Here is a 72,089-nt window from a genome sequence, read left to right as displayed (position 1 = left end):
TTGATTTTTGTTCGTTCGAATTAGAAAATCAAGGCCAAGGAAGATGTCATGGCTATGGGCTGAAGCTTTGAGAAAAAGAGAATGAAAAATGAAATGTGAGATTTTAAACTTTGATGGTGTGTAGGGCCTTTTTGTTTGTCTATGCATTTTCCAAGTGAATTTTAGTACTTTTGATTTTTCTACTGATATTTTGTTTATGGTTGCTATTGAGTTGCTTTGATTGAAGGATAGAGGGAAGTGATTTGTAACACCCCAAGCTCTAACGGATTTTTATTATTATTATTGTAGTTAATTTGCCTTGTTATTTAATGATTTAAAAAATTGGGTATGATTTTACTATACTTGGGGTGGAAGAAAAAAATAATAATAATAACAATAATATATATATTTTTTTAAAAAAAAATAATAATAAATAAAAGAAAAACAATTTCCTTTTCTTCTTCTCCCACGCACGATCCCCCTTTTCTTCTTCATCTTCTCCTATTTCTCTCCCTACCCAGTCGCCTCACATCTCCCCTCTCCTTTTCGCTCGTCCGCCAACCACCATCACCGCCCAAATCTTCTCATCCCGCCCTCGCCGCTGCACTATTTGCCTGAAGTCGTCGTCCGTTCAGGTTACAAAGTCGTCGCGTACTGTTTCTGTTCGTGCTGCATCCCACTGCTTCCTCCAGCCGTCGAACATCTCCTCTCTCCCTTCTCCTTCATTTTTCTGGCGCCGCCGTTACCCAAACCCCCAACTGCTCGTCGCGGTTCGTCAGCGCCTCCCGGCTGTCCAGATCCGCAACCACTCGAGCCACTTCATCACATTGTCCGTCATCTTCTGCTAGTCGCACTGCTTGAAAATCCGCGTTGCTCAGCTTGCACAAGTCTTCTGCCTCACGTTTTGTGCCGTCGTGACGTTCGCAACCGTACCACACCGCCACGACTTTCCATATTCCAACTGAGGGTTTTGTTCCGCTTTCGTCAACCATCTGCACCACCGCGTCTGTTCGTCGGCGGACAGTAAGGCAGCATCGTGCTTCTTCTTCTAGACGCGATTCACAAACCGATGTACACTCTAATATGTTTGTACGATCTTTGTCGTTTAGATAAGTGAAATGGATGGTTTCTGCATAAGATGAAATATCAAATTAAACGTTTGGTTAATATTGTTCTTGAAGGTGTTGGAAGTAACTTTGAGTCCCTTGAATTCACAACCAACTTGTAAATTGTTAGAGTTCGGTTCGCTAATACCTTGGTGTCTTTCGTTGGATATAGTTTGTTCGAGAAATTGAGTTACCTTGAGGTAAGGGACTTTCTACTGGACTCATCTAATCATCTAACGTTTTTGAGTTGTGTTGGACTGTATGGATGATGATTAAGATGTACACGTTTGGTTGCATACTAAATGTTTAGTATATGTTGTATTTGACTGGAAACATATATATATACATTGATGTGTGAATTGATGTGGATTGCCGAAAGTATACATGTGAATGACTGAAATTATGCTTTATGTGTACATGATGATATTAATAGATTGTGCTGTATAAAGATATTTGGGATGTGAACTAGTGAATTTGTTTCGGTTGGATGTGGATTATACTGAAATGTGGTTTGCGTTGGTAAAAATGAGGGGTGTTGTGACTTTGTGGTTTAGAATGTTGAGTGAAAGAACTTTATATTTTGAAGTAACTGAAAGATGTCATAAATAACCGTAAAGATGGTTAGAATGGATTGAGGGGAATAATTGTTAGTTTTATTGGGATGTATGCCTTGTAGGTGTCCTACTGGATCACCAATTTTTATGCGACCTTCGGGAGCATTAGACTGATATGTGTTTCTGCATAACACTAGACTGAAATGTATGTCCCTCGGGGCGTTAGACTGAAATGTGCATCCTACGGGATCACAAGACTGCGACTCTATAGGGTGTCCCAATAGAATGTTAACAATTTATTTTCCCCTGACGGAACCAGTAGAGGGTCTCTTCCTCCTTATGTCTAATTTTTCAGGCAAGGTAATAAAGGCGGCAAACCGGCGAGGGGTAGGAAGGAAGCGTGACCGCCACAGGGGACACTTCAAAATTTTGCTTCCGCTTAGTGATTTATAGTATTATTTGTATTCGAACGTGAGACTGTTTAGAAAATTTTGAGGTTTTAAAGTATTCAAAGATTTGAAACTTTTTAGTTTTAAATTTTCATATGAATTTTAGTAATTTAAAACTGGGGCCCAAACAAACAAAATAAATTTTGTTCTTTTGAGGTTTTAAATTTTAATTAAACTCGGTCTTTTGTCAAAATTAACGATTTTGACATAGTTAGAAAAGTTCGGGTCGTTACATGATTATTGATAATTATAGGTATGTTCTCTCTCCCTTTCTTACAATAAGGATAGTAGCAACAAAATTTACTACATGTTCTATATTGAAAGGAAAGACAAAAAATGATGGTGAATTAAGATTTATTTTGTATGGTAGAATTTTATTTGCCACTTACCATACTAGATCTTTCTAAGAGGAGTAAATTTGAAAATGTTGAAATACACCCTCTGCTTGAAACATAAACCGCGATGTATGTTATACACATTGGAAATGTATGAATGTGTATGTTGCAACTTAAGCTTATACACTTTCCAAGAGAATTTCTGTATGTTATCTATTTGGTTTTTGGCTTTAAGTTTTTGAAACTTAAGCCTATACACTTTTTTTACCTCTACTTTTTATCAGCGTTTTTAAACTATATTTTCTTCCTATGACTACCTTATGACATTTTGAATAATTGATTGAATTGAGGATTAGCAGAAAGTTCTCTTACTTCAAGGACGTTGTCATTATTTGTTCAAGTAATTAATGTCTACCTCCCTACCAAAATACATATTCAACTATTGTGGTTTAAAGTATATTTTGTATAATTCTAGTCTCATTGAAAGTGTTTTAATCTAATTAGTATGGTATATTAGTAGTATATCAACGTTTGCTTGAATTAATATCATCCAAAATCTCCATAGTAGTTCTTTCCTTACTTTGAAAGATCTTGTTGTTCATTTCCAACATTAGTGTTGGAAATTGGGGGAGGGGGGATTAAGAGCTTTACGAAAATGACAATGCTTGTTGATTTTTTATGAAAATGCAACATTGAAAAAGTATTACTTATGAGTATTTATGTTCAATCTTATTTTGTTGTGATCAATTGAGATGCATAATATGCACTAGAAATTTGTTAAAGTGTTAGACTTATATGTTTTTTTGATATGGTTGGAAGGACTCCAAGGTACGTTTTTAACTATTGAATTACAATGAAAATTGTTTGGACTTGTTAGTACAAAGTTTAAATTGAGTTTAGCTTGTGAAACTCAAAGATTTCATTTGTATACTGATTATATATGTTGGTGTGAAATAGTTTATCTTGCATGTACCTAACAAAATGATTATGTTTGCTTGATTATATTTCTATTTGTCCATTTTCTTTTGCTTTTCTTAAAGGTTTTGAGTGAACTCAAGTTTATGGTAGATTTGGGTACATTAAAGTTTATTGAACTTATTCTTCATTGTCCCATTGCATAATGTCCTATATAAGGTGTGTGTATATATATATCTTGTTATATTTTTTTAATCTTTCTTAAAGTTTATAAACCATGAAAAGTAAGTTGAACAGTAGTTTGTCGTTAGCTTTTGTTTCTAGAGACATGTCTTTTATGTACATAGTTCTCTTTAGGGTTTGTTCAAATTGGTTTGTGAATATCTATGGATTTTATGAGAGTCACAAGAAAAAAAAAAAAAAACACAATGGTTTGTTTGTCTTTGAATATCTTTGAAATTTTTATTTCAGTGTTTAATTTCACTAGTAGAAAAGTGGTCTACGACGACAGTTATTTACTGTCGTAAACGAAATTCGCGACAGTTATTTTCAGTCATAGAAGCGGGAGTCATGGAAAGTCCTTCGATGACAGTTTTTAAAAACTGTCGCAATAAGTTATTTTATGACATGAAATAAATGTCGTTAATCAGAATTCAACGACGTCAAATAACTGTCATATTTTATTTTATGACAACAAATAACTATCATCATTTGTGTATTAACGACGGTTAAATAAATGTCGTGAATTCATTTATTGTGACATTTTTTAATTGTCATGAATATGTTAATCGGGACAGTTTTTCTATATAAAAATGTCATTGTTTTGCTATTGACGACATTTTTTTCCTGTCACATATAGGGCAATCGTGACAATTTATTTTATTAAACAATTGTCATCGTTTTCAGATTGACAACAATTAATAACTGTCACAAATTCATTTATTACGTCATTTATTTTCTGTTGCAAATTTCTCAATTTACTACAGTTTTTTCCTGTTCTCCTTGCCGCTCCACCATTACACGAACCATTTGAATGACAATAATGTAGCTGAGAATGACAATTTTGAATTTATAATATTGACACCCATATACAAAAAAAGTAACCAACACTTTAATATATATACGATATAATACAATTTATAATATTCGTACATTTCCAATCAAGTGTCAACAATTTACAAGTACGGAATCCCAACCCTTAATCAAAAAATATTTTAAATAGCATTAGAATACATCTAACAAGATTTTCTGCAAAAGCATAAACGACCAACCGAGAATGTTCGTCTCTGAAAATGTTCTTTGAAAGAAAACTCATGAAGTTGTCGACTCCGGCTGAACCTACAAAGACAACATGAATATAGGCATCCATAACACATACATTTGTGAACCAACATTACCACAACAAAGAAGAAAATGGAGGACTACCATGTAGTAATGTGAATGTAAAAGAAACATTATATATATTATGAATCTTGTTTCTAATCAAGAACTTATTTCCTAACCATGTACTTGATGAGCATTTTTAGAATTTAATATCAGCAACCAAAACAACTGCAGCAGCCTCCTGATCAAACCCTTGCACCAATTCCTTGCACCAATTCCTGAAATCAATGCCTCAAATATTTAGCTTTTCCCCAACATCGAGATAGAGAAAGAGAACCAAACAAAGAATTCATCTGTTTGTATTGGCTTCTCATTATTCATGGAGACAAAAAGAGAGAAATATAGAGAGTTCAAGTGTGTGTGTATGTGTGCATAAAGCACTAGATAGGGTTGAGGTTTGGTTGCTGATATTAAATTCTACAAACGCTCATCAAGTACATGGTTAGGAAATAAGTTCTTGATTAGAAACAAGATTCATAATATATATAATGTTTCTTTTACATTCACATTACTACATGGTAGTCCTCCATTTTCTTCTTTGTTGTGGTAATGTTGGTTCACAAATGTATGTGTTATGGATGCTTATATTCATGTTGTCTTTGTAGGTTCAATCGGATTCGACAACTTCTTGAGTTTTCTTTCAAAGAACATTTTCAGAGACGAACATTCTCGGTTGGTCGTTTATGCTTCTGCAGAAAATCTTGTTAGATGTATTCTAATACTATTTAAAATATTTTTTGATTAAGGGTTGGGATTCCGTACTTGTAAATTGTTGACACTTGATTGGAAATGTACGAATATTATAAATTGTATTATATCGTATATATATTAAAGTGTTGGTTACTTTTTTTGTATATGGGTGTCAATATTATAAATTCAAAATTGTCATTCTCAGCTACATTATTGTCATTCAAATGGTTCGTGTAATGGTGGAGCGGCAAGGAGAACAGGAAAAAACTGTAGTAAATTGAGAAATTTGCAACAGAAAATAAATGACGTAATAAATGAATTTGTGACAGTTATTAATTGTTGTCAATCCGAAAACGATGACAGTTGTTTAATAAAATAAATTGTCACGATTGTCTTATATGTGATTAGAAAAAAATGTCGTCAATAGCAAAACAATGACATTTTTATACAAAAAAACTGTCGCGATTAACATATTCATGACAATTATTTAACCGTCGTTAATACGCAAATGATGATAGTTATTTGTTGTCATAAAATAAAATATGACAGTTATTTGACGTCGTTGAATTCTGATTAACGACATTTATTTCATGTCATAAAATAACTTATTACGACAGTTTTTAAAAACTGTCATCGAAGGACTTTACATGACTCCCGATTCTATGACTGAAAAATAACTGTCGCGAATTTCATTTACGACAGTAAATAACTGACGTCGTATACCACTTTTCTAGTAGTGTCAAGGTTTCGAAGGACTTTACATGACTCCCGATTCTATGACTGAAAAATAACTGTCGCGAATTTCATTTACGACAGTAAATAACTGACGTCGTATACCACTTTTCTAGTAGTGTCAAGGTTGATATGAACTTGCACGTCTTGAGAGCTTGTAGAAGTTTGAATCTTTAATTATTCAAAACTTCAATTCTTCTTTCAACTAAGGACTCCTAAAATGAATAGCAATGATCTCTATTTATAGAGAAATTTTATAGGCTTGAACTGGGCTTGGACTCATTTGCTTGGTGGGTTTGGACTTCGGTCCATTTGCTTGTTGGACTTGGACTTGAACCCATTTGTGAATTGGGCTTGGACTTGGACTTGGGTCCATCTACTTCTTGAAATTGGACTTGAGCCCATTTGTTTATTGGATCATCTTTACTATGATGTGACATAATTTAATTGGTCAAAATTTCTTGCCTCATCAATTCAACAATTCAACTCTAATTTTCACTCAAATCCTCTCTAAATTTCATTGTTTCAATACCCTTTCATTTTTTCATAACTCTTTCCTTTCCATTCTTCCACTTTTTCTCACAAAATTTCTAGTAGAATTTTGATCATACAAGGAGTCGTAATCATCACCAGTAAAGAGTAATTAGTGTTGAATTTTCTTGAGAAGATTTTACTTCTTTTTTTTTCTTTTTTTTTTTTTTTGTAAGAATTTGTGTAACTTTTGCTTTTTTTTCTTGGAGAATTACTACTTTTGCTTTCTTGCATAATTGTTGTAATTCATTTCTTCTTGTATAGTAATGATTCTTGATTAATTCAAGCAATATTTTGCTTTGTATGCAATGTACTCATTTTAAGAAATAAAGTTGAGAATTGTTGAGTTCTTGAATAATTCTTGATTATGTGATGATTCTTGTTTGTAGTTTTGATTGAGGTTGGTAGATTTACTTTAAATTTCTGTACAAATTGTGTTCAATAGTATCTTTTCTCTTGGCTAATTTAATTTCTTTGAACTCAATTTGTCTTCAATTTCCAAATATGTAATATGCGTTTTTTTTTTTTTGTGAATTTAAAGTAAACATGGTAGATTGATGATCTTTTAATTCTAACATCATTTCTTTAGCATTGTAATTGGCAATCTCTTATTTTGCTAGTTCTTGAAATAAAGATTCACACCCTCATTTTTTGTTGAACAAATGATGTGTGATTGAACCAATTTCTGTTGTGCATATTTGTTTGATTTGTGGTGTGTAATAACGTGTGAATCTTGAACAAATTAACTTTGGAATTCAAGCAATTTGATCCAAAATTAATTTGACCAACAGCTCATGAAATCCCTTAAATCATTACTTTACCTTTTATTTTTGGAACGATGAAGAAAACCCTCAAATGCCTAATTACTCTTATCTTCACTTTTTATTAATTGAGTAATTTTTTTCACATATCACATTGTCTTGAATTGGAACAACTTAAAATCCACTTATTACTTGTCAGAACAAGATTCTTGAAATTTGTTGCTTGATCTTTTAATGCTTTCTTAGTTTGTCTAACAATCTTTTGTCAAAGTGAATTGGTAAGTTCCTACCCTTTTTCTAATTGTTTTCACTTGCAACTAATGTTCCATTTTTCATATAATAATTAGCATATATTGCTGCATAATTGTTCTTTAAACGACTTTACTACTTACATATTATACATACATTTCATCCCTTGTCACTCGCTTTGTATGGGTTAGATAAATATACATAATTTGCAAAGCCAATTAGGTTAAAATTTATTTTATTTGAATAAAATAATGGAGAGTTTGCAAAAATATAAAAAAAAAATTATGATAATAGAGTTTATATCACTTACATTTTTAAAATTGCAAATTTAAAAGCAGATTACCGTCAGATTACCATCTAATTACCGTCATATTTGTCAATTTTGCAATATGCAAAAAAAATGTGTTATGAGCTTGTTCGCACGAGATTTCCGGAGAAATTTAATTCGTGGACTTAAACTTGGGTTGATGTTGTATTTTTGTTGATTTGATGCGATGCGGTTCAATCTCTAGAATTTGATCCTCTGATTCTCTCTCAACTGTATGTCTACGCTTGATTTGGAGGAAGCGGAGCACGTGATGTTCTTGAAGTTTGTTGAACGTCTACGCTTGATTTGGAGAAGCGGAGCACGTGATGTTCTTCAAGTTGGTTGAATGCTTACGCTTGATTTGAGGAAGCGGAGCACGTGATGTTCTTGAAGTTGGTTGAATGCTTACGCTTGATTTGAGGAAGCGGAGCACGTGATGTTCTTGAAGTTGGAGTCTTGGAAGAAAGTTTGTATCTTCAAAACAGCTTTAATCTTCGAGGGTGGTCAACTTCAGAAGTTAGGGAGTCTTCTAGCTCTTGGAAGAATTCTCTTTAGATCTTCTAGAGTCAAAATTTTCCAACCCCTACAAATGAGGAGAATTTCTCTATTTATAGAGTTCACTGGTGGGCTTTATGGGTTTGAACTTGGTTGGTCCATGGACCAGACCCATGGGCTCAACCATATGGACTTAGGTTATATTTAGTCTTTGGGCTCAATTAAGCTTATTTTTTTTGGCTTAATTGAACTTAGTCCAAGTAAATAATATTTAATTGAACTAAAATGATTAACTTAATCCAACGATTAATATGAAAACATGTGGCATTCTTAGAATGACCAATTTATTTATTTTAACTCTTTAATTTGGAGCATGTGTCAATTTTAATTAGTCCCAAATTTAATTATTTGTACTTTTCATCATTAACTTAATAAATGATGTGGCAACTTGTGATTGGTCTCAAAATTTCTTATTCAACAAATGCCCCCTTTTCGAGATTTATGCACGTATATGGGTGAATGAATCTCGGAAAAGATAAATTTGAAGTCAAAGTACGAGCCCTTTTTTTTTTTTTACTCAATTCAACATATCAAATTAATCAAACCATGAATTTAGTACGTGAGTTTGATTTAAATTTAAAATAAGGGTTGGAATATGGCCAAACCTTAAAAAAAATTCAAAGTTTTATTTCCCACTTAATTTTATTTGAGGGAAAAAAAAAAATTAATATGATGACTTTTTTTTAAGTAAAATTTGGAATATAACCAAAATTTTAATTTTGAAATAAGGATAAGGTTTCTACCGTACCTTAATTTATCTTGGGGATGCATAAGAATTTGGAATGACAAAAAAAAATCAGGTCCTCAATCTTAGGTAAAGTTGGATTTATGGCTCCGATTTAAATTCATGATAAAAAGGAGATCATATATGCAAGTTAATTTAACTTGAATTTTGGAATTGAGAATATATATATATATATATATTTAAAATATTTAAAAATTTCAACATTTTTAAATATTTTAAATATCTCAATAAAAGTTAAACTTGAGATTTATCCAAAAAAAAAAAGAAATAATTTAAAATAAAAATAAGATAATTGGATTATCTTTTCTTTATATATATATATTTTTTAAAAATCATTCCTATTTCTTTTAGGAATTGGATTTGTTTTTTTTTTTAAAAAAAAATAATTAAATATCATTCCTAATCCTTTTAGGAACTGGATTTGTTGGGCTTATAAATAGACTCATACCCTACTCACTTATACCTCATCCAACGCTTATTCCTCATCCAATCGGCAGAAAGGTATAGAAAACTTTTCTTCTCCCTTTCTCTTTTTTTTTTTTTCTCTTTTTTTTGTGTGTGTGTGTGTTTTTTTTTTTATTCTATTTTGTTTTGTTTTTTTGTTTGTTTTTTTTTTTTTTTTTTTGTGTTGTTTTGTTTTTGTTTTTGTTTTTTTTTTTTTTTGCAGGAATGACTTTGTCGAGCTTCTTCTAGGGACGATCGGGCTTTTGCCGTCAGATCTATCGCCCTAGTTGGAGAGATCGACTCTGTCATCGTCGGGCCTCGATCTTCGTTTGCAGAAATGACTTTGTTGAGCTTCTTCTAGGGACGATCGGGCTTTTGCCGTCAGATCTATCGCCCTAGTTGGAGAGATCGACTCTGTCATCGTCGGGCTTCAATCTTCGTTTGCAGAAATGACTTTGTTGAGCTTCTTCTAGGGACGATCGGGCTTTTGCCGTCAGATCTATCGCCCTAGTAGGAGAGATCGACTCTGTCATCGTCGGGCTTCGATCTTCGTTTGCAGAAATGACTTTGTTGAGCTTCTTCTAGGGACGATCGGGCTTTTGCCGTCAGATCTATCGCCCTAGTTAGAGAGATCGACTCTGTCATCGTCGGGCTTCAATCTTCGTTTGCAGAAATGACTTTGTTGAGCTTCTTCTAGGGACGATCGGGCTTTTGCCGTCAGATCTATCGCCCTAGTAGGAGAGATCGACTCTGTCATCGTCGGGCTTCAATCTTCGTTTGCAGAAATGACTTTGTTGAGCTTCTTCTAGGGACGATCGGGCTTTTGCCGTCAGATCTATCGCCCTAGTAGGAGAGATCGACTCTGTCATCGTCGGGCTTCGATCTTCGTTTGCAGAAATGACTTTGTTGAGCTTCTTCTAGGGACGATCGGGCTTTTGCCGTCAGATCTATCGCCCTAGTAGGAGAGATCGACTCTGTCATCGTCGGGCTTCAATCTCCATTTGCTTTTTCTTCCCCCCCCTTTTTTCTTCTTTCTTTCTTTTTTTTTTCTTCTTTCTTTTTTTTTTTTTTTTTTTTTTTTTTTTTTTTTTTTTTTTTTTTTTTTGTTTTGGTTTTTTTTTTTTTTTCTATTTCTTCTTCTTCTTATTATTATTATTATTTTGCAGGAACTCTTCTTTTCATCATGGTGCACTTCACTGAGTATTCTGACTCGACCAAAAGGTGTTTAATTATCCTGAAGGACGTAGATCAATCTTTAGAGGAAGGGATCATTCTTCCTGTGAGAGAGGGGACATATGAGAATATTATGGACTCTCAAATACCCGAGGACAATTTTATCTTTTTGCCTAAATGGTCCAAGGAACGGTTTGTAAATCCAAATTCATCTTTAAAATCTTGGTTTCTGGAGTCTTCGATTCACAACAAGCCTCCAAATGAGGATCCAGAATCAACGTTGGGTCGTCGAATTATAAACGACCCAAAAATTCGTTGGGGAAATGTGCTCAAGGTACATGGAGAATTTTACTATCTTCCTCATTATTGGGAGTGGTTAGAGCTCGTTGTTGCTAGAAATACGGCAGTACTCAAGCGAGCCTCCCTATTTAATGCTGTGATGGCTTCCCTATATACATATGATCGCAACAGTGACATTGATCGGGCTTTCTGCGAGGCATGGTGTCCTTCAACAAACACTCTTCACACCTCAGCTGGTGAGATGTCCATCTCCTTATGGGACTTATGGATACTAGGAGGACTCCCGATTAAAGGTAGATTTTATGAAGAAAGCATTCCTTGCCACCAAGACTTAATAGGATCACCTGATGTATGTCCAAGAAGTTGTGAGCATTTATTTGCAGCCTATTACCGCATTGTTTCTCAACGCATGGATCACTCTCAAATCACTGTAAGTGAATGGATCTCTTTTTGGGTTACACGATCTGAGGTAAAGTATTCGAAACCGCCTCCTCGAAAGCCTAAAAAGACTTCTCGCCCTCGCTCAACTCATAATCCAGATGGAATTCCCATCAGACGTCCTGACTGGTCTAAAGCTGAACTCAAAGTGTTCCTTGACTTAAGCGTCACTGATGATCATAGGGACAAAACCTATCTAGCGGCATTTCTCTCTTGTTGGCTATGTGTGTTTGTGTTCCCTGATAAGCAACTTTCCCTTCGTCCGGAGGTTTTTAAGGTTGCTAGCCTCATGGCGGAAGGCTACACATTTAGCCTTGCCGTCCCTGTTTTAGCTAATATTTATAGTGGCCTACGCCAAGTTCATGATTCTACTTCATCACTTGGTTATTCAAATGCCTGTTTTCCTCTTCACTATGTCCATGGGTGGCTTGCTCTTTACTTCAACACTCATTATAAAGCCCCTAGGAGTCTTAGGGGTCCTCGCATGGTTGAATTTTCTGGTGAAGGTGGGGCCAAATATTATACTAATCTTGAGGCTCGAACACATATCCACAAGGGAAAGTATGTGTCATGGCATGCGTGTCTTCCAACAAAGAATAAGGACGAACTCTTAACGGATGATGGAGAGTTAATTAGTTAGAATGCTTCATTTTTCATAAGCATTTGCTCTTGTTTTCTATCCTCGCAATGTGGATCCTCCACAGTTATTGAGCCTTATAGTCCTTGTCGCTTTAGCCGACCATTTGGATTTTATCAAGACGTGCCATATGACTTAGGTGAAGAAATTCCCGAAGCCAATTTTTTTAACGTACGATATTGTTGGATGATTTGTATTCGCGAGAATACACTTTCCCAAGTATATCTTCCTGTGTCTGCCCCTAATCCAGACACACATGTTACCTCTCATTATAAGGTCTGGTGGCTTGCAAAACACGGTGATTACCTCCAAGAAGGAGTACAACATTTGATAGATCGTCCTACTCCCCCTCACATCAAATCCAAAACCACAAAAAAGATTGAACATAATTTTGGTAGTGGAAATCAGAAGATATGCTCCGATGAAACTGATGAACGACTTGTGGAGAAAATTGAGGGAGGGACAAAACGCTTGGTGGATAATTTGTCTCTTTCTACACGATTTAAACATCTTATTAAAGGTGGTATTGACAATATGGGTAAGGACAACCGCTTATCGATAGCTACCAAGCATCCTTCTAAACGTATTGAGGACAGTCAAAGCAGCAATGATGATCGCCATTGGAAGAGACCCAAGAAGCCTAACAAACAGTCGATCGATGATGAAGAGTCTCCTATTCGGGTCCCTGATGCTGCACAATTTTTCGATGTCCCTTCCCCCATGGTTTCTTTTCGTCTCCCAATTTTATTTATTTATTGATTGTATTTTCTCTCCTTTACTCCCCTTATTTCTTGTTGTTAATATTATTTTGTAGTATTCTTTAGGTGATCATGACCTACACATCGAAGATACCCTAGAGTTGATGCTGAATCTAGAAGACTGTAACGTTGTACTTTCTTATAATGGGAACTCTAAGGAACCTATAGGCGCAAATATTGTGTCTGCTTGTCCTCCTGTGATCAAGGGACCTCCTCAAAAAGTGGAAGGCACAGAGCCTATTACAGTTTCTGAGATTTCTCATTTTTGTGCTGACAGCTTAATTTCTGACCTCCGACGACAGGCTGCCATAACCTTATGGGAAAACCTACGACAGAAGATCATTCGTACCCCTTTTGAACGACTGAGTAGTCTTGAACCAGAAATGCATAAGATCTTTGATGCGATTGCGACTAACGGCAGCGACAACCTTATTGTTTTGAGGGAGCTTGTGAATGGTTACTTCCAAGGTGTCGAGAACCATAATCAAATACATTCCTCATTTCCACTCCAATCAACTAAGGATGTTCAGCTAACGGAGGCAAAAGGTTTTGTGAAGACTCTGCGAGTTGATGAGAATCGTATATTAGCAGAGACCAACACTGCTAAACGTCGTCTTACACGACTGTCCGCTAAGGAGGCTAAACTAGAGGCAAAACTAAAGATGGTGCGGGTTGAGTCTGCTAAACTTTCTGGAATAATTTTTAAGAACGACCTGGAGCTGAAGCAGAAGCAACATGAGATTTCGAAGACTTGTGAGGAAATTGACAAACTCGAATGTGCCCCGATCGTTGGAGATATTGATGCTAAAATGCTATCAACACTTCGTGAATCTTTAGAAAGCACACTAGAGGAGCTGAAGAACTTTAAATGGACTCCATGATTCTCTGCTTTCTCTTATTTATCTACTTATGCCTTTTTAATTTTTTTTTGCTAGAAGTTTATAATAATAATAAAAAAAAAATTATTCTTTCATTGTTCCACTCCTCATCATATTTTCTATTAAATGTAATTTGTCTTTCTTCCTTTTTTTTTTATTGGACTGAACTTAAAGTTTCCTTTAAGCTGCCTTTTATAATATAGGGATCAAGTCATAACATAGTTCAACTTTTTTTTTTTGCTGGACTGGGCTTAAGGTTTTCTTTAAGCTGCCTACGTACCCTTTATAATATAGGGATCAAGTCATAACGTAGTTCAACTTTTTTTTTGCTGGACTGGGCTTAAGGTTTTCCTTAAGCTGCCTACGTACCCTTTATAATATAGGGATCAAGTCATAACGTAGTTCAACTTTTTTTTTTTTTTTTTTACCTAACAAAATTAAGCATAAATTTTTTAAGAAATTTACCATTGATTGGGCCAATTCGTAGTCCGTCTTGATCAACGATCTTGTATGCGCCATTTGTATAAACTTCTTTAACAATGTAAGGTCCATCCCATTTAGGTGTGAACTTATTTCCTGTATGCCTTGTTGTGATGATCGGTCTCCTTACGGCAAGTACTAGATCACCGACTTGAAAGGAGCGAGGTTTAACGTGTTTATCAAAAGCTTTGGACATTCTCGCTTGATAACATTCCAATGCTTGCTGAGCCTCTAATCGCTTTTCGTCAAGTGCTTCTAATTCTTGAAGACGTAACTTCACATTATCTTCGGTAGTCAATCCCTCTTGTACTGCCATTCTTAGTGACGGAATTTCCCTTTCGAGAGGAAGGACAGCCTCCACACCGTAAATAAGCGAATATGGTGTAACCCCTGTAGGGGTGCGATGAGTCGTCCGATAAGCCCATAATGCCTCGCCGATCTTTTCTTGCCAATCCCTCTTTGACTTGGAGACAATTTTCTTTAAAAGATTACACAATGTTTTGTTGAATGCTTCTGCTAGTCCATTCGCAGCTGCGTTGTACATGGATGACTTATATTGCTTGAATTTGAATTTTTCACATAACTTGTCCATCATACTATTGGAGAATTGCTTTCCATTATCCGTCACGATTCGATGTGGAATACCGTATCGATAGATGATGTGTGTTCGAATAAAGTCTGCCACGTTCTCCTTCTTGGCTTCTCTCAATGAAATGGCCTCAGCCCACCTTGAAAAATAGTCTGTTGCTGCTAGGATATAAGAATGTCCTGCTGATGATTTTGGTGTAATGGGGCCAACCAGATCGAGTCCCCAAGCCTCAAAAGGCCAAGAAGCCACAGTTGGATGAAGAGGTTCTGGAGGTTGGTGTATGAAGTTTGCATGGTATTGACAAGGCTCACACTTCTTCACATAGTCTATTGAATCTTGGATCATCTTAGGCCAGTAGTAGCCCATTCTTCTTAGCTGGAATTGAAGCTTTGGTCCCGATTGATGTGCTCCACAAACACCTGCATGTACTTCCTTTAGAGCTTTTACCGAATCTTCCTTTCCGAGACATCGAAGGAAGAGCCCTTCAAGAAAACGGCGATATAAAGTTCCCTTGTAATAAATGAAGTGTGCTGCCCTTCTTCGTATCTCAATTTTATGACGAGAATCCTTTGGAAGCTTTCCATGTTCAAGATACTCTATGATGGGTTGACGCCAATCTTCTTCATCAATCAAATAGGATGTTGCCATGTTCACTTCCTGACATTCAGGCCTAACTGGGGGTATAATCCATCGTTGACAAAGTGGTATGTTCAGAGTTACATCATCTGGCATGGTCAAGGCCGTGGCTAAATTTGCCAATGCATCCGCTCTCTTATTTTCTACTCTAGGGACATGTTCTAACATCACATTATCAAACTTTTCCATCAATTGTCGAGCATAAGCAAAATATGGCTTCAAGTCTTCATGTTTCACGTCATATTGAAGCGAGAGTTGATTGATTATCAATTTTGAATCACCATAGACCTCTATGAATGACACTCCGATTTCTAATGCTATTTGAAGGCCAATTATCAAAGCCTGATATTCAGCCACATTGTTTGAACACAATTCGGAAAGTGCAAAGCTATAAGGCAACATATGCTTCTCAGGAGAAATGAGGACAATGCCTGCCCCCGCACCACTTCTTCGAGCTGCACCATCGAAGTACATAGTCCAAGGTTCCATAACTTCTGTGAAGAAAACCTCATCGTCTGGTAGGTCATCACATAACTTCCAATCCGAAGGAATTGGGTGGTCTGCTAAAAAGTCTGCTAGCGCTTGTCCTTTTATCGCCTTTTGGGGAATATAGACAATGTCATATTGTTGGAGTAGAACCGCCCATTTGGCTAAGCGTCCAGCGATGATTGGCCTGGATAGAACATACTTTATAGGGTCTGCTTTTGCCACTAGATGAACCGTGAAGGCCTGCATATAATGCCTCAACTTATCAATGGCAAAGAAAAGTGCAAGACACATCTTTTCGATAGGAGAATAGTTAACTTCAGCCCCAATTAATGTTCTGCTTAGATAGTAGAGAGAACGCTCCTTTCCCTTTACCTCTTCTTGTGCCAGTAATGCTCCTAAGGACCTTTCTTGTGCAGCAATGTACAATATTAGTGGTTTGTCAGGTACTGGAGCTCCCAGCACTGGGGGAGTAAGCAAGTATTTCTTTATGCTATCAAAAGCGTTCTGACAAGCTTCATCCCACACAAAATTTTCTCCTTTTCTCATCAACTTTTGAAAAGGTTGACACCGACCGGCCAAGTTAGAGATGAACCTTCGGATGTAAGCCAGTCGTCCTTGGAGACTTCTTAGGTCATGCAAACTTTTAGGTCTTGACATCTTCTGAATGGCATCAATCTTGGACTGGTCTATTTTCGATCCCTCGATGCCTTACAATGAAGCCAAGAAATTTTCCTGAAGTTACACCAAACGCACACTTGAGAGGGTTCATCCTTAGCTGATATTTTCGCAAGCGATCAAACACGACTTTTAGATCCTTCAAATGGTCTTGTCGTCTCTTTGTTTTGACTACAAGATCATCAACATAACATTCAACATACCTGTGCAACATATCATCAAACACTTTCTGCATGGCACGTTGATAAGTAGCGCGGCATTTTTCAATCCAAAGGGCATCACCTTGTAACAGTATATTCCCTTTGGAGTTCTGAAAGCTGTCATTTCTTCATCTGAGAGGGCCATCCGTATTTGATTATATCCAGACGACCCATCCATAAACGACAACGCCTCGTGTCCAGTAGTTGCATCAACCATGATTTCGGTGATGGGCAAGGGAAAATCATCTTTAGGGCATGCATTATTCAGATCGCGAAAGTCTACACAAACGCGAAGTTGTCCATTTTTTTTTCTAACAGGGACAATGTTTGCTATCCACGTTGGATATTTGACCTCGCGAATGAATCCTGCTTCGATCAACTTGTTGACTTCCACCTCGATTTGAGGGATAAGCTCCGGTCGAAAACGTCGTTGTGCTTGTTTAATCGGTCGATATCCGGTTTAATTGCAAGATGATGGACTGCTACTTTTGGGTCAAGTCCTGGCATCTCCTTGTACGACCACGCAAAGATGTCCCTGTATTCGGTGAGCAAACTCATATATTTATCCACCTCTTCGTTAGAGAGGGACGCACTAATGAAAGTCGGACGTGGTTCCTCTATTGTACCAAGGTTCACCTCTTTTAGCTCGTCTACAGTAGATTGACCACCATCCTCTAAACTTTGTGGGGCATTTTCTGCGTCTTCTTCATGAGTTCCAGTCTCTGATTCCTCAATAATGGTGATGTGATGACATGAAGTTTCACCTTCCCCTTGTTCCGACCCTTCTTTTTCAGGATTCGTTAGTATAACATCATGTCTTTTTACCTTTAACGAACCTTGACTTGTATTGAGAGTAACAAAAGTTTTTCTTTTCATGCGAGAAGGAACGTTGCTATGAATTTCTCCATTTTCCTTTGTCTCGCAAGGAAACTTCTTACTACGATAATTATCGACATCTGTATGCTTAATTCGACGCCAAACTTTCACACGAGACATTGGTTCCTTCTTCTTTGCTATGTTGGAATCAATGTTGTCGTGTGATCCTTTATCCCCGAGATGATTAAAAATCGGAGCACGGGGTGCTTGTACATTTTTTTTTTAGACACACCTAGCCTTTCAAAGGCTGATGGTCTTGTAGTTGTCAAGGCATGGCATGTGCTTTCTTCCTTTATGGGAGTCGTAGTTAGCCTTCGAAAGACCGAATGTCTCTCAAGGTTTGGTACTGACTGGAGCCTTTCTCTTTCTGCCTCTGTCATGCTTAGCCTTTCAAATACTACGGGACGTGCAACAGATGGTCTAATTCGATCAAATACTGAGATTCTCTGATTATCACCTTCTTTTACGTCAGTATTGTCATCCTCTATAGTTATATGATTGATGTCAACCACTTTTTCCTTCCCTTTTTAGTTATACGGATCGGTTCTGGCGACTTGTATCCGAGTCCTTTTCTCGACACGGGTATAGAATGTCCTTCCGTAGAAGCTTCTTTTGAGTTGAGGAGAGCTCAGGTCGGTCATGAATTTCCAAGCTTTTAAACTCGGTGTGAGCTGTGAAGTCATAACCTGCTTTCGCCATCAATTTGTAAGCCTTGGGGTCGAATCCGTCTTTCGTTCGCCTTTGGGGCAAGTTTGCTTCCACCAGATCTACCTTTACCTCCTGCTTCGCTATCTTAGTTAGTGGTGTAGTGAAGCTTTCTTTTATGATTTCGATGTCACCAACTTTCAAACCTTTTGGAGACTCCATGAATGGTGATTCGCCTTTCTTGCGCCTTGACAGAGGGACATAACGCAAAACTGGTGTGTTTGCAGCATTTTCATCCTTCAAGATCATACCCTTTGTGCTGCTAGTGTATGCTTCACCCTTTCCAGAGTTAAAGGTTCTCGCACTTTCATGTGGTTCTGTGGTTGCGAGTGATTTCAGTTGTGAATTATCTTCTCCTTTTGTAAGAGGGGTTTCTGCAGGCAAAACTTCTAAAATATTATTATTCTTTGAATAAAACTTTGCATCTGCGAAGTGAGACTCAGCTTCTGAGAATGGATTAGAGTCGGCTTCAACCTTCTTTACACCGTCCTGATAAAATTTGAAGCACTGATGCAGTGTTGAAGTTACTACTCCGTTTCCATGAATCCAAGGACGCCCTAGTAACAACTTGTAAGTAGTCCTTGAGTCTATGACATGAAACAATGCACTGGCCTTTAGGTCGCCAATTATGAGTTCTAACCGTATCATGCCTATTGCTCTTTGGCTACCTTGGTTAAAACCTTGAATTACTAGCTTGCTATTTGAGAGCTCGTCCATCAAGATGCCTAATTGCCACATAGTCGACTTTGGCATTATGTTGACAGCTGAGCCATTATCAATGAGGATTCGATCGACTCTCTGTTCTCGAACGTATCCAGAAACATACAAAGGTCTATTATGAAGTTTAGATCCCAACAACAAATCCTCATCTGAGAAGTCTATAGACATACAATAAGAACCACTCTCATATGTCATAGTCGGAGTACTCGAACTTGATGCTCTTGAATTTAGCAATGCATCAATAAGGATGGTTTTGGTCTCTTGAGGAAGTGATAATAGATCCTCTACATTAAACCTTGAAAGGTCTTTTGATACTCCCTCTCCTTCTAGTGATCTTGGAGGGATTATTTCTTCCTCCGTTGTGTTGATAGCATGACACGCAACGACTTCTGGGTCTTCATCCTGATGATCACAAAGGAAGCTTTTTGGAAGGAAGTCTGCAAGGTCACTAAGCGTTGAGGTCGAGAGAAATTCATGTCTTCATTATGTACGAGCTTAAGCTTATGAGTCTTCTTCTTTTTCTTATTCTTTTGAGTCTTATTTCCTCTTCTATAGTTTTGGTAAGAGCGAGACTCTCTTTGGGTCGGGATCGACTGTCTTTTCTTTCGGTGGGTCACCACTATCCACCCTTCATCGTCTTCTTCGATTGGTCTTTTCTCTCCTTGAGGATCCTCGTATGAGATTTCCTGAAAGAATTGGACAACTATAGGCTCAAAGGTCCCGAACTGGACCAAGCTTTTCCTTTGCTCAAAAATCAATCTCGACGAAGAAGCCTCAGACATTATCGTCACTTCAGCGTGGTTTGTTTGAGCTACTTCCTCCAAATCTAGCTCAATCCTTTTCTCACGAGCCAACCTTAGAATTAGCTCCTTCAGCACGAAGCATTTCTCTACTGGATGACTGATGACCCGATGATACTTGCAGTAATTGGGATCATCTACCTTTCCTGCTTGCTCAGGTCGTTTACATTCTGGCAGCTGGATCAGCTGCTTCTCTAGTAGTTGCTCTAGCATGTCAGCGATATCTGAATCAGGAAATGGGTAAACTTTTTCCTGCCTTTCTTTTAAAGTCAGACGTCGCCTTTCGCTTCCATCATCCTTCTTTTCAACCCTCGCTTCCTTTCCTTTGGAGAATTTCAGCGGGGTTGTGTTTACGACCATAGATTCTTTCGCGGTGCTTTTCACTATCTTTTCAGCACCTTTCATCTCTTTCTTATCTTTCTTTACTTCAGGAACAAGAAAATCTTTAGTTCCTCTACTGGCGATGCTCAACTCCATATCATGAGCTCGAGTTGCCAGTTCTTCAAATGTGCGGGGCTTTATTCCCTGCAAAATGTAGAGGAGTCCCCAGTGCATGCCTTGGGTGCACATTTCTACAGCCGACAGTTCGGTGAGCCGATCTTTACAGTCAAGACTTAGAGCTCTCCATCTATTGATGTAGTCGATGACTGGTTCTCCCTTTCTTTGTTTCGTATTTGTAAGCTCCATCATGCTTACAGTACGCCTGGTGCTGTAGAAGCGATTGAGAAACTCCTTTTCTAGTTGTTCCCAACTCTCAATGCTTTCTGGCTCCAGATCAGTATACCATTCAAAAGCATTTCCTTTCAAGCTTCGAACAAATTGTCTGACTAGTTGATCTCCTCTTGATCCTGCATTCTCACATGTTTCGACGAAGTGAGCAACGTGCTGTTTTGGATTGCCTTTCCGTCAAACTGCTGGAATTTTGGAGGCTGATATCCAAGCGGCATTCTCAAGTTGTCGATTCTTTTGGTGTATGGTTTAGAGTACATGAAAGAAGTCTGAGATGGGCCTCCATATTGTGCTCTGATGGAGTTTGTGATCATATCTTGTATTGTTGAACCGAGAGAGAAGCCACAGAAGTTGATTGTTGTTGTGGCTGATTTTCTTGTACCACGTTCTTCCCTTTGTCATCAACTTTAACGACAAGTTTGACTCGATTCAGAGTTTCACGAGTCTGCATCTGCTCCTTTAAAGCTGTAATTTCGTGGTCTCGTTCATCAACAACCTTCATCAGGAGATTAATTTTCTCTCCATCTCCGCCATGGCAGTCTCGACTGCTACATCAGCCATCATGACGGACATCACATCTGGGTGTGCTTCTTTCAGTGACCTGCTAGAGGCAGAATCATAATCATTATATAGAGGATTTTCCTTGATGACAATTCCAGCTTTAGGAGATTCCATTAATTGCTTCAGGATGCTCTGCGCGATGGCGGAACCTTGGTCTTGCCCTTGGATGATCCCCTTGGAACGACTACAGGTGATAGGTCCCGTGTAGGTGTCGCTTGCAGCTGAAGATTTGGATGCAACTTTCTTTGATGCCATTGATTTGCTTGTAGATCTAGATGATGAGAGAGAGATGAGAGGTAGAGATGGTCCCACTGGGCGTGCCAATTTGTTCGCACGAGATTTCTGGAGAAATTTAATTCGTGGACTTGAACTTGAGTTGATGTTGTATTTTTGTTGATTTGATGCGATGCGGTTCAATCTCTAGAATTTGATCCTCTGATTCTCTCTCAACTGGATGCTTCAGCTTGATTTGGAGGAAGCGAAGCACGTGATGTTCTTGAAGTTGAAGCCTTGGAAGAAAGCTTGTATCTTTAAAGAAGCTTCAATCTTCGAGGATGGTCAACTTCAGGAGTTAGGGAGTCTTCTAGCTCTTTGAAGAATTCTCTCTGGATCTTCTAGAGTCAATATTTTCCAACCCCTACAAATGAGGAGAATTCCTCTATTTATAGAGTTCACTGGTGGGCTTTATGGGTTTGAACCTAGTTGGTCCATGGACCAGACGCATGGGCTCAACCATATGGACTTAGGTTATATTTAGTCTTTGGGCTCAATTAAGCTTATTTTTTGGGCTTAATTGAACTTAGTCCAAGTAAATAATATTTAATTGAACTAAAATGATTAACTTAATCCAACTATTAATATGAAAACATGTGGCATTATTAGAATGACCATTTTATTTATTTTCAACTCTTTAATTTGGAGCATATGTCAATTTTAATTAGTCCCAAATTTAATTATTTGTACTTTTCATCATTAACTTAATAAATGATGTGGCAACTTGTGATTGGTCTCAAAATTTCTTATTCAACAATAAGTTTTAATGACACTTGAAATCAAGAAAAAGGGACATGAGGGAATAAAATGTGTCGTTAAAAATAAAAATACAAAATTTTTCGTGACACAAATTGAGTTTTCTTGACAAAATTTTCGCATTGTTAATTAATGACATAAATTATGTGTCATTAAAAATTACCCTAATAAAAAATAAATGTTTTCCTTCAATCATTACGCCTTTTGATTTAAAACAAATAATTCGAAGCTTTCATCCCACTGTGAACAACGACCGAAAAAAACCTTACTTCATCCCACATCGTCGCTGTCTTTAGCTCTCTCGCAAATGCTCTCTGGCACGTTCCCCCTCTCTCGCATATACTCTTCACGACTTTTCCTCTCTCTCAAAATTAAGCTCTTCGCCCACTGTTTGAAGGAACTCACCAAATTTGCAAGTAATTGAAGAATTCGTGGTCCATGAGATCGATTAAGTCCATTTATGAGTTAGTTTGATTAGATTATGTCACATATACATGTATTACAATTAAGGGACACTTGCGAAAATGGCAAAATAAGTTATAATAATTAAGTCCATAGAACACATACTTTATTATTTGAGAAAGTGACAAAAACAAAGACCAGCTCACACATCAAGAGGTAAAATGTCACAAATGCCCTCGTTATTGATGTACATTTGATACACCTTATACACGTCTGATACACCTAATACCTGATACATTAAGTCCATTTATGGTTAGTTTGATTAGATTATGTCACATATACATGTATTACAATTAAGGGACACTTGCGAAAATGGCAAAATAACACTACTACAAAAACAGGCTCTCTTGACGTTTTTAAACTTCAAGAGACGGCTCTCTTGACGGTTTTAAAAACGTCGTTGAAGCCAGCGTCAAGAAAGGCAAAGTTCTTGACGGTTGATTAAACGTCAAGAATAGTGAACGTTGACGTTTTATAAACGTCAAATATACTTATGTTCATGACGTTTTAGAACCGTCAGGACTGGTATTGTTTATGACATTTTAAAGCCGTCAAGGATGAACTGGTTTATGACATTTTAAACCCGTCAAGAATTTTACTATTCATGACATTTTAAAACTGTCAAGAATGTAATTGTTTTGACATTTGTCAACCGTAAAAATGCAATTGTTCATGACAGTTTAAAACCGTCAAGCTTGCAATTGTTCGTGACATTTTAAAACCGTCAAGCATTTTTTAATTTTTTTTAAAAAAAGAAATTGTAATTGAATTATGCTGTAATGGAAAGAAATATATTCTGATTGTCCTGTAATTATCCTGTAATTGTCCACAACAGTTTCATAGATATTTGATATTCATCAAATATAGTTTCAAATCTCAAACATATATAAATAAAACCATTCACCATATATATTCAATTCCAAGACTTTACATATACATAATGAAATAGGCTTTACATTAGATTTCATATGGCATTACATTGCCATGAATCCAAATCAACTTAAAAAGTCACAAAACATGCTAGCTATAACAATAATAAAAATATATACGAATGAACCCCCCTCCCCCCTTCCTCCATATGAACAATTCAAAAGAATTATCGGCTAAAGTTTCTATACATAAAGTTTAGGGTCATAAAGAAGCGACACAACAAAAAATTTCCTACTTCAGAATCACAAAATATTGGTCATAATCATATGTAAGAACCCAAAAAGTCAGCTAACTCAACTCGCACCTCGTGTAGTTCTGCCTGTGAGTATGATCTTCGTGTATCAATCAATAAACATACAAAATAAATTAAATGAATTAACTGACTATACAAATAAACCAATTAACTCACAAAACCAATAGTTTGATATATAACATACCGCATCGGATATGACAATGCTTCCCCTAGTCACAATTTCTCTCATATACCTCATCACATAGTATCCACACTCAATACTTCCTTGCAGTGGACACTATATAAAAGCAACAAATTTGAATAACAAAGTAATCCTAATTGCTAGTAGTCTACAAAAATTTAATGACTTTAAAAGTTGATACTTACCTTTACTGTTAGCCATAAAGTTTGTTTTCTACTTTTTTTAATGTTCTTTTGTGACTGAAACATCGCTATTGCTCTGTTTTGACAAGATAAGATTGAACAAATAGTTTAAATATTGTGTACATGCATATAAGAATCAACACTAAATGAAATACTAGATTAACTTACGTGTCGGTGACGTATCTTATAGTTGACTTCGATGTTGTCCTTAGTGAGTCGAGGTAAAATACTATATCATCATATGCATTTATGGCCAGCAGTGCCCAATGACCCCTAATTATACAAAATATTAGTACTAGTTTTTTGCAATGCAAGTAATAAAATAACTTGACTTACCCAGGATTAAAAGGAGCAAGAACTATTTCGTTAATCTTTGAGACCATCAATCTACTGCATAAGTGTCGAACTCGAGATTCTTGCGAGTGTCCGACAGAGGTGAGGGATGGATCTACAAAGACATACTGTATAGTTTCCTTCGAACCAAGAACAGATGAATACAAGTACCTACAAAATATTATAAACTTGTAAACGAGATACATAAATTTAGATCTAAAGAAATGAAATTGATACTTACGTCATATAGGCCACCAATGTAAATGTTTTGACCTCATTCATGTTACAAAGATCAATGATGTCCTCTCGGAGAACAGAAGTCTTTCGACTAATACCAAAAATGCCAACAGTAGTGGAATAGTGATACTAGAATCTTTCTCCATTATCTTCTCAACGTATATGAGAATCAACTTCATTCCCATTGGCAAAACTGACGTCGATTCACAGACAACCTCTTTTTCCTTAGTCATTTTTATTAAGGCTCTCTCCTAATTCAAGAAAAACATTCACTTTCAATATGATATGAATATTAAGAATTTGAGTTTATTAGAGGATCGATCACATACCTTAAAGATGTCCAACTCTACTTTGTCGTCATTTACATTGATCTCCTCCACCTCTTTCCCTTCGATTTTATCCATCAACTTACTCTTCCCTTTGATTATTTTCATCGAGTCACTCTCTTCTAAGATATTTGGCTTCGAACAGCTACCATGTCCAGATAATGGTCTAGACAAGTTTGAGTGGTTATGTGCTTCTAATTCGCTTACACGCCTTCGAAGTTCTTTATTCTCAAGTATAATCTCATCCTCACGTTTAGATGTCTTTTTTACATAATGAAAGTAATTAGTAGGAGTAACATATTCTGATAGGGGCAAGCTCTGGTCGAAGTTTTAGATCAACTAAATCGCGTCTAGCATTCAATCCATCCTTACTTTTTCCAGGAATATCAAGAAATGTACCTAAGATATTCATGCAAACATTTTTTTCAATGTGCATCACATCTAAACAATGTCTAACATGAAGATCCTTCCAGTATGGCAACTCAAAAAAAGAAGATAATCTATTCCAACAAATTTTGTCACTTCTGTTCATCAACCGTTTCTTATGGTTCTTCTTCCCTCTAGAAAATTCAAGATCTTTCAATTTTAAATACACATCCTCCCCATAAAGTGGCTCTGGAATTGTATCAAGTTCTTTTTTACCATTGAATGACTTCTTTTGTCGTCGATACAGATGATTTCGTGCCAAAAATCTACGATGTCCAAGGTATGCCATTTTCTTCCCATACTTTAACCTTATAGAATTTGTATTATCTCCACAAATTGGGCATGCTTTATACCCTTTCACACAACATCCACTAAGGTTACCATATGCAGGAAAATCATTGATTGTCCACAACAAAACTGACCTTAAGTTGAATGGTTCTTCTCGATAAGCATCATAACATTCAACACCACTTTCCCATAAAAGTTTTAAATCTTCAATTAGTGGTGCTAAGTATATGCCTATGTCATCCCCTGGTTGTTTTGGTCCTGAAATTAGCATTGATAGCATCATGTACTTTCTTTTCATACACAACCATGGTGGAAGATTGTAAATAACCATCACTACCGGCCAACAACTGTATTTAGAACTCATGTCACCATGAGGATTTACTCCATCGGCTGACAATGCTAAACGAAGATTTATGGGTTCAGAACCAAAGTCTTGCCATTTCATGTCTACTAACTTCCATGCTGGAGAGTCTGGCTGGATGTCGTAACTTACCATCATTAATTCTTTCAGTAGAATGCCAAGTCAAGTTTTCAGCACATTCAATGCTTCTGAATAGCCTTTTAAATCGTGGAATGATTGGAAAGTACCATATCACTTTAGAGGGAATTTGCTTTCTCCTTTCATTTGTATCCTTGACGTTTTTCCACCTTGATTGACAACATTCATGACATTCAATTGCATTAGCAAATTCTTTTCTATAGAGACAAAATTATTCGGGCATGCATGAATCTTTTCATATTCCATTCCTAATGCACCTAATGTTTTCTTTGCTTCATACAATGAATTCGGGAGCTCATTGGTATTAGGCAGAATTTCCTTCAAAGTTTCAAGTAATTCTGAAAAACTAGTATCACTCTATCCATACCTAACTTTTAAATTATACAATTTGACTAGAGTAGACAACTTTGTGTACTTTTTGCATCCTTCGTACAATGGTTTTTCAGCATCAATAAGCAACTTCTCAAATCCAGTTGGGTCTTTTGAATACTCCTCATGAGCAACTTCAATCATTTCTTTTACACTTCCAACATCCTGATCTTCACATGTATGGGTGTCAAACTTTGAAGATTCATCATAGAAGGATGAGTTAGGAAGTTCTTCCCCATGCCAAAACCAAAATTTATAACTTTCATCAATACCATTAACATACAAGTGATCTCTAACACCCTTTCTACTATGTTTTTCACAATTCCCACATTTCAAACAAGGACAACGAATATAGGAGCTAGTTGTATTAGAAAATCCAAATTTGATGAAGTTTTCCACACCCAACTCATAATCTTTAGACAATCTACTCTTGTGCATCCAAGATTTATCCATCATTGTAAATCTAATGAGAAATAAAGTTATTGTCACTATTGATAATTAAAGTGGAAGGACAATGATAAGTAATGCCTGTATAACCAATGTTGAGAATGTGAATCCAATCTATACAAATCTTCTACAATTATGGTCTTCAGTTTCTACTGCTAAGAGATTTTCATGCATTACAAATGAAACTTAAGAAAATTAAAAGAACTAACTAAACTCATTTCTTTTTTAAAGTGATCATAAAAAAGAAAGCAATTGCACGACTGAGTAAATCAAACAAAATGAGCTTCACTAAACAAAGATTCCAATCATGAAGATCGTAATCAACCATACAACAGAATACCTGAGGAAGACAAGGCAATTACAACACCAAGTCTTTCAATGGATAATACAACATAATCATTCAAATAAGAGTGTTTTACTTTTACCTTAAAATGAAATCTATAACCAAGATCAAGGTTATGGTTCCATAGGAAACAATTAATTATATTTAGCTTAAAAAAAGTCAAAACAGAATTCACCCAATAGAAAAAAGTAAAAACACACAATTGAATTAAAAATCTCAAGCTGCACACAAAAGCAACTATGGCAAAAAGAGGGTGAATGAAAAAATTAGTTAAAACACCTCCAAATTATTAAGGAAGAAGGCAAAACCTTGGACAACATAAGGTAACAAACAAAGAGAATACATGATCTTTTTTTCTTTTTCTTTTCACGAAGGGAGAAGAATTGACTCATCCTCCAAAGCTCTCAATTAGTAGTATTGTTATATGAGATCTTCAAAATTACTGAAAGAGGGAAGTTGATTATATGACATGCACTCCCAAAAATTTGTTCATACATTCATTTGTTTTCTTTAAATCCTAATAAAATTTGATGGTGAAGAAAAACTACAGTACTTTAAAGATTGAATAAAAGTATACGAATTTCAATCAATTCGAAGTTTACACCTCCATCCTTCCTATCTATTATTGCCAATCATGCCATCTGAGTTTATATAATGAAGAATAATGAAATTGTTATATGTTTTAGGGAAATAAAAGCCTAACCTCAACTTAGTGGATGATGGATTTTGAAGCAACGAACGTGAGGCACTCGTTGGTGAAGTCGAAATGACGGGCACGCAGTAGCGTGAGGCACTGAGGGATTTTGGAAAGATGGAATGCAGCGGACGAAGGACTTTGAAACGACGGACGTGAGGGATTCGAAGAGGTGGAACTCGACGGTGAAATCGAACGGACAGACGTTGAAGGCGAACGGATAGGCGTTGAAAGCGAACGACGACTGCTGAACACACTTTTTTCGAATGGGAAGGATTTCGGCTGGAGAGGGAAAGGGGAACACGCGTGTTTTGAGTAGAAAGGGGCTAGGGCTTTTTAAAAAATAATATTTGCACAATAATTTTTTCTATATATATTTAAAGTGATTCTGAATAATATTAGTACAATATTTTTTTTCTATATATATTTAAAGAAATTTTTATTGTTGTATCTATATATTTAAAGAGATTTTTATTATTGTATCTATATATTTAAAGAGATTTTAAAGAAATAAAATTAGCCCAATATATTTTTTATATTTATTTAATAACACTTGACATTTTTAAAATGTAAAAAAAAAAATGATCTTACTTAACGTTTAAAAAATGTCAACAAATTCAAAAAATGACTCCCTCGAATACTCAGTCGTGAAGAAGAAAAAAGTAGATTAGGAAAAATGTTAGAGCTGAAAATTAAAATTCGATACCTTCTCAGTGTAATTTAAAAAATATTCTTGAATATTTTATGAATTTCTTGACGTTTTTAAAACGTCGAGTAAAATTTTAAATTCTTGACGTTTAAGAAACGTCAAGCATGTCGAATTCATACGCTTCTTGACGTTTTAAAACGTCAAAAAATTAATAGATATTTCTTGATGTTTTAAAAACGTCAAAGAAAAATTTATTTTACTTGACATTTAATAAACGTCAAGAATGATGTTTCAAAAAATTTCTTGACGTTTTTTATTAAAAATGAAATCTTTCTTGACGTTTTTTGAAAAAAACGTCAAGAAAGGAAAACTGCAAACGTCAAGAGAGCCTGTTTTTGTAGTAGTGTAAGTTATAATAATTAAGTTCATAGAACACATACTTTATTATTTGAGAAAATGACAAAAACAAAGACCAACTCACACATCAAGAGGTAAAATGTCACAAATGCCCTCGTTATTGATGTACATTTGATACACCTTATACACGTCTGATACACCTAATACCGCTTGATACACTTGATATTTCTTACTGATACACTTGATACATTTGATAGATACAATTCATGCACTCGGTACTCATTGATACACTCGATACTTTTTGATACACACCTGAAACATCTTCATACACATAATACTTCTCGTTCCACATAATACTTCTCGTTACACTTGATTCTTCTTGATACACTTGATACCCTGAGACCTTGATACACTTGATTAGTTTGATACACTTAAAGACTTCACTTATAAGTTTGATACGCTTGATACACCACTAATAAACTTCTTATACTTCATTGGTACACTTAACAAATTTGATATGTTTGATGTACATGCACTACAAGAAATTTACCCTTTGTCGATGACAAATATCGTCAGTAAATCTTCAAAAACTAATCGACTTTTCTTTTGCCAACGAAATTAAGCTGTCAACACACACCGTCACGCAGGTCTGTCGGAAGATCCTCTATCGATGGCAAAAATAAACTGTCAGAAAAATAGGAACAATCGATGAAATTGAACCATTAGTGTGCGTGTGTGTGTGTATTTGTGTGCGTGCGGTTTGGTGTGCGTGTGCATGTGTGCGTTTGTGTGTGTGTGTGTGTGTGCACGCGTGTGTGTGTGCGTGTATGGGTGCACGTGCGTGCAAGTGTATGTATGTGTGTGCGCGTGTGATTGTGTGTGAATAAGTTGATATTTTTTAATGTTGAGTTTCTCCCAATTTTAAAAACAATAATTTAATTATCTTGATATTCAAGCCATTAATATTATTGTGAGATAAAGAGTGAATAAGTTGATATTTTTTAATTTTGAAATTCAATTAAAGTTATTTTGATACAAAATCTATTTCTGAGATTATCAAATTTGAAAAATAATAATTTTGTTATGTTGAAATTCAATTTGGTTATTTTGAAATTCAAATTCAATTAGGTTATTTTGAAATTAGTAAGATTAAATAAAGTTAAAGTCTTGAATCCATTAGTTGAGTCCCGAGATATTAAGAAAAAAGTATATATATGAGTTTATGTATCTTTTTTCAGGTAAAAAATAATTAAAAGTTGATAAATGCATAATATAAATTAATTACAACATAGAAACAAAATAATTTTAGTTGGAGAATGTGGATATTTTGGTATTTTATAAATATTATGCACGTGCAAAAAATGTTATTTGCTAAAATTAAAAAAAAAATGTAATGCCCAAAGAAAGGTAAATATATATATATATATTATATATTATATATATATATTTTTATTTTACTTTAGTATTAAAATTTCTTTATTATTTTTTTTTCTTCTTTTTCTTTTTCTTTTCTTTCTCCCTTCTTCTTCCCCGTGCGATCTGACTCCATCCATCTTCTCCTTCTTTCCGCCGATCTCTTCCTTCCATTTTCTCCTTCCGCCGCAGCCCAGCAACCGCCCGTAGCCCAGCAACCGCACCGAGACTTCTCTTCTTCCGTTTCTCTTTCTTTTTCACCATACCCAGCCGCGAAGCAAGACCGTGCCGCTGCCAGTCCAGATTTGCGTTGCATCGTCCCGCGCGCCGAACTGCCGTCTCCATCTCCGTTCGCGAAGCAAAACCGCCGCCGCTCGCCGAACCCAACTGCCACCCTCTCTTTCTTCTTCAGATCTAAACCGTCGCGCGCCATCTGCCTGTAACTGCCGTGCCTCTTCGCTCACAACCGTCGTGCCTCCTCGGAAAGCAAATCGTCGTCCAGATCTGCCTCGTCGTGAACCATTGGGCTCATATTTGGGTAAGAACAAGTTATGGTTTTTGTTGGTTTCTTGGTTTTTGTTGGATGCTGCCATTGGATTTAATTGTTGGCGAAATGCTTAATTCTTGAAGGTACATCTTGATTCAGTGAGCGAATCCTTGATTTTCCAAAAGGTTGAAGTGGACTTGATTCTCTCACTTCTTGGGTAAGTTGTGAATTTACATATGGGGTAATTTGAATGGTTGAAACTATTTAGAAGATGTTGATTTTATGATTGATTATGTTAGGATTTGATTCATTGGATTTAGTAGATTGAAGAACTGCATAAAAGTGAGGTAAGGGATTTTCTACTGGACTCACCTAAAGTTTTTGAGTTGTGTTGGACTGTATGGATGATGATTAAGATGTACATGTTTGATTGCAGACTAAATGTTTAGTGTATGTTGTATTTGACTGGAAACATATATATATACATTGATGTGTGAATTGATGTGGATTGCGAAAGTATACATGTGAATGACTGAAATTATGCTTAGTGTACATGATGATATTAATAGATTGTGCTGTATAAAGATTGGATGTGAACTAGTGAATTTGTTCGGTGTGGATGTGGATTATACTGAACTGTGGTTTGTGCTGGTGAACTGAGGGGTGTATTGACTTGACTGTATAGTGAATTGACTGATGTATTAGCATATTATTGACAGACATATGATTGTAGTAAAATAAGTTGACTGTTAGGATGTTGAAGAAAGGACTTTGTGATTTGAAGTAACTGAAAGATGGGTTGAATGGAATGAGGGATAAATTGTTAGGTTGTGTATTGGGATGTTTACCTTGTAGGTGTCCCAGGATCACCAATTTATTTTGCACCTTCGGGAGCATTTGACTGATATGTGTTTCTGCAGAACACTAGACTGATATGAACGTCCCTCGGGCGTTAGACTGATATGTACGTCCTCGGGGCGTTAGACTGATATGTACGTCCCTCGGGGCGTTAGACTGATATGTACGTCCTTCGGGGCGTTAGACTGAAATGTGTATCCTACGCGATCACAAGACTGCGACTGTACAGGGTGTCCCAATAGAACTTTAACAATTATTTTTCCCTGACGGAGACAGTAAGGGTCTCTTACTGAGTATTGTTATACTCACCCTTCTTATGTTTAATTTTCAGGCAAAGGAAATAAAGGTGGCAAACCGGCGAGGGGGAGGAAGGAAGCGTGATTCCATAGGAACTGTGTCATTTTGCTTCCGCTTATGGTTTCTTTTAAGGTTTAAGATGTACTAAAACTTAGTTTACAAACTTTTATTTGTAAATAGTGTTATTTTTAAGTTTTCTTGAATATTTGAAAATCAGGCCTGACATAGATTGTTTTAAATTGACTTACGTTTCATTTTGTATCAATAAAGTCTTTTATTAAAAATTAATGACCTCGACTTACCTAGAAAAGTTGGGTCGTTACAGTTGGTATCAGAGCCTAAGTTTTAGGTTCTGTAGACTGACTTACGATGTAAGTCTATGTTTTTGTGTTCCTATGGCTAACGCGACCCTTCGTCTCTCGTCAGGTATGCTTGATGCTTATATGTATGGTTTATTTGCATGACCTTGCCTAAATTAAACTAGATTGCATGACGATAAAGACTTGCTTATGTTTATGATTAAGATTTTGTTAAAGAGTGTTGTTGGTGGTAATAGGAATTATGCCGCCAAGGGAAGAAGTACGTAGAGGAGGTCGTAGAGAGCAGGAGGCCGAGGTAGAGGAGCAGGTCGTAATCAGCCTACTGAGGGTCAAGCTGAACAGCGAATTCCTGCTGCACCCGTGACTCACGTTGAGTTTGATGCACTGTCTGCTCACATGGAGCAGAGGTTTACAGAACTTATGACAGCTATAGCTCAAAACCAGCAGGCACCTGGTTCCACCTGCACCTGTAGTTCCCCTGCACCAGCAGCCCCTCCTGCACAAGAATTACCTAACCAACTTTCTGCTGAGGCGAAACATTTGAGGGACTTTCGGAAGTATGACCCTCAGACGTTTGATGGGTCACTGGAGGATCCTACTAAAGCTGAAATGTGGTTGTCCTCTGTGGAAACCATATTTAATTACATGAGATGTCCGAGGAGCACAGAGTTCAGTGTGCTGCTTTTCTACTGAGGGACAGAGGCATTATCTGGTGGAGGACTACAATGCGCATGCTAGGTGGAGATGTGAGGCAAATTACCTGGGATCAGTTTAAGAACTGCTTCTATACCAAGTTTTTCTCGGCTAACCTTAGAGACGCCAAAAGCCAGGAATTCTTGGAGTTGAAGCAAGGATATATGACAGTCGAGGAGTACGACCAGGAGTTTGATATGCTGTCACGTTTTGCCCCTGAGCTTGTTAGTAATGAGCAGGCTAGAGCTGATAGGTTCGTCAAGGGATTGAGAGATGAAATTAGGGGTTTTGTGCGAGCACTAAAGCCCACTACCCAAGCTGAAGCACTGCGTCTGGCAGTGGATATGAGTATTGGGAAGGATGAAAGACAGCCAAGGAGCTTTAATAAGGGATCGTCGTCGGTCAAAAGAGAAAAGTAGAGCAGAGAACTGTAGGAGTTCCTCAGAGGAACATGAGACCAGGTGATTCTTTTCGCAGTTTCCAGCAGAGTTCTGGCGGTGCAGGAGACACTACTCAAGAGAGGCCAGTATGTAATACGTGTGGGAAACGCCACCTGGGTCGTTGTTTGATGGGAACGAGAGTCTGTTATAAGTGCAAGCAAGAGGGACACATGGCTGATAGGTGTCCCTTGAGATCTACTGGGGCTGGATCGAGCAGTCAGGGAGAGAGACCTCCACAGCGGGGTACAATCTTTGCCACTAATAGATCAGAGGCAGAGAAGGCCGGCACAGTAGTGACAGGTACATTACCAGTATTAGGGCATTTTGCCTTGACCTTGTTTGACTCGGGATCTTCTCATTCATTTATTTCATCGCTTTTTGTGACGCATGCATGCTTAGAGGTGGAACCCTTAGACTATGTTTTGTCAGTGTCTACACCGTCTGGAGAAATTATGTTGTCTAAGGAAAAGATTAAAGCATGTGAAATTGAGATAGCTGGTCGTGTGCTGGACGTAACCTTGTTGGTATTAGATATGCGTGACTTTGATGTAATTTTAGGTATGGATTGGCTAGCTACTAATCATGCTAGTATTGATTGTTCTCGTAAGGAAGTTGTGTTTAGTCCCCCTACTGCATCTAGCTTTAAATTCAAGGGAGTAGGAACAGTAGTACTGCCTAAAGTAATCTCAGCTATGAAAGCTAGTAAACTACTCAGCCAGGGTACTTGGAGTATTTTGGCAAGTGTGGTGGATACTAGGGAAGGTGAGACTTCTTTAACTTCAGAACCTGTGGTAAGAGAATACCCAGATGTATTTCCAAAAGATCTTCCAGGACTGCGCCACATAGAGATTGATTTTGCCATTGAGTTGGAGCCAAACACTACTCCTATTTCTAGAGCCCCTTATAGGATGGCTCCTGCTGAGTTGAAAGAACTGAAGGTACAGTTACAGGAATTGCTTGACAAAGGCTTTATTCGACCTAGTGTGTCACCTTGGGGTGCACCAGTATTGTTTGTGAAGAAGAAGGATGGGTCGATGCGTCTTTGCATTGACTATAGAGAGTTGAATAAAGTAACAGTCAAGAACAGGTATCCTTTACCCAGAATCGATGATTTGTTCGATCAGTTACAGGGAGCCACGGTGTTCTCTAAGATTGACTTACGGTCAGGTTATCACCAGTTGAGGATTAGAGACCGTGATATTCCTAAGACTGCTTTTCGTTCGAGGTATGGACATTATGAATTCATAGTAATGTCTTTTGGTTTGACTAATGCACCTGCTGTATTTATGGATTTGATGAACAGGGTGTTTAAGGATTTCTTGGACACTTTTGTGATAGTCTTCATTGATGATATTTTGGTTTATTCCAAGACTGAAGCCGAACATGAGGAACACTTACATAAGGTGTTAGAGACTCTTCGAGTCAATAAACTGTATGCTAAGTTCTAAGTGCGAATTTTGGTTGAAGCAGGTGGCTTTTCTTGGTCATGTGGTTTCCAGTGAGGGAGTTTCAGTAGACCCTGCAAAGATAGAAGCGGTTACCAGTTGGTCTCGACCCTCACAGTTAGTGAGGTTCGTAGTTTTCTGGGTTTAGCAGGGTATTACCGGAGGTTTGTGGAGGATTTTTCACGTTTGGCTACTCCTTTGACTCAGTTGACAAGGAAGGGAACTCCGTTTGTTTGGAGTCCAGCTTGTGAGGATAGTTTTCAGAACTTAAAGCAAAGGTTAGTTACTGCACCGGTCCTTACTGTACCAGATGGATCTGGAAGTTTTGTGATTTACAGTGATGCTTCCAAGAAAGGACTGGGTTGTGTTTTGATGCAGAAAGGTAAGGTGGTTGCTTATGCCTCTCGTCAGTTGAAGAGTCACGAGCAGAACTACCCCACACATGATTTGGAGTTGGCAGCAGTGGTTTTTGCATTGAAGATATGGAGACATTACTTGTACGGTGAAAAGATACAAATCTTTACTGACCATAAGAGCCTAAAGTACTTCTTCACTCAGAAGGAGTTGAATATGAGACAGCGAAGGTGGCTCGAGTTGGTAAAAGATTATGACTGTGAGATATTATACCATCCTGGTAAGGCGAATGTGGTGGCTGATGCTCTTAGTAGAAAAGTATCACATTCGGCAGCACTCATTACTAGACAGGTACCATTGCATCGAGACTTGGAGAGAGCTGAGATTGCAGTGTCTGTGGGGAGAGTCACCTCACAGCTAGCTCAATTAACGGTGCAACCGACTCTGAGGCACAAGATTGTTGATGCTCAGAGTAATGATCCTTATTTGATGGAGAGACGTCGCCTTGTTGAAACAGGGCAGACTGATGAGTTCTCCATATCCTCTGATGGTGGGTTGATGTTTGAGAGACGTTTATGTGTGCCAGCGAACAGTACAGTTAAGATTGACTTACTAGATGAAGCCCATAATTCCCCATTTTCCATGCATCCTGGTAGCACGAAAATGTATCAGGATCTAAAACGATTTTATTGGTGGCGGAATATGAAAAGGGAAGTGGCGGAATTTGTTAGTAAGTGTCTAGTATGTCAGCAAGTTAAGGCACCTAGACAGAAACCAGCAGGTTTATTACAACCTTAAGTGTGCCAGAGTGGAAGTGGGAGAATGTGTCGATGGATTTTATTTCAGGGCTGCCTAAGACCCTGAAGGGTTTCACAGTGATTCTGGTTGTCATAGACAGGCTTACGAAATCGGCACATTTTGTACCAGGAAAATCCACTTATACTGCTAGTAAGTGGGCAGAGTTGTATTTAACTGAGATTGTGAGACTGCATGGAGTGCCTGTATCGATTGTTTCTGATAGGGATGCACGGTTTACTTCCAAGTTTTGGAAGGGACTTCAGACTGCTATGGGTACGAGATTGGATTTCAGTACAGCCTTTCATCCACAGACTGATGGTCAAACTGAACGTTTGAACCAAGTTTTAGAGGATATGCTACGAGCTTGTGTTATAGAGTTTCCAGGTAGTTGGGACTCTCATCTACATTTGATGGAGTTTGCTTATAACAACAGTTTCCAGGCTACCATCGGTATGGCACCATTTGAGGCTTTGTATGGCAAATGTTGTAGAACCCCTGTTTGTTGGAGTGAGGTTGGTGAACATAGATTGATGGGACCTGAATTAGTTCGGTCTACTAATGAGGCTATTCAAACGATTAGGACGCGTATGCAAACAGCGCAGAGTAGACAGAAGAGTTATGCAGATGTACGGCGAAAAGACCTTAAGTTCGATGTGGGAGAAAAGGTATTCTTGAAGGTAGCACCTATGAAGGGTGTTATGCGTTTTGAGAAGGGAAAGTTAAGTCCTCGTTTTGTTGGACCATTTGAGATCTTAGAGAGGGTTGGTGTTGTGGCGTATCGCTTGGCATTACCACCATCTCTCTCTGCAGTTCATAATGTTTTCCATGTTTCGATGTTGAGGAAGTATGTGGCCGATACATCTCATGTAGTGGACTATGAACCTTGGAGATTGACGAGCATTTGAGCTATGTTGAACAACCTGTGGAGATTTTGGCTAGAGAGGTAAAGATGCTTCGTAATAGAAGCATTCCATTAGTAAAGGTTTTGTGGCGGAATCATCGAATTGAAGAGGCGACATGGGAGCGAGAGGAAGAAATGAGGACTCGTTATCCAGAGTTATTTCAGGATTAGAACTTTCGAGGACGAAAGTTTCTTAAGGAGGGAAGAATGTAATGCCCAAAAAGGTAATATATATATATATATATATATATATATTTTTATTTTACTTTATATTAAAAATTTCTTTATTATTTTTCTTTTCTTCTTTTCTTTTCTTTTCTTTTCTCCCTTCTTCTTCCCGTGCGATCGTGACTCCCATCCATCTTCTCCTTCTTTCCGCCGATCTCTTCCTTCCATTTTCTCCTTCCGCCGCAGCCCAGCAACCGCCGTAGCCCAGCAACCGCCACCCGAGACTTCTCTTCTTCCGTTTCTCTTTCTTTTTCACCATACCCAGCCGCGAAGCAAGACCGTGCCGCTGCCAGTCCAGATTTGCGTTGCAGTCGTCCCGCGCGCCGAATTGCCGTCTCCATCTCCGTTCGCGAAGCAAAACCGCCGCCGCTCGCCGAACCCAACCGCCACCCTCTCTTTTCTTCTTCAGATCTAAACCGTCGCGCCCATCCGCCTGTAACCGTCGTGCCTCTCGCTCACAACCGTCGTGCCTCCCTCGCAAAGCAAATCGTCGTCCAGATCTGCCTCGCCGTGAACCATTGGGCTCATATTTGGGTAAGAACAAGTTATGGTTTTTGTTGGTTTCTTGGTTTTTGTTGGATGCTGCCATTGGATTTAATTGTTGGCGAAATGCTTAATTCTTGAAGGTACATCTTGATTCAGTGAGCGAATCCTTGATTTTCCAAAAGGTTGAAGTGGACTTGATTTTCCACTTCTTGGGTAAGTTGTGGAATTTACATATGGGGTAATTTGAATGGTTGAAACTATTTAGAAAGATGTTGATTTTATGATTGATTATGTTTAGGATTTGATTCATTGGATTTAGTAGATTGAAGAACTTGCATAAAAGTGAGGTAAGGGATTTTCTACTGGACTTACCTAAAGTTTTTGAGTTGTGTTGGACTGTATGGATGATGATTAAGATGTACATGTTTGATTGCAGACTAAATGTTTAGTGTATGTTGTATTTGACTGGAAACATATATATATACATTGATGTGTGAATTGATGTGGATTGCCGAAAGTATACATGTGAATGACTGAAATTATGCTTCTGTGTACATGATGATATTAATAGATTGTGCTGTATAAAGATTGGATGTGAACTAGTGAATTTGTTTCAGTTGGATGTGGATTATACTGAACTGTGGTTTGTGCTGGTGAACTGAGGGGTGTATTGACTTGACTGTATAGTGATTGACTGATGTATTAGCATATTATTGACAGACATATGACTGTAGTAAAATAAGTTGACTGTTAGGATGTTGAAAGAAAGGACTTTGTGATTTGAAGTAACTGAAAGATGGGTTGAATGGAATGAGGGGATAAATTGTTAGGTTGTATTGGGATGTTTACCTTGTAGGTGTCCCACGGGATCACCAATTTATTTTGCACCTTCGGGAGTATTTGACTGATATGTGTTTCTGCAGAACACTTGACTGATATGTACGTCCCTCGGGGCGTTAGACTGATATGTACGTCCCTCGGGGCGTTAGACTGATATGTACGTCCCTCGGGGCGTCAGACTGATATGTACGTCCTTCGGGGCGTTAGACTGAATGTGTATCCTACGGGATCACAAGACTGCGACTGTACAGGGTGTCCCAATAGAACTTTAACAATTTATTTTCCCTGACGAGACCAGTATAGGGTCTCTTACTGAGTATTTAAAATACTCACCCTTCTTATGTTTAATTTTCAGGCAAAGGAAATAAAGGTGGCAAACCGGCGAGGGGCAGGAAGGAAGCGTGATTGCCATAGGAAATGTGTATTTTGCTTCCGCTTATGTTTCTTTTAAGGTTTAAGATGTACTAAAAACTTAGTTTACAAACTTTTATTTGTAAATAGTGTTATTTTTAAGTTTTCTTGATATTTGAAAATCAGGCCTGACATATTTTTTTTTAAATTGACTTACGCTTCATTTTGTATCAACAAAGTCTTTTATTAAAAATTAATGACCTCGACTTACCTAGAAAAGTTGGGTCGTTACAAAAAGTTTTGCATTTTTCAAAATGACCATAAAAATGTTCCTATATCTCTTATGACATGTATATCTACTGGTTCATATTCGACCTGTTTGTTGCAAATAGAATTGGATAAAATCGCATTATATTGAAATAATTACACGAATGACACTTTTTAAGCCAATATTGATAGAAATTATAGTTTAATTAATGTTATTAAGTCAAATGAACATGGTTTAAAAGTCCTTCTAAACACAATTAATGTAGTTTTTTTTTAATTTTAACTCATTTATACATCTTTATGCATATGTGCGTGTGTACGTGTGTGCGTGTAGGTAGGTGTGCGTATGTGTATGTGCGTGCGTTTGTTGCGAGTGTCCGTGTGCATATATGTGTGGGTGTGTGCATGTTTGTATGTGTTTGTGCGTGCGTGTGTGTGCGCAGGCTATTGCGTGTGTGCTTAGGTGTGTGTGTGCTCGTGCGTGCGTGTTTGTGCGCGTGTGCGTATGTGTATAAGTGTGTGCGTTTGTGCGTACGCGTGTGTGCGTTTGTGCATGTGTGTGTGCTTGTGCGCGCGTGTGGATAGGTGTGTGCGTGTGCATGCGTGCTCGTGTGCATGTGTATGTGCATGCGTGCGCGTGTGCATGTGTATGTGCATGCGTTCGTGTGTCTGTGGGTGTCTGTGTGTAGATGTGCGTGTGTGCGCGTGTGTGTAAGTGTGCATGTGTACGTGTGTGCGCAGTGCTTCTATGCTTGTGTGCGAACAAGTTAATATTTTTTAATGTTGAGTTTCTTCCAATTTTAAATAATAATTTAATTATCTTGATATTCAAGGCATTAATGTTATTTTGAGATAAAGATAGTGAACATGTTGATATTTTTTATTTTTGAAATTCAATTAAGGTTATTTTAATACAAAATCTATCGTTGAGACTCTCAAATTCCGAAAAATAATAATTTTGTTATTTTGAAATTCAAATTCAATTAGGTTATTTTGAAATTAGTATGATTGAATAAAGTTATTAATATGTGAATTAATTAGTTGAGACTCGAGATATTAAGAAAAATATTATGATATGAGTTGATGTATCTATTTCAAGTAAAAGATAATTAAAAACTGATAAATGCATAACATAAATTAATTACAATGTAGAAACGAAATAACTACAGTTGAAGAATGTTGATATTCTGGTATTTTATAAAATACCATGCACGTGCAAAAAATGTTGTTTGCTAAAATTGAAAAGAAAAAGTAATTTTGCCATTTTTCAAATTGACCCCTAAAAACGTTGGATTTTTTTGTATTCCCTTGGGCTTTCTTGTTCAATATTTAGTCAATTGCAGTATACATAAAATTTGCATTTGTTACGTCATAAGATTTCATTCACTATTTGTGTCTGTATTATTTTATATTTTATACAGGAGACTCCGTTTGAGTGTTGAGCTAGTAATGGGAGGGACTACCCCTAAAAACGTCATAAAATTTGCATTTGTTACGTCATAAGGTTTGAGTGTTGACACCCCCTTAGCGCCCTCATCACATCCAAAAAGCGACAACACAAGATCAAAACAAAAGCCACAAATAGAAGGCTTTTTTTGTGTTTGTTTTGCCTTTGGACATTACTCCTTTGTTATGGGTTTTAGCTTGGTTGGATATGATGAGGGTGCTATGGGGGTGTCAACCTAGTTGAGATGCCAAGGTGCACCCTCTGATCCATGGTTACATGTTCATTGTATAACTCTCTTGTACCATGAGCTTTTGTCTAATTATTTTATTATTTTAATATTAATAAAGAGGTTGTCTCCTTTTCAAAAAAAAAAAAAAACAAAACACAAAACAAAACAAAAAAAAAGCCACAAATATAAAACCAAACAAAATGATAAAATAATATGTCCAAAACAAAATCATAAATCATAGGTAGCAGGTCGAGAACAAACAAGAATAAGCCTTGATTGAGCAAAAAATCCCAACAAATATTGAATGTTTGGAGAAGACGGAACCAACATTTCGATACAAAGACATAATCAATTAAAAGGTGCTAAATATTTTTCATGTTATCAACACAAATGGGATGACATGAGGTGAGAGGACATGGGAGGGAAGTTTTCTTTGAAGTACTAAAGACAGTTTAATTTTCCAAACAACGTAATCCATATGGGGATATTTATCCAAAGAGTGAGCTAAATAGCCCAATGAGTGATTGTTTTATAAAACATTGTTTGAAATAATAAGTATTTAACAATTAACTCTTAACATAAATGAAATCAAACTCAAACAACTTATCTCAAACTTTCCCTTTCAGTTGCTATACTAGAATCGTCAAGACGAAAAACAATAAACTAGGCATAGAAGCCCTATCCCGTGATACGATACTTACGAGATGAAACTCTAGGCATCAATTGTGCCCTATCTCGTTATAACTACAATGAGATGGAAACTAGGCATTCGTACAGGGTCTCGTCCCTTGAGATGGGAAACTAAGCATCTTTAGAAGTCTTCATCTCTTATCTAATACCAATGATGGAAAGCTAGGTATTTACTGAATATCCAAATCAAATGACCTCTATGCACAAGAAAATCTCTCCCGAAGGGTTGCTATATATCTTAGAATATTTTAGGTATAGACTAAAACATGCTAATATTATTTTCAAGCTTAAACATTTTGATAACTTAGCACAATCATGATTGCTTATAATTTTCATTACCAAAATGTTTCTAAATTCATGCTTTGGAAATACTTTATAAGTCAGTATCCTCAAATATTCAAACATCAAAGCATGCTTGAAACATTTGATAGTAAATTCATGTTTAGAAATCAACTTTAAACTCATTTTTGTCACTTATAGAGAGTAGCTTGGACCCTTGGCTTATAAATTTGTTCGATCTCCTTCTGATCTAAAATAATGAAAATAATGGGAAATAATTCCATTTAATTCCTGTTGATCATAAAAATATCAAAACTTTGCTTAAAATTTCCAAATACCATAAAAACAGCCCAAAGACATTAGCTTGCGTACAAAATATTGTGGCAGAAGTTGGCAGGTGCGCGTAGAGCTTGCCTTGCCATGTCTCGTTCTAACCTCATGTGCAGCGTGTCACACTCACAACTTTTCAAACATGGAACAGACTATTGTGCGGCACTTGTTGTAACTCGATGAACACGTCAGTTGTATGAAATTCGATACGATGTAGCCTCCCTACAGGTTTTAAGAGAAATTTGTTTTATTAAACATGAGAGAGAAAGGAAAGCATTAGAAACATCGTTAAAAAAACTTTGAAGACTGTCCATTGCAAAGAGAGCTTAAATTGCAAAGAGTACCTCTGTGATAAGATTGGTTTGTGGAACCAATTGGGATGGGAAAAAGTTTAGAGATATTGAGAGAAACTCTTTTCTTTTTGCAAAGAGCAATAGCGTTAGCCTTATTTTTTCTTTTTTTATTATATTCATTTTTTAAGAAAATTGTTTTCTTCTAGATATTATAACTCTCTTTCCTTCTAGGAATAAAAAATGAAGTAGAAGAGAACTATGAGATTCTATTAATTTACAAACAATTAAATTAATATATATTTCAAATCTACTGATTAATTAAACATTAATCAATTAGTTAATAATTAATGAAATCACATTTAATTAAATAATATTAAACTAAACTATTAATTAATTCTCCAATTAACTAATAACATTAAATTATTTATCTTATATTTAACTTAAATTAATTTTGAATCATATTCAAATATAAGTTTCTCTCAATAATTTTAATATGAATCCAATTTACATTAAATTAATATTTGAACTCATTCAAATATTTTATCTCTCATAAATTAATTTTAAATCATCCCCAAAGTTAAATTTATATAGTAAAGTTTGATAAACTTTATATTATAATGTATCACTATACATTATACTAATTCCCAAGTTAAATTTAAACATTTTAAATTACAACTAATACAAATAAATCTCATTACCCTTTACGAGCTAGGAAAGGGACCTAGTGGACCTACAGATCAGAAGCTACAACGATCTAAGATTAATTGGCTAAACTCATTAACCACATTAATCAATATTCGTTAGTTGTGTGTACACTCCACTAAAGACTCACAACTGAACTCTTCTCACTAAAAATATATTTCTGTGTCCACGGATATAGACCAATAATAGTAAGTTAGTCCTTCACGAGTGTTTGTAACACCAGTTGGATCAATTTACCGCTTTACCCCTATGTTACCTCTAATCCTTAAAAACTAGTGCTCCTCTAATGAACAACTTGTTTATGGTCCTACTAATAAACAAAAACCCCTCTCATGTCATAGAGAGAGTACGGGCCCTTTGTTTAAGTTTTGGAGACACCATTTAAGCTAACATTCATCTACTTATCCTACAGTAGGAAATGAGTGAATTCCATTTTGTGCAATTATAATCCCAACTCCCCACTCAGTCTTGTCCCCAAAATCACTACTACAAAAACAGGCTCTCTTGACGGTTGTAGTTTTCCTTTCTTGACGTTTTTTCCCAAAAACGTCAAGAAAGATGTGATTTCAAATAAAAAAGCGTCAAGAATTTTTATGAAAGGCCAATTTTCAACTTTCTTGACGTTTTTTCTTGACGTTTTTTATGCAATTAAACGTCAAGTAAGATGTACTTTTTCTTGACGTTTTTTAAACATCAAGAAATATCTAATAATTTTTGACGTTTAAAAAACGTCAAGAATGTTTATGAATTCAACTTTCTTGATGTTTTTTAAACGTCAATAATATATAGTTTTCCTCGACGTTTTAAAAACATCAAGAAATTTATAAAAATTCTTAACGTTTTTAAAATGTCGAGATAATTCTAAAAAGTTCTTGACATTTTTAAAAACGTCAAGAAATTTATAAAAAATTCTTGACGTTTTTAAAACGTCAAGATAATTCTAAAAAATCATTGATGTTTTAAAAAGTTCAAGAAATTTTAATTTGTTTTTGACGTTTTAAAAACGTCAAGAAATTTCTAAAAAATTATTGTGTTAATATTCTTTTACAAAACCCAACGTTTCAATTAGATCACTTCCCCTTTTCTTAATTAAACCTAATTCGCCGCGACTTTGTCCCTTCTCCACCCGAAATCAAAAGCGTCGTTCACCTAACCTTCCCTTCGCGTTCATCTGTGCATTCATCTGCGTTCATCGCCGGAAAAGACTTCCCTTCGCGTTCATAAGCATTCACCTTCATTCATTTGCGTTCATCGTCCGTCACCGTCCGTCTGCTTTGCGTTCCCTTCACCTTCGTTGATTTGCGTCCGTCTGTTCACCGTTCGGAATGCGTAAACACATTCTCTGTTCGAAAACGAGTAAACACATTCACCGTCCTTCTGTCGCATTCCACTTTCGCTAAACCTCTATTCGTTTCCAAATCCTTCATGGTTACTCATTTATTTTCTTCCCTTTCTAAAGGTAATAATTTTCCTTTTTTCCTTTGTGATTAAAATTTGTAATTTGTAATTTAAAATTGGAATGCAAAATTAAAGAAGAGGAAATATGCCTTAGAGAATGGAAGAAAGGTTTTGCATTTTAGGCTTGAAAAGGGGGGATACAAGTTATTATAATTGTAATATATAATATTTTGAACAAGGCTACCAAGCGTGCGAATATGATTCATTGGTTAGTTTAGGGATTGGAAAGAGAAGGATTGTGGAGTTTGTGATAATATTTTGGTACATTGGAGCTGGAAACAGAGAATATTAAAAAACACATACTGTTATACACAGTATTATAATAATACGAATCACTAGCTTTTCTTCTTCGTTTTCTTTTTCTTCTCCTTTAATTTTTTTTATGGGTATTGTATTGAGTTTTGTGTTTTAGATTGTGAAGTATGGGGTAGCTAAACTCTTAATCCTAGGGATAGATGTAGACAAAGTTTATGAATTATTCTTTGTAATGCATCTGATTATTTGCTCTTAATCTTTTCATGTTTTTATGTGAATAGCGTTCATAATATCTTAATCACAGATTAATTGTTGATTGGCCATGAACCTTAATCTTTGCATGACTAGAGTGGTTATGAACTTGGAAAGAGATAATTAAGGATCCTTGAGGAGGTTGTTGAAAGAAGTTGACCTAAAAACTTTTGTTTGTTAATAAAAAGAAAAATGAACAGAGATTCATCTTCGTCAGGGGTCTTGATGTTTAATTTAATTTAAATTGTGTATGAATTTTTAATTACGAGAATTTTAATATGTTGCAAGAGCACTATAGCCAAGGTATAGAGTGAGGGAGATAAGGTTTATATGTCTTAGAGAATGGAAAGATGGAATTTGTGCTAAAATCATTAGTGTTCCAAATACAATTATGAATTGGGTATAGCTTGCATTCCCCCTTCTGGATTGCATAGCACATAAATATACTCTCATGGATTGCATAGCACATAAATATACTGTCAAAAACAATAACATAAAACACAAACTTGATTTAGTTTCATTCACACTTGTACACCAACATGTTTCAAGTAATGATCATATATTAAAAATCATTTTCAAATTTGGTAATATAAAATGGAAGAAGTGAGACCTTGAGGTTTTGACCACCAATACTATCTAACTGATGAGTTTATGATTTTTGTTTCTACTGTGTTCTTTCCTTAAGCTTTAACTTGTTTTAGGGGCAAGATGGTGAAGGTCTAGTCCACAACCTTTCCCAAGAATTTGATGATGTTTGGGTTGACCCAATTATTGTTATTGGACACCGTTTTATGGTAATTGGTTGTTATGGTTTTTAAGTGTGTTTTGATATCTTGTGTTAAAAAATAATTGCAAAAAGTCGGAAAAGTTTGTTAAAGATTAGGTGTTTTTAAGTTTGTCATTCCACTTTAATTCTCACCAGTACTTGCTGAATGGAAGCCTCTTGTCTAAGACAATTCGAGTGGAATAACTCTCGTGACTACCACAACATTTGGGAACTCACCAAATGTAAGATTATTCCTTTATCCTAGCATTTGATCTCTCTCTATAATTTGGTTTGCTATCGTAAGTTTGATTAAAATAAATGCTGATAATTCAACTCCAATGTTCTTATTTTCTAAACTCTCATTCAGTCAGTTAGAATCAGAACTCATTTATTTATCTTGTCTCCATAATTTGGATTCAAAGATTCATCACAATAATCTTCTCAACAACATTCTTGAAAAGGTATTGAATTTTCAACTGTGTGACCTTTATACACAAATTTCTTCAAAGAAATTTACATTCTTTAGAGTTTAGAGCTTTGAATTCTAGTACAACTTATGAAGCTTTTGATACTTGTTAGACTTTTTTGCTTGGTGCGGATAAAACCTTATTTACATTCTTTCTTTCCTGCATGTTCTCTTTTGATATTTGTTAGACTTTTTTGCTTGGTTGTCCTTAGTGTTTTCCTCTTTAGCTGAAATTTCTCTATCTTGAAAAAAATAGAGCTTTAAAATTCAACTTTAACTTTATTTGATACTATCTTAGTCCATACTTATTTTGGTATTTCTTTCCTTTCTCACAAACACATCTAAGAGGTTGCCTTCACAATATGGCCAAATTAACAATATGGCAACCTTTTTCATTGCAAAACATATTAGACGTTGGTTACTTAGTTAGCCTTATTGGGTAAATAATTGACATTTAGGTACTTTTTAGTTTGTATATTTATAGATGCCAAATCGATATGTGAATTTTAATTGTTGCTTATTTGAAACATTGCAACCATTTGATAAAATGTTGCTATGTGAATCCATCTTAACATGATATATTATTTTATTTTGGTTTAGGTTGTGGAATCCAAGTTTGTATTTGAAGTCAAATTCATCCAAGATCATTGAGTTCATAATACACTCAAGATTAAGACTAAGTTATCTAGGTCATCCTAGTGAAATAGAAACCTAACTAGTTAATGTAGTAACACCAAGTGGTTACTATTTCACAGTCTAGTCTATTGCAATCTCATTGCATAGGATACCTTCACTCGCATGTCAACTACATGAACACATTGGATCATTGTATTTGTATCAAATACAAAGTGAGTCGTATTCATAATGTTACCAGGATAAAGGTACCCAGTCTTATCCGTATACTATAGACCCTTTAAGCTGATCTCGAACATTGATCCCTGTATGTCTCTACATACTATTCAATACTTATTAAACAGTTTAGGATGTTAGTTTATTGGATTTGAGTTATTAAGACAAAACTAATAATATAATCAATAACAATTATTACAATAATAACACTTTATTAACAATGGTCAATGGATTATATTTACAATCTACGAGTTTTAGGACATAAATTCCAACAAACTCCCACTTGGACTAAAACTCTCGTCTCTTTGGGATGTTCATAATAAAGTAATCCTCTAACATTGAAAATGGTAAAATGTACAAGTGTATTACATAAAATGTGTATATACAAATACAATAAACTAGGGCATCCTCATACCCATTACACATCTGCCACTTTTCCTAGATTACCTAATGTACATAACTCGCAGATCTAGACTTTCTAGAAGACCCTCGAACACTTTAGCCATGAGAGTCTTTGTAAATGGATTAGTAATATGCCCCACTATTATCACAATATAAAGTGATGGGGCATGTTCATGTTTGGAACAACTTCCAAATTATGCAAGAACTTCCTCACCAAAACTGCTTCTTTTGCTGCTTCACAAGTAGCAATATACTCAACTTTCATAATAGAGTGTGTAATGACGCGTGGCTCAGGCTGCTTGATCATGCCAGGACATGCTTCTTGCATGTCCCAAGCCTAAATAACCTCTTTCGCTCAAAACACACGCTCATCTCACCTTGTCATCCTGGCAATCAACCCACCCATGGCCTTGTCTAGAAATATGATTTTTCTACCAGAAACTTAACTCGACTTTGAAGCTTAAATCAATAAGATTCCTTCTACAAACTTACTTAGAATGTCTTCACTAGCTTACCACAAAGTGTCACTAACAAATTCCAAGTATTGAGTTATGTAGCTCAAAATACTCTACATTGTTCAAGTTTTTTTTTTTTTTTTTTTGAAAATGACCTTTGAGTCTTTCTTCACTTCAATGCCTTTCTTCTTGGTAGCCTTTCTCTTGATACTACACTCAATTTAGGAGATTTTCGAAGTAGAGTTACCCAATTAACACAAGTTGATTGTTAACATAATTCGTCCAAAGTTGTACATATAGTGATCCTTGCATGCTCTTTGGTTGAACCTTTTTTTCTCACCTCTTACGCCCATACTTGCCACTTTCCAACTCATGCAAGACACTTATTTGGCAAAACTTAGGTATCTTGTATGTTGTCCACTTGTACTCTACCGCACATCTTACCTCATATTGCTTAAGTCATCCTTGGACGCATATCCCTTTTTCTATGAGGGTTCTTTAGTAAATTCTTACTGCCAAGAATGCCTAAGACTTTTTTTTCTCGCCTAATCTCCCAAACATCCCTCAATGCCTTCAACAAACCATGCCATCTTGACTAGCATTTGGTTGAATTGCCCCATTGGCCGCATGACCTATGTCCACATAGCCCACCTCTTTGTTGCATGACATTCCTTATCCACGTTCTAACTTCTTTAGAGTTTCTTGACATTTCCTAGATGCTTAGCTTCCTTGCCTAGCGCATACCCTTGGTCATATAGCCTTGTCTTATAGAGGTTGTCTTGACACCTTTCGGCCATACCACATCTCAACCTTTGGCCACCCAACATGTCTCTTTAGAGGTTCGCTTGACACTTTTGGCCGCCTAGAGTATGCAACATGCCCTAGCCAACACTTAGCCAATTTTCGAACACCCTTTAGGCCTTTCTTTGTTACGATGACACTTTTCTTTTATCATCTTAAAAATATTAACACATCTTCCATAACACTTCAACTAAACTATCCAATCTTAAACCATCTTTCTCCTAACATCAACCCCTAATGTCCTATTGAGTTCTTTAGATGAATTAAGGATTATTGGGTATCGGTGTTTACACGCGAGATGTAAGTCTTCCTCCTTGGAATTACGTATAGTAGTGTGCGGAGGGAGAGGAATGTGATGCAGGTCTTCCTCCTCAACCCTAAGGAATTCTTCTTCGCTAACAATGCCCTTTTGATCGGGTAAGGGCTTGTTCGGTCAGGTCGTGAGGTGAAGGATGTTGTTATAATGATGGGGGATTTGGTGGTGAGAGGATAATAGACATGCGAGAGGACTTGGGTAAGATTGATGAGGGGGAGTTTCAATTTTTGGATGAGGACTGGAATTGAAGGATTTGGATTTTGGAGGAGGCAATGAGAGAGTTAGGGGTCAGATTGCAAGAGGTTTAGGGTCGATGGCCACGTCTAGCTTTCGACTTTTTTCCTTTTTATACGAGTTAGACGCGTCATCGTGGACATTTCTCCTCTTGAGTAGTGGTGGCAGCGGAGAAGCCTCTTCTTCTTCTCTGTCATTCCATTCTTCTCCCTTAACTTTATTTAAGGTTTTGAGGTGTCTCTCTTCTTCTTTATTTTGATGGAGTGTTATGGTTTGGTTGAGATTCGCCTGAGAACATGCATAAGGGGTGATTGCAGAAAAGCTAAAAGCTTAGGAACCGTCGGAGGAAGGGCAGATCATTAATTGTATGTAACGCCTTCCTCTTACGTGTGGCAGCAACGTTGAGAATAGATTTAGGGATTCCCGACGTATCATTAATCGCGTGGGAATATGTTTAGGGATTTCTGACGTTTAACAAATCAGGTCATGAATAGGGTGCTATTCCCGACGTTTTCGTCGTGCGTCAGGAGTTCTCTGTCTTTTTTAACTCCATTCTTTACATAAAGGAAACATAAAGAGAAAGAAAATGAGAGAGGGAGAGGGAGACCGAGAGGAAGATTGAGAAGAAGAGGGCATTGTCATCACCATTGTCGTCCCTGTTGTCGTCCCGTCGTCGTCGCCATCGGTAAGTGGTTTAGTTTAGTTATTGTTTTGTTTTAGTTAATTAGTTTTAGTATTTAGATTTCAAATTTGTTTTAGGTGTTAGATTTTAGATTTCTTTAGTATTTAGATTTTGAATTAGTTGTAAGTTTTAGTAATGAAATTTAATTTCAAGTGTTGTTAGAATTTTGAATTAGTTGTAGGTTTTAGAAATTTGAATTTGAAGTGTTGAAGTTGAGATTGAAGTGTTGAAGTTGAGGTTGAAGTGTTGAAGTTGAGTTTGAATTTAAAATTTTCAATTTGAATTTAGGAATTAAATGAAGTTATTTTTTTTAAAAAAAAATAGAGGATCTCCCGACGCATGGTTCCTAGACATCTCTCGATGCTATATTGACAACATCTTCGACGTTCATACAACGTCGGAAGATGTCTAGAAACCCTCAACGCACAACATTGTGCATCGGAGTTCCTCTCCCGATACATTTTCCTCACTTGTGTTCCGACGTATATTAGTGCGTCAGAAAAGCCTTTTCTGACGCTTTTTATATATCTCCCAATGATTTTATGCATCGAGAGAGTCCTCATTTCTTGTAGTGTTAGACAAAGAGCTTCAATGTGGTAGAGGGGAAAGGCATGACACCTTTAGGTGCTTTCATCAAAGGGAGGATTGAGGTTCTGATTATGGCGCTAAGGTTAACTGCCATCTTCTTCTTAATGCAATAAATCATCATTGTGCACTCTAGTGGGATGGTGTTGTTGTCAACCAGGCAGGCGGTTTCGTTTTCAAGTCTTAGGTCTTAATTCTTAACAACCTTTGAGTATTGATGCTCTACCCCAACCCTCATCCAAAACGATAACTAACACAATGGTTTGGAAGTTTTTGTGAAACATCATCTATACTTTTTCTTTAATGGTCGATGAAAAAAAAGTCAGGAAAATGGTATTTCTGACCATTTTAAGTGTTACCAAAATATCACATTTGGTGTAGTATGGTATTGTTTTGAATATTTTTGTAAAATAGTGGATCAAGAAGTTTTACTAAGATAAAGTTTCATGTTGGACAAGAGGATAGTGGATGGGAATTAAGTTGAATGGTCCACTTTTTTTTTAAATCCTTTAAGGTTTTATGAAAACCTTTCACAATACCTTTTCATAATCATTTTGTAAAAATAATATCAAATCATTTAAATATACCGAAAAATTATTTCATTTCGAATAAACCTTTCTTTATGCTTAAAAAATCATTTCATTTTGTCAAGGATCCCGAATCGTTCTCTACGCTTGGTCTCATTACCTCGCGTTTAGACTACTGTATCAACATCTGAGAACATACAAATTCGTCTTTGTTGCTATACCGCTAAGCTTTATACGCTCATTTCAATGCATAAGTCAGCTTCTTATTACCATGTAGTTTGTACACTCCATGGTGGCCTTCACTCTTTATGTGCACACAAAAGTTAGCATCATCTCAAAGAAACATAGTATTGAAATCATAGTCATCAAATCAAGCTTTAATATTATAAATAATGCTTGAAAACATAACTTTTCGTAGAAATCTTTCTGAAACATTCTCATCTGAATTCTTCTTTCAAATCAGTAAAGAGAAATCGTAATAAAGTTTCTTAACATAAATTCTTTTGACTGAAAAGCACTCACCAAACTTCACTAAAGAAGTCCTTCTCACAACCATCTTTTCGCGTGGCTAAACCAACAACACTTTAACATTTCAACAAAACTCTCGTCATCCCCTCCTTAGTTACCTAAATTCTCCTATTTTATAGATCCCTTATACTAACTTAGTCATGCAAATCCTTAATATTTAACCTAGTCATGCTCAAATCCTTAATCTTACATGTTAACCCATGTCAAATCAGATTTGACATTTTCTTTACAAACCTTGCTCCCCGCCTAACCCAAACCGTGAATAAATTCAACCACTTAACATTTCTCGTGAATAACCTTATCGCTTGATTATATTTTTATTATAAGAAACGTTCCACCTGAACTAACCAACTTTTACTCGCATAAAACTCTTATCACGAACTTAAACTCCAAGGCTTCCTCGTAGACTTCTTCTCCACGAAACACTTGGTTCTTCTCGCGAAGACCACCCAAAACTCCTAGTCTAACACTCAAAACTTTCATTTCTTAACTTACGCAAAGACTTTTTCGCTTCTTATCTGTAACGACCCAACTTTTTACCTAAGTCGAGGTCATTAACTTTTGACAAAAGACCTTGGTTAATTAAAATTTAAAACCTCAAAAGAACAAAATTTATTTTGTTTGTTTGGGCCCCAGTTTTAAATTACTAAAATTCACATGAAAATTTAAAACTAAAAAGTTTCAAATCTTTGAATACTTTAAAACTTCAAAATTTTCTAAACAGTCTCACGTTCGAATACAAATAATACTATAAATCACTAAGCGGAAGCAAAATTTTAAAGTGTCCCCTGTGGCGGTCACGCTTCCTTCCTGCCCCTCGCCGGTTTGCTGCCTTTATTACCTTTGCCTGAAAAATTAAACATAAGGAGGGTGAGTATAAAAATACCCAGTAAGAGACCCTCTACTGGTCCCGTCAGGGGAAAATAAATTGTTAACATTCTATTGGGACACCCTGTACAGTCGCAGTCTTGTGATCCCGTAGGATGCACATTTCAGTCTAACGCCCCGAGGGACGTACATTTCAGTCTAGTGTTCTGCAGAAACACATATCAGTCTAATGCTCCGAAGGTCGCATAAAAATTGGTGATCCCGTAGGACACCTACAAGGCATACATCCCAATAAAACTAACAATTTTTCCCCTCAATCCATTCTAACCATCTTTACGGTAATTTATGACATCTTTCAGTTACTTCAAAATATAAAGTTCTTTCACTCAACATTCTAACAGTCAACCTATCTCACTTAAGTTCGAAGGTCGTTGATAACATTTTAATACATCTGTCAAGTAAACAACAAAGTCACAACACCCCTCATTTTTACCAGCGCAAACCACAGTTCAGTATAATCCACATTCAACCGAAACAAATTCACTAGTTCACATCCAAATCTTTATACAGCACAATCTATTAATATCATCATGTACACATAAGCATAATTTCAGTCATTCACATGTATACTTTCGGCAATCCACATCAATTCACACATCAATGTATTTATATATATGTTTCCAGTCAAATACAACATACACTAAACATTTAGTCTGCAACCAAACGTGTACATCTTAATCATCATCCATACAGTCCAACACAACTCAAAAACTTTAGGTGAGTCCAGTAGAAAGTCCCTTACCTCAAAGTTAGGGAAGCTCCCTTAATCAACTATCGTCCACGAAACAATCCAAATAAGGGCAAACGAAATCGAAATCAAAATTCACAAATTGGTTGTGAATTTAAGTGATCCAAGGTTACCTTTCACACCTTCAAGAATAATTTATCAAATTAGTCAATTAACCCATCCGTAACGTTTGAACACCTTGAAAACATCACAACCCATACTTAAATTGTTTTGAAAACGACTACAATTTCATAACTTCAATCTTACCAACAATACTTCGACGGATCTCAGTAAAAATAGGGGCAGCGGCAATCGATTCTAAACAAAAACCATCGTGCAAACAGATTAGAGTGTACGTCGGTTTGTGAATCGCGGTTAGAAGAAAAAACACGTTGCTGGAAGAAGAGGAAACGCGCGGCTAGAAGGAGGCGTGCGCGCTGCCTCAAAATCGATCGACGATCTGACGCGGCGACTGGGCTTCACGAACGGAGAAGAAGAGAGGAAAGGAATGGACGACGGCTGGACTTGGCTTCGACGGAGACAGAGGTCACGCGGCGGGGCTGGGCAGAGGGTCACGCGGCGGTGGGCGGAGGCCATGGATCTGAACGGCAAGGGAAGGGGAGAAGATGATGGTCGGCTGGGTTAGGGTACAGGAAAGAGAAGAAGAAAAAGATGGAGAGAGGGTGTCGCACGCGTGAGAGAGGGGAGAGAGGAAAAAGATATTTTAATTTCTTTTTCTTTTCCTTTTTTTTATGCTAATTAATAATAATAATAATAATATATTATTATTATGAAAGACTTTTCCAACACTTTTTTTTTTAAGACAAAACAACAAAATGACGTCGAACAAAAATTAAGAGTAAAAATATCGAATGGTCCGATTAAATTAATTACCTTAGAGTTCGGGTGTTACATTATCGCACAACTTCTTTCGCGAACTACCCACTTATCGCAAAAAAGTATACTTAACCGTAAAAGATCTTATCACTTAATCTTTCCATGGATTTATTTGAACACCAACTTCTTAATTCTTAGCCGAATTTTACTTCCTTACTCAAATTAGAAATGGGTCGCACAACTTCCTTCGCGAACTACCCACTGAATCGCAATAACGTATACTTAACCATAAATTTTTTTATCGCTTAATCCTTTTCGTTGATTTATTCAAACGCCAAATTCTTAATACCTAGCCAATTTTACTTCATTACTCAAATTAGAAATGGGTCTCACATTTAGAGCCTATCGCTTCTTTAAGATACATGATCTTACCGATTCAGAGAAATTAACCACAGGCGTTATTAGTTTTGATGATCTGGCATTGGATTGGTACCAAGCACAAGAAGAGTTGGAAGTTTTTAAGAATTGGGCTGACCTGAAAGAACGAATGCTTGTACAGTTTCGATCAATTCGAGAAGGAACTTTGGTTGGAAGATTTTTCTCAATCAAACAGAAATGAATGTAGAAGAATACCGCAACCGATTTGATCGATATTTAGCTCTGGTAGCATTTCTTCAAACGGTAGTGTTAGAGGAGACTTTGATGATTGGGCTTAGCCCATGAATAAAAATGGAAGTGGAAACCGTGGAACCGATTGGGTTGGCCCAGATGATGAAATTTGCGTTGAAGATTGAGAATAAGGAACTAGTGAGAAAAGAGTGTGGGTTGAGCAGTGCATTTCATGTAAAACTGCAACTCACCCTATCTATTGTGGAAAACAACAATACAATGATGACTAAGGAAGAAACCAGCAATGGAAAGTCTGCTGATGAGAGCTATCACCCTGAAAGGAGTTACTGATAGAACTAAGACATGCACAACAGAAAAAGAATCGAAATTCTACCCTAATTGGGCTTAGTTAACGAGACTAAACCAAAAAATAAGGTTTTTAGAATACTTACATTTGAAGCTGCGTTTTATTCGAACAACCACTAAGTTTGACTTAGTATCCTCTAGACTCATAATCGAGTTGTGGGACCCGTTGGATGAAAGAACCGGACGAGAGAAATAGATGAAAAAAATGGGCGTGGTAAATTTTCTTTTTTTTTTAAGTAAATAAGAAAAAGAAATTCCATTTGGTGTGAAAGCCCAAATATAATAGCCAACCCATCAAATGAGTTCAAAGGCCCCATTTATAAGGATTTTTCATTCAAAATTGTATGTCCATGCAATACTAAAGTCCAACACTTTGACTTTAGTATAATAAATACCTACCAAGATGTTTATTAATAACATGTGTTTGATACATAATTACAACACTTTGACCAAACAACCAATGCTTAACTATTTTCAAAACGTCTGGTCATCTCGCTGCAAATCCTTCAACCTTCTTCTCTACTTGGCCTAAACACCTCATCTTGGAAGATGAATTTTTGAAAGAATGTCTAAAAGACTAAGGTTTTATGAAATCCTTTTCGCAATACCTTTTCATAGACATCATTTCGCATAAACAACATCAAATAATTTTATCTCGCATAAACCATTCTTTATCCTTAACATACTCATAACATAACAATTTCACATAAACACACATTAGTTAACATTCATTCCTTTCACCAAGGATTTTGAATCGTTCTCTACACTTTGATGTAGAACATCTACCTTCTTGATGTTTCTTGAGTTTTATCCTAGAGGAGGGGTTTGAATTACCATTTTTATAGTTTAGGATTAGTTATTTGAATTACCAATTTTGTATCTTGAGTTAGTTATAACTAACTCAACTCCAAGTTAAACTAACTCAACCCCAAGTTAGTTTAACAACTCTTGTAATCTCCAGCCTATAAAAAAGCTTCTCATTTTCATTAATAAGACATAAAAAAAGAGGCATTATACATAAAGATTTCTAGCTTTGCAATTACTGCATCAATTGGTATCAGAGCGTGATCCTAGCTCACTCTTCCCTAAAAAAACTTGGATCCTACCACTCTTATCCATGGACGCGGAAGCCTCCTTCAACCAACGCTTGCAGTTGGTAGAACAAGCTATTGAAGAACTTCGAAAAGGGCAATCGAATATACAGCAATCGTTAGTAGAATTAACAAACCTTTTTACCCGATTTCATGTCCAACCTTTAGAAGAAGCAATTCAGCCCCCAAGAAACCCAATTGCAGCAAACCAAGAAAGACAAGAAAAACCAATAAACCCTGTTGTAAACCAAGAACTACTAAGAAATCAACCTATTCACATCAACAATAATCGATTGTATGGAAACAACGTACTTGGAAATTTCTTAAACGATTCTGACTCTTCCGATGAACAACTTGCTGAACATTCATCAAGAACCTCAACAAAGGCTTGGACTTCGACCATACTTTCAAGAAGATCAAGAAATACGTATGAAAGTGGATCTCCCTACCTTCAATGGTCAAATGGACGTGGAGAAGTTTCTTGATTGGATCAAGAACGTAGAAATTTTTTTCGACTATGCCAATACACCCGAACACAAGAAGGTTCGATTAGTTGCTCTCAAACTTCAAGGTGGCGTAAGCGCTTGGTGGGATCAATTACAAAACAATAGACGATTATTCGGTAAACAATCTAAAGATTAGCTTAATATCTTATAAAAAGATGTTGCCATAGGTTTAGTGGTGAGAGGTGAGAAAGTAAGCTGTGTCTTTTAGGACTCTTAAACGTTGAAGTCAATCAATGAGTTCCAAATGCAATATTGGAAGTTTTCTTAAATATTTTGATGCTTTTGCATGTTGTGAAAGAACTTGGTTAGATGTGAGAAAGGGGTTTATGAGATTAGTTACTTACTATTCCCTTTTTCACTGTCATTGCTACTCAGTACATATACTATGGGCTCGTGTTTCTGTAGAATATAATTCAGATGCTCTTTCTCTAGAATATAATTTATATGTTCTCTCTACAAATTTGAAGTAATTTCTACTGTTTTTGCTAATAATTTATATATTATAGAGTTAAATTTAACACAGTTAATCATCTTAAGCATTTGACTCTGGTGTTCTTAAGATATAAATTCAAATCCCTATAATTTTATCATCTTGATCTTTTCAATCGTCTCACATACCGTCTTCATTTCATAATCTTGCCTACTAGCTGCGTATCATCAATGAAATTACCATAGGAGTCCACATCTGGTAATTATGGATCTAGCACGATATACTGCGTATCATGTTGTTGGAGATCATTTTAAATGATTAACCAGTCTATTGGTGGTTTGAGTCTTTCCTTTTGAATCTATAAGTTGTTCAATGGTCTAATATTAACTATGTTTAGATTTATGGTAATTTTCATTCTTTTACAGCCTTAATAACCAAGGAAAGGTGTGCTTTGATAATCTTTTCTTTCTCTTCAGCAGGTTGGTAATGTAGAAAGGATACATGTATACTATGCCACGGACTAGATAGCCCAACCTTTGTTCGCGGGTTATTGGCTCCTAGATAAGTATGTTATGGTTGAAAGAAAATTGTTAAATTGCTTGCTACCAGTTGTTTCAGTGGGGTCTATCCCCATCATGCCACAAGCAAAGAAAAATGAAATTAGACAGTGGCAGTATATCGTGTTCTACTTATATAATTATGACTTGCTTCTGCTTTTTGTTCAGGACCTTTGAACACATTGTCCTTGTTCATTACCGTGAAACACAAGAGTTAGATTCAGCACAATGCATCTGCAGTTACTGAAATATTATCTTGAGACAAACTTTTATCATTTGGACTACTACATCTATTTAAGATTTGCTGATTTTTCCTCCATGGTTGCAATATTAGAACTTCATCCAAAATAATGTTGTCATGTGTGTCTTTATGGTGATTCATGTGTTGAGAGTTCTCTTTCTTTTGCTATCCATAAATTTATGGAATGGAAAGGCAATGATCATGACATTATTTTTTGTCAGATAAACACTGGTTTCATATGCTTCAACTCTGTGGTGCTTCACAGCACACGGATAAAACTTCCAAACAATCTGCACCCAATATTACCATAATGCATTTGGACACTTCATTAACAACTTCTTACAATTAGCCTTTCTATATTGAAAATAATTCGTTATCTTAACTTCTTGTTGCTGCTAGTTTCAGAATTTTCCATCCAGATCGTTGAACTCAAATTCTGGTTCTGTCTCTAACCCATCAACTCCGTGGCTTTTATCGGAGGAACTTGATTCCAAGGCTACTCATGTTTATTCTCTTGGTGAAAATGAATTGTCAGGTGATACTGGCCGAACCTGTCAAAAATAAATGAGTCATAGTTTGTTTGATCATTCATTTTCTAATCTTTCTTCTTTATATTTAATTAGTTGTTTAATTTCTTAAAAAGAATTCTGGTTTATTTATAGTATATTTGGTAGTATGCATGCCTTAGCTTCTTTAATGCATGTCTCTTACAGTATATTTGGTAGTCTTTTATAATGTTACACCCTTTTTTTAATTCCTAAAACCTTTTAACTTTCCAAATTTTCATTCATTCTTTTAGAAAATTATTTTCATTATTTTTATGGTTACAAAACCATCCATTAACTACATTAATTAGACAATTCACTCCAATAATAAATAAATAACTTTTTTGGATCTAAGGTCTTTTCTCATTCTACAAATTTAATTTACTATATAAAGGTTATTATGCTAATTGAAAATATATTTCTCTCAAGTATGCAATGACAGAAAATTAGGTTATAAATATATAAAAAAAAATTAGGTATTATAATTTTTTTAAAAAAATTATATTTTAATTTTTTAATAAAACCTTGCATTTGGGGATTCACATGTTGTTTACTTGTTGAACCAAAAAGATAAATTCGCGGTGAAAACTCTTTAAAAACCAATTCGTGGAAGGAAAAATTGAACTGTGGCGTTGAGTTATTTTGTTGTTGAAGAAGATCAGTAAAAAACCCACATCATTAAAACTTCTTTTTGTTTCTTTAAGTATATTTTAGATTGCAGCGTATTTTCTATTTGGGTTTAGTTAGGGTTTCTCTTGTTTATTCAAGATATTCATGGATAGTTCATGTTTGACTATTTGGAAAGAGGGATTTATGTAGCACGGGTATTATATTCTGGTTTTGGAAGTGTCGAGATAAATTAAGGACTTTTTTAATCTTCTTCAAACAAACCTATACGAAGGCGAAGAATAATTTGTGCTTGTATTTTAGTCGGAATAAGAAGAAACATGAAGATAATGCCCACGAGGAAAATGACCATGAGAAAAAGTTGTGTATTCCTCCATCCATAACTGAGCTTTCTAATGTGTATTCCTCCCTCCATAACTGGCTTACTTTGGACTGTTTGGATAGAAAGAAACAATAGAATTTTTAAGGATAAATCAAGGTTTATTGTTTACTTGTGGGAAGACATATGTAACTTGATCGGAGTTTGGTCTAGGCGTCATTCATCTTGTAACCAATATGATGTTACTACCAACTCTTAACTTTAAGCTTTGTTAGATTAGGTTGTTTCGGGCTTCCCTCTAGCCTTCAACCTTGTAACTTTAGCTCTATGTTAATAGATAATGACTCTTATCCTAGGATTATCTTAGTTTGAATGATTCGGTTTCTTCTTCTTAAAAAAAGTTGTATTTCGACTACTATTTGGGAGGAAAATGTGCTTAACTAACTAAAAATCTAATGACACTTCCAAAACCAGTCATTTCAAAAAATGTTTCCTCAATAATATATTTATAATGCTCTTCCTTTATAGAGTAAAACAGTAAAGCAACAAAACCATTTTAATTCATTATATATATATATATATGTATATATATATATTTATGTATGTCATTACTACAAAAAAGGCCTTTCTTGACGTTTGTTGTTTTTCTTTCTTGACATTTTTTTCAAAAAAAACGTCAAGAAAGGAGTAGTTCCAAAGATAAAACGTCAAGAATTTTTACGAAAAGGCGGGTAGGTCAATTTTCAGATTTCTTGACGTTTATTAAACATCAACTAATATGTATTTTTTCTTGGCGTTTTAAAAACGTCAAGAAATATCTATAAAAATTTTGACATTTTTAAACGTCAAGAATGTTTATATATTCAATATTCTTCAAAATTTTCAAACGTCAAGTAATATGTACTTTTACTTGACATTTTAAAAACGTCAAGAAATATCTTAAAAATTCTTTATGTTTTAAAACGTCAAGAATTTTTATAAAAAGCCAGAGAGAGTTATTTTTTAAATTTCTTGATGTTTTTTTAGACGTTAAGTAAGATCGTTTTTCTTGACGTTTTTGAAAACGTCAAGTGTTATTAAATATATTTATATATATATAATATATATTATATATATATATATATAAAGAAAATATTGGGTTGAATCCTTTGAAGCCCTAGACTTGTCTCTACCGCATTCGAAAATGCCAAGTTCTCTCTGAGGATCTCTAACTTCTGCCGTGTTCACCGTCCGTGCGTCTGCGTTCACCGCGTTCACCACGTCCGGGTTTATCTAATATATTTTTCCAAATCTTAAAGAAGAACTTTTGATTTCATTGGAGTTTATCATTAGAGACATTACTATATTGGCTGCCTCTCAGTGGGCTATAGGTTTTCCAATGGTCATTTGAGACTGGTTGATAATAGCAAAAGTTAGAGCTTGAGAAGAAGGAGCGAAGAAAGTAGTGAAGACAAAAGAAGAAAGAAAGCTGAGTGAAAAACGAAAATTGACAAGGTAGAGATGTGACATGAAAATGATGATGAGAAGTGAAGGAGGCACGACACAATACTGGTACACAATAACAAAGCCTTGATAATTAAAAAAAAGGATGGTGCCAAGAAAATTTAAATACAAAAAAATGAAGGTTCTTGCAAGTGTATTGAGTGAATGGAAGAAAGAAAGGATAAAAAAGGTAGAAAGAGAGAAAGAGAAGTCAAGGGTAGAGATACATAGCTTTGTATATAGAAACTTTATGTTTATACTCCATTATACGTTGTGGAGAATATATACATCCTGATATGTCTGATTCAATTTGAATGATGCAATTATTTATTTTTCTGCAATAATTCTACTTCTAGAACCTAAATTTTGAAAGCCTACTAATTTTTCAGAATTAATTCGAGACCCCACTTTTGCTCCCCTTCCTACCTACGGTTACTTTTTGCTTAAACTTTAAAAGTTGTTTGAAAATTTTTGCTGAAACTTGTAAAATTTGTTTGAAGTTCGTATATCTCTCACATATTGCAAGGTTTCTTAATTATTTTATTGAATTTCCTACATAAATGCATTCAAACATGAGTTGACATAAATGCATTTTGCTATCAAGAGAGTATACCATACATGCATGTGTAGGACTTTTATCCCTTATATTTTATAATTTGTCTTACTACTGTTATTGACTGATATACCAATATACATGTGTAAAGTATTGATCATATAATTAATATTAAATTTATTACATTCACTCATCAATTTAAGTTTTTTAGTCAATGTATGTTCATGATGTACCATGGTCATATCATAATAGAATAGATCCAAGATTATATATGTTCAAACCAACTGGTGATTTAATTATCAAAGATATTATGATTCTGTCCAGTTTTTTTTTCAGTCACTACTAGAAAAATGGATTTTAATCAAGACATTGTGTCGTTGAAAATAAAAGAAAAAAGAGGTGGGATGAGGTACATTGTGTTGTTGAAAATATAAATATGGATTATTTCTTAAAACAATCATATTGACACAATTTAATTTATTTCAACACAAATTTTGCGTCATTAATTAACGTCAATTTTTTTGTCATTAAAAAAATTTTCAAATGAAAAAACCTCAAATTTCAAAAAAATTCGAAGTGGGCTATCGAGTCGTTATGAAGAACCCTTGCCCCCAATTTTTTGCCACTTGCCGTCGTCGATTCCACACTCCAACCACTGTTGTCGTTGCTCCCACAACAAGCCTTCGCCGTCAAACCCACCAATCTAGCCACTTTCGTCGAATAAATTTATTTAGAAATATAAGTTTTAATGACACTTGAAATCAAGAAAAAGGGATATGAGGGAATAAAATGTGTCGTTAAAAAAATAAAAATACAAATTTTTTTGTGACACAAATTGAGTTTTCTTGACAAAATTTTGGCATTGTAAATAATGGCATAAATTATGTGTCATTAAAAAATTACCCTAATAAAAATCAATGTTTTCCTTCAATCATACGTTTTTTGATTTAAAACAAATAATTCGAAGCTTTCATCCCACTTGTGAACAATGACCGAAAAAAACCTTACTTCATCCCACATCGTCGCTGTCTTTAGCTCTCTCGCAAATGCTCTCTGGCGACGTTCCCCCCTCTCTCGCAAATACTCTTCACGACTTTTCCTCTCTCTCAAAATTAAGCTCTCCGCCCACCATTTGAAGGAACTCACCAAATTTGCAAGTAATTGAAGAATTCGTGGTCCATGAGATAGATTAAGTCCATTTATGAGTTAGTTTGATTATATTATGTCACATATACATGTATTACAATTAAGGGACACTTGCAAAAATGGCAAAATAAGTTATAATATTTAAGTCCATAGAACACATACCTTATTATTTGAGAAAGTGACAAAAACAAAGACCAACTCACACATCAAGAGGTAAAATGTCACAAATGCCCTCGTTATTGATGTACATTTGATACACCTTATACACGTCTGATACACCTAATACCTCTTGATACATTAAGTCCATTTATGAGTTAGTTTGATTAGATTATGTCACATATACATGTATTACAATTAAGGGACACTTGCGAAAATGGCAAAATAAGTTATAATAATTAAGTCCATAGAACACATACTTTATTATTTGAGAAAATGACAAAAACAAAGACCAACTCACACATCAAGAGGTAAAATGTCACAAATGCCCTCGTTATTGATGTATATTTGATACACCTTATACACGTCTGATACACCTAATACCCTTGATACACTTGATACTTCTTACTGATACACTTGATACATTTGATAGATACAATTCATGCACTCGGTACTCATTGATACACTCGATACTTTTTGATACACACTTGAAACATCTTCATACATATAATACTTCTCGTTCCACATAATACTTCTCGTTACACTTGATTCTTCTTGATACACTTGATACCCCTGAGGCCTTGATACACTTGATTAGTTTGATACACTTAAAGACTTCACTAATAAGTTTGATACACGTGATACACCACTAATAAACTTGTTATACTTCATTGGTACACTTAACAAATTTGATATGTTTGATGTACATGCACTACAAGAAATTTACCCTTTGTCGATGACAAATATCGTCAGTAAATCTTCAAAAACTAATCAACTTTTCTTTTGCCAACAAAATTAAGCTGTCAACACACACCGTCACGTAGGTCTATTGGAAGATCCTCTATCGATGGCAAAAAATAAACTGTCAGCAAAAATAGGAACTATTTTGAGATAAGGTTTGTGCGTACACGTGTGTGCGTTTGTGCATGTGTGTGTGCTTGTGTGCGTGTGGATAGGTGTGTGTGTGCATGCGTGCGCGTGTGCATGTGTGTGTGCGTGGGTTCGTGCGTCTGTGGGTGTCTGTGTGTAGGTGTGCGTGTGCGCGCGTGTGTGTAAGTGTGCATGTGTACGTGTGTGCGCAGTGCTTCTATGCTTGTGTCCGACAAGTTAATATTTTTAATGTTGAGTTTCTTCCAATTTTAAAATAATAATTTAATTATCTTGATATTTAAGGCATTAATGTTATTTTGAGATAAAGATAGTGAACAGGTTGATATTTTTTAATTTTGAAATTCAATTAAGGTTATTTTAATACAAAATCTATCGTTGAGACTCTCAAATTCCGAAAAATAATAATTTTGTTATTTTGAAATTCAATTTTGTTATTTTGAAATTCAATTTTGTTATTTTGAAATTCAATTTTGTTATTTTGAAATTCAAATTCAATTAGGTTATTTTGAAATTAGTATGATTGAATAAAATTATTAATATGTTGAATTAATTAGTTGAGTCTCGAGATATTAAGAAAAATATTATGATATGAGTTGATGTATCTATTTCAAGTAAAAGATAATTAAAAGCTGAGAAATGCATAACATAAATTAATTACAATGTAGAGACGAAATAATTACAGTTGAAGAATGTTGATATTTTGGTATTTTATAAAATACCATGCACGTGCAAAAAATGCTAGTTGCTAAAATTCAAAGGAAAAAGTAGTTTTGTCATTTTTCAAAATGACCCTAAAAACGTTGTTATGTCTCTTATGACAAAGAGTGTAGATCTACTGATCCATATTCGATTTGTTTTTTGTTGGTAAAATTGGATAAGACCGCATTATATTGAAATAATTACACGAATGACACTTTTAAGCCAATATTGATAGAAATTATAATTTAATCAATGTTATTAAGTCAAATGAACATGGTTTAAAACTCTTTCTGAACATAATTAATGTATTTGTTTTTTTAACTTTAATTAATTTACACATCTTTGTGCGTGTGTGCATATGTGCGTGTGCGTGTGCGTGTGTGGATGAGTGTGTGTGCGTGCGTGTGCGTGCGTTGTGCACGTGTGCGCGTGTGCTTGTGTGCGAACAAGTTAATATTTTTTAATTTTGAAATTCAATTAAAATTGTTTTTGATACAAAATCTATCGTTGAGATTCTCAAATTTTGAAAAATAACAATTTTGTTATTTTGAAATTGAAATTTAATTAGGTTATTTTGAAATTAGTAAGATTGAATAAAATTAAAATCTTGAATCAATTAGTTGAGTCCCGAGATATTAAGAAAAAAGTTATGATATGGGTTGATGTATCTTTTTCAGGTAAAAAATAATTAAAAGCTAATAAATGCATAACATAAATTAATTACAACGTAGAAACGAAATAATTACTGTTTGAGAAGGTTTATATTTTGGTATTTTATAAAATATCATGGACACGTGTAAAAAATTCTATTTGCTAAAATTTAAAAGAAAAAGTAGTTTTGCCATTTTTCAAAATGACCCATAAAAACGTTGCTATATCTCTTATGACAAAGAGTGTCATCTACTGGTACATATTTGACTTGTTTTTTGTTCGTAAAATTGGATAAGACTGCATTATATTGAAATAATTACACGAATGACACTTTTAAGCCAATATTGATAGAAATTATAATTTAATCAATGTTATTAAGTCAAATGAACATGGTTTAAAACTCTTTCTGAACATAATGAATGTATTTGTTTTTAACTTTAATTAATTTACACATCTTTGTGCGTGTGTGCATATGTGCGTGTGCGTGTGCGTGTGTGGATGGGTGTGTGTGCGTGTGTGTGCGTGCGTTGTGCACGTGTGCGCGTGTGCTTGTGTGCGAACAAGTTAATATTTTTTAATTTTGAAATTCAATTAAAGTTATTTTTGATACAAAATCTATCGTTGAGATTCTCAAATTTCGAAAAATAATAATTTTGTTATTTTGAAATTGAAATTTAATTAGGTTATTTTGAAATTAGTAAGATTGAATAAAATTAAAATCTTGAATCAATTAGTTGAGTCCCGAGATATTAAGAAAAAGGATGTATCTTTTTCAGGTAAAAAATAATTAAAAGCTAATAAATGCATAACATAAATTAATTACAACGTAGAAACGAAATAATTACTGTTTGAGAAGGTGAATATTTTGGTATTTTATAAAATATCATGGACACGTGTAAAAAATTCTATTTGCTAAAATTTAAAAGAAAAAGTAGTTTTGCCATTTTTCAAAATGACCCATAAAAACGTTGCTATATCTCTTATGACAAAGAGTGTCATCTAATGGTACATATTCGACTTGTTTTTTGTTCGTAAAATTGGATAAGAGTGCATTATATTGAAATAATTACATTAATGACACTTTTAAACCAATATTGATAGAAATTATAATTTAATTAACGTTAGTAAGTCAAATTATTGTAGTTATTTTTTAATTTTAATTCATTTATACATCTTTGTGCATATGTGCGTGTGTGCGTGCGTGTGCGTGAGTGCGTACGTGTGTGCGTATGCGCGTGTCCACGTGTGCGTGGGTGTGTATGTCTACGTGTGCGTGGGTGTGAGTGTCCACGTGTGCGCTTTTGTGCGTGTGCGTGTGCGTGTGTGTGCGTATACGCGCGCGTGCGTGTGTACGTGAGTGGGCGTGTGCGCTTTTTGTGCTTTTCTTCCAATTTTTAAAATAATAATTTAATTATCTTGATATTCAAGTCATTAAAATTATTTTGAGATAAGTTTATTTTAATATAAAATCTATCGTTGAGATTCTCAAATTCTAGAAAATAATAATTTTGTAATTTTGAAATTCAATTTGGTTATTTTGAAATTCAAATTCAATTAGATTATTTTGAAATTAATAAGATTGAATAATGTTATTAAAATATTGAATTAATTAATTGAGTCCTGAGATTTTAAGAGAAAAGTTATGATATGAGTTAATGTATCTATTTCAAGTAAAAATTAATTAAAAGTTGATAAATACATAACATAAATTAATTATAACGTAAAAACAAAATAATTATAGTTGGAGAAGTTGAATATTTTGGTATTTTATAAAATACCATGCACGCGCAAAAAATGTTGTTTGCTAAAATTGAAAAGAAAAAGTAGTTTTGCCATTTTCCAAATTGACCCCTAAAAACGTTGGATTTTTGTGTATTCCCTTGGGTTTTCTTGTTCAATATTTAGTCAAATTGCAGTATACCTAAAATTTGTGTTTGTTACGTCACAAGATTTCATTCACTATTTGTGTCTGTATTATTTTATATTTTATAGAGGAGACTCCGTTTAAGTGTTGAGCTAGTAATGGGAGGGACTACCGTTAACCCCAAAATTACAAGGTTTCATGTTGCTTACTGGATCATTAATGATTCGTCTCTATCTTTGGCTCAGCGAGTGGTGGAGTTGGAACCCCTTGAAAGTGTAGAGTTAGACTCTCTACCGTTGTCAAGAGCTGTTAAGTATGCAAAAATGGCCTTGAGAAATCCTATAAACTCTCTGAACAGGAGACATTCTAGTGTAAGAAGAAATGCTCAAGTCCCTTGAAGAAATTGAGGACACAACTCCAATTCCTAGCATGCTTTCTCCCTAAGTCTATGTTGGTCCTAGTCGGGGAGTGGCATTTACATCCCAGACACACATGTATCACCTCGTGTTGGCACTTCCATTGCAATGCACAACTCTGACATATATAGTGTCGACATTTCCTTCCTTAAGCTTGAAAAAAGGTGATTTGATGTCCATAAAAAATTAACTGAGCAGTTAGATATTTTCTAATACGTATCTCACGTAATTTGATGCTCATTGATACTGCATTACTGTGTCAGGAACGTGTTGATGTAAAATCTTTCAGTTTTGATGGATCTTATTACAAGCTTTCAACTCTTCTTAGCACGACTTCTGACAGAACAAAGGTTTGATATATCTTTACACGATCACATATCACATATGAACGATCGCATATCCCATCTAAAATATCGATCACCCTTGGTAAAACAACCGTTTAGATATTCTACACGATTGTTTGCTTAAGGATACACGATCATTTTGTAACTATTTTTTTATTATCCTTTTTTCTTTCTATACTAGAATCAGAATCAATTGTTTGATGATATTAACAACATGTATGATGATCTTCGTGATGATTCTAGTCATCACAATCTAGACAAGAATGATGACCATCAAAATAACAAACATGTGATCATCCATGAGAATCCATCTGTTCAAGAGTCACATCTTCAAGAATCTACTGTAGAAACTCAACAGTTAGTGTTTGTAAACTTACTGGTATAGAAGTAGATACGATGGATAATGTATTTGTAAACTGAGAAAGGTGTTATGTATATATATATATATCTTGACTGTCTGGTGTGTTGTTATAGTATCAACTGATTTTGTGATAGATTGAATAGATTGAACGTAAGTGTGTTAAGTTGGATTGATGATATGATGGAGTAGTTTGACTATACTAGGAATGGATTGATTAAATGTTTATAATGGACTAAGGGAAAATTGTTAGCTTTGTCGATTGGGTAGTGTGCCTTGCAGGTGTCCTACAGGATCACCACCTGTTGTGCATTCTTCGAGAGCACTAGAATGACATGTGCATTCTTCGAGAGCAATAGACTGACATGTGCATTCTTCGAGAGCACTAGACTGACATGTGCTTTCTGCAGAGCACTAGACTAGTATTTGTGTCCTTTAGGGCATTGGACTGCTTATGTGTATTCCTACATGATCACAAGACTTTTAAAGTGCAGGGCACCTCCAATAGGAAGTTAACAATTTTATTTTTCTTCTAAACAGGATCAGTAGTGGGTCCCTTACTGGGTATGTTTATACTCACCCTTTTATGTTTAATCTTTTTCCGCGAAACTGCCATAGGGAAATGTCCTTCAAATTGCTTTTACTTTATATTTTTTTTTTTTTTGGTTTTCTTTAGTAATTGAGACTGTTTTGGGTTTCATGATTGAACGACTTTTATGTTCTTGAACTTTCTTTATTATCGATACTTTTACACTTTCAAAATTTTATTTGAAATAGAGCCGAATAAAAACTCTTTAATGTTGTTAAAAAATATATTTTTTAAATTATAAAGTCTTATGGTTAAAGACGAATCTAGTCTTAAAGTAATAACTTCAGCTTAATTCGAAAAATTAGGTCGTTACAATCTATTTTGCAGAAAAGAAAATCATCGATTTTATTTTGGTTAAGAAAAGATGTTTTTCTTCTACATATTTATAACTCTCTTTCTTTCATTGAGTAGGAGACGGGGTAGGAGAAAATCATAGGATTCTATTAACTTAAAAAATATTAAATTAATAGAAGTTTCAAATCAACTAACTAATTAACCATTAATCAATTAGTTAATAATTAATTAAATCATATTTAATTAATATTTCATTTAAATCTTATTGAATGAATATCTCTCCAATACCCATAGTTTTATATTAATTTAATTAAATCAAATTTAATTAAATAATATTAAACTAAACTATTAATTAATTCTTCAATTAATTAATAACTAAATTAAATATTTTATATTTAACTTAAGTTAAATTTGAATCATATTCAAATATAACTTTATCTCATAATTAATAGTTTTAATATGAAACAAATCCACATTAAATTAATATTTGAACTCATTCAAATATTTTCTCATAAATTAATTTTGAACTTTATCTAAAATTAAATTTATATAATAAAGTTTCATTAAATATAAACTTTATATTATAATGTATCATTATATATTATACTAATTATACTAATTTCCAAAGTAAATTTGAATATTTCAAATTAGAACCAATATAAATAAATCACATTATCATTTTGTATCATCCATTACTTTCTATTCAGTCATACTAATTGGATCAACCTAATACATAAAACAAATATAGAAAAATTAAAAAAAAAAGCATGCACAAATAGAGACAAATAGACATTGATAGCTATCTATCTCTATATATCTGAAACAAGCACACATAAATTGTTATATTTCTCTATCGAATGGACAAAAATAGCAATCTATTTATATCTACCTGAGATACAAACATTAAAAAAAAAAAAAAAATTACCAATAAAATTCTTGACTTTTCATGTTATTCTAAATGCAACACGTTCTCAGCCCAAGAAGTCAAACAACTCTTCATTGTAAAAGTAGCTTTACTTCTTTCATCAAACCACTTTTGCAATACATCTCTAATTGAACTAAGCATGGTAGCTACAGGTAGTTCTCTAAGAAGAAGAAGACCTTCTAAAAAAAATCAACAGTTACATGAGCAACTAATGGATGTATATTAGTTGCATCTTTAGCAAAAGATAAATACCAAGCCACATCATTGTCTTTCTTTACTGGCACCACAGTTGGACCTTGCTTTTACCAAAATCAAGTAAAACAGATAATTCTACTTATCCATCCAATTGAATCTGTTCACATATTAAATCAACTAGAGAATTAAAGCTGACTCGGACACCTACCAAAATTTCAGCAACTAAGTAATTCTCATAAATATTACATCCATTCCATTGACCTCCGTAAAAAACAACAATAGGAAAAGACATTATAATCTGTAAAAAAAATAAATAAAATAAAATTAAGTATTTAATTGTGATAGAAAGAAATAGATAGACATAGATATACATTTATTACTGAATAAAAGAATAAAATGTACAAAATGATAATACTAAACACAATGCAAGAATAAGTAAACGATCGTGCAATGAAATAATATACATTAAACGATCCTATTAACCGTGATAAACGAACATTTAAGAACGGTAAATGATAATATTGATTAAAATAAATTATCGTGTTGACATGGGTACACGATCATATGATATTGGTGATCGTATTGAATAGTGTAAACAATCGTCTTGTTATCGGTACACGATCGTGTTAATATTTGTAAGCTATCGACCTTTATAATGAAGTACATAATTCTTACATCAATACTTAAAATTTGTTGTAACGACCCAACTTTTCTAACTAAGTTGAAGTCATTAATTTTGACAAAGAGACCTTGATTGACACAAAATATAGTAAAATTCACTTGAAATCATACGATCAAAGAAAACAAACTTAAGTTCGGGCCCTATTTCAAATATCCAAACTTTAAAGTACTATTCACAAAACAACAGTTCGTAAACTCAGTTCCATCACAAAATTTTTAAACAACCTCATGTACAAAGGAAAACAAGAAACATAAAGCAGAAGCATTTGAAGGACATTCCCTTATGGCAATCACGTCTCCTTCTTGTCCCTCGTCAGTCTACCTCATTTGTTACCTTTGCCTAAAATAGTTAAACATGAAAGGATGAGTATAAACATACCCAATAAGAGACCCGTTATTCGTCCCGTTAGGGGAAAAAGAAACTGTTAACTTCCTATTGGGGTACCCTGCACAGTCACAGTCTTGTGATCCGTAGGATACACATAATCAGTCTAACGCCTCAAAGGACGCATAAATCAGTCTAGTGTTCCGCAGAAACACATATCAGTCTAATGCTCCCGAAGGATGCACATATCAGTCTAGTGCTATCGAAGGATGCACATATCAGGTGGTGATCCTGTAGGACACCTGCAAGGTAACTACCCAATAGAAATCTAACAATTTTCCCCTCAATCCATTCTAAACATCTTAAAACTCATTCATAGTAACCAACTACTTCAACATATAATCCTTTCACTGAACACCCTAATAGTCAACTTATCTCACTTTAGCCCAATGTCCGCCAGTAACATATCAATACATCAGTCAATCAAACTATATAGTCATAACACCCCTCAATTCACCAGTACACAACCATACTTTAGTATAACATACACCCAATCTAAACGACAATCACAAGTTCACACATCCACATTCCATACAAACACAATCTACAATTGTCGTCCTGTCTACATCCATACATATTTATATATATATATATTCCCAGACAATCACA

At 35.3% G+C, this 72,089-nt stretch overlaps 3 protein-coding genes and 2 long non-coding RNA genes across 9 annotated transcripts; 1 reads left to right on the top strand and 4 right to left on the bottom strand.

Moving 5' to 3' along the window:
- Positions 1–24,027: 24,027 nt before the first annotated feature.
- On the bottom strand, positions 24,028–24,318 carry LOC116405018. The gene is made up of 2 exons (XR_004218074.1): positions 24,238–24,318; positions 24,028–24,132 (listed from the first exon to the last, which is right to left on the bottom strand). It is a non-coding gene; the product is annotated as an uncharacterized LOC116405018 (long non-coding RNA).
- LOC116405017 lies at positions 24,319–28,702 on the bottom strand. Of its 3 annotated transcripts, none has more exons than XR_004218073.1 (3): positions 28,388–28,702; positions 24,420–24,920; positions 24,319–24,330 (listed from the first exon to the last, which is right to left on the bottom strand). XR_004218073.1 is itself a non-coding variant. In XM_031888526.1 (3 exons), the coding sequence occupies exons 1-3, from the start codon at positions 25,029–25,031 to the stop codon at positions 24,581–24,583; spliced, it is 318 nt and encodes a 105-aa protein (XP_031744386.1). In that variant the 5' UTR covers positions 25,032–25,087; the 3' UTR covers positions 24,325–24,580. The 3 variants fall into 3 exon arrangements, 1 of the variants encoding a protein (XP_031744386.1); XM_031888526.1 differs by lacking the exon at positions 28,388–28,702 and adding an exon at positions 24,991–25,087 and having other exon boundaries at positions 24,325–24,689; positions 24,753–24,920; XR_004218072.1 differs by having other exon boundaries at positions 24,325–24,920.
- Positions 25,114–26,727, bottom strand: LOC116405016. Its single transcript, XM_031888525.1, has 2 exons — positions 25,316–26,727; positions 25,114–25,237 (listed from the first exon to the last, which is right to left on the bottom strand). Exon 1 carries the CDS (start codon positions 26,523–26,525, stop codon positions 25,596–25,598), a length of 930 nt encoding a protein of 309 aa, XP_031744385.1. The 5' UTR covers positions 26,526–26,727; the 3' UTR covers positions 25,114–25,237; positions 25,316–25,595.
- A 5,178-nt stretch (positions 28,703–33,880) lies between the features above and the next one.
- LOC116405311 lies at positions 33,881–39,364 on the top strand. Of its 3 annotated transcripts, none has more exons than XR_004218501.1 (4): positions 37,928–38,152; positions 38,245–38,317; positions 38,403–38,451; positions 39,300–39,364. XR_004218501.1 is itself a non-coding variant. In XM_031889402.1 (2 exons), exons 1-2 carry the CDS (start codon positions 33,904–33,906, stop codon positions 39,347–39,349), a joined length of 339 nt encoding a protein of 112 aa, XP_031745262.1. In that variant the 5' UTR covers positions 33,881–33,903; the 3' UTR covers positions 39,350–39,359. The 3 variants fall into 3 exon arrangements, 1 of the variants encoding a protein (XP_031745262.1); XR_004218502.1 differs by lacking the exon at positions 39,300–39,364 and adding an exon at positions 39,028–39,051; XM_031889402.1 differs by lacking the exons at positions 37,928–38,152; positions 38,245–38,317; positions 38,403–38,451 and adding an exon at positions 33,881–34,192 and having other exon boundaries at positions 39,300–39,359.
- A 13,408-nt stretch (positions 39,365–52,772) lies between these two features.
- LOC116404976 lies at positions 52,773–54,433 on the bottom strand. Its single transcript, XR_004218003.1, has 2 exons — positions 53,991–54,433; positions 52,773–52,955 (listed from the first exon to the last, which is right to left on the bottom strand). It is a non-coding gene; the product is annotated as an uncharacterized LOC116404976 (long non-coding RNA).
- Between the last annotated feature and the right edge of the window lie 17,656 nt (positions 54,434–72,089).

The sequence above is a fragment of the Cucumis sativus genome, chromosome 7 (genome assembly GCF_000004075.3).
Source record: "Cucumis sativus cultivar 9930 chromosome 7, Cucumber_9930_V3, whole genome shotgun sequence".
Classification (NCBI taxonomy): domain Eukaryota; kingdom Viridiplantae; phylum Streptophyta; class Magnoliopsida; order Cucurbitales; family Cucurbitaceae; genus Cucumis; species Cucumis sativus.
Note: the sequence above shows the minus strand (reverse complement) of the source record. Positions and strands in the feature narration are given on the sequence as shown.

Excerpts from the sequence above, each read along its gene's own strand:
- LOC116405311 (XM_031889402.1), top strand. The coding sequence starts at position 33,904 with ATGAGACCAGGTGATTCTTTTCGCAGTTTCCAGCAGAGTTCTGGCGGT. Across the intron at positions 34,193-39,299 it reads GGCCGGCACAGTAGTGACAG|GCAAAGGAAATAAAGGTGGC; the intron begins GTACATTACCAG and ends TTTAATTTTCAG.
- LOC116405017 (XM_031888526.1), bottom strand. The coding sequence starts at position 25,031 with ATGAATGAGGTCAAAACATTTACATTGGTGGCCTATATGAC. Across the intron at positions 24,921-24,990 it reads ACATTGGTGGCCTATATGAC|GTACTTGTATTCATCTGTTC; the intron begins GTAAGTATCAAT and ends AATATTTTGTAG. Across the intron at positions 24,690-24,752 it reads CTTGCTCCTTTTAATCCTGG|GGGTCATTGGGCACTGCTGG; the intron begins GTAAGTCAAGTT and ends TTGTATAATTAG.
- LOC116405016 (XM_031888525.1), bottom strand. The coding sequence starts at position 26,525 with ATGATGGTAAGTTACGACATCCAGCCAGACTCTCCAGCATGGAAGTTA.